This window comes from Xenopus laevis, chromosome 1S, assembly GCF_017654675.1.
Source record: "Xenopus laevis strain J_2021 chromosome 1S, Xenopus_laevis_v10.1, whole genome shotgun sequence".
Classification (NCBI taxonomy): Eukaryota; Metazoa; Chordata; class Amphibia; order Anura; family Pipidae; genus Xenopus; species Xenopus laevis.
In genome coordinates, this window is record NC_054372.1 from 174,250,687 (window position 1) to 174,322,775 (window position 72,089).

General features: G+C 39.8%; 1 protein-coding gene across 1 annotated transcript; it reads left to right on the forward strand.

Annotated features, from left to right (window-relative positions):
• The first annotated feature begins 12,976 nt into the window (after positions 1-12,976).
• Positions 12,977-57,448, forward strand: jmy.S (junction mediating and regulatory protein, p53 cofactor S homeolog). The gene is made up of 11 exons (XM_041580525.1): positions 12,977-14,047; positions 33,174-33,347; positions 40,448-40,598; positions 40,872-41,041; positions 42,591-42,756; positions 45,798-45,985; positions 48,910-48,996; positions 50,093-50,185; positions 51,856-52,399; positions 53,524-53,834; positions 56,730-57,448. The coding sequence occupies exons 1-10, from the start codon at positions 13,415-13,417 to the stop codon at positions 53,829-53,831; spliced, it is 2,514 nt and encodes an 837-aa protein (XP_041436459.1). The 5' UTR covers positions 12,977-13,414; the 3' UTR covers positions 53,832-53,834; positions 56,730-57,448.
• Positions 57,449-72,089: the final 14,641 nt, after the last annotated feature.

Here is a 72,089-nt window from a genome sequence, read left to right on the forward strand (position 1 = left end):
CAGTGCAACTAAAAGAAATATAATCTGCTTGCTGGGATGGGAGTTTATTTTTCTGATGTAACCTGTAATAACCTTCATGCTTTTGTCTTGGCGCACTGTGCCAATTAATTCTCTCTAAATAATCTTTGTACCGGAAATCATGCGGTGTGTGAGAATATTGGTTTACCTGCACCATGTCAGGACGACCGTCCACAGAAAGTACTGCTGAGTATCAATGTCCTGAGATGCACATACTGGTCTCCTTGTCCTGAGAGAACATAAAGAATGGATTGTTTCTACTCTCCACCAAACATCTGACCTGCTCCCTACCTGAATTCAGGTTTTTCAAGTCATTTTCTCAGCAATGCCATCTGGTCTGTCTCTGTGATACTCTAAGAGGGGTATTCAAACTCCCAGGAGGGTCTTTTTCCTTAGACAGGAGCAGAGCTATTTTAAAGAACATCATAAATAATGCGTGAGGCATGTCACATATGGCACTCCCAGGAAGAGAAAGATTGTAATGTGAGAATGCTGAGCAGAGGCAGCACAATACCTGTTTGTGTTTGGGACAAGAATAAAAACTATTGTTCATAAAAAATTCAAATGTTATTTGAATGTTATGTTAAAATGGTTAAAAGTTATGGAGTATCTTTACTATACACACAGCATGCTGGAGGGACTTGCAAGCATTGGGAACTCAGGTGCTGCTGACAAGTTAAAAAATAGTATGATGATGATACTAGAAAATGTACTATAAAGGTATATTCTATATCAGGGGTCCCCAAGCTTTTTTTACCCATGAGCCACGATCAACTGTAAAAAAGAGTTGGGGAGCAATACAAGCATGAAAAAAGTTGGTGGGTGTGCCAAATAAGGGCTGTGATTGCCTATTTGGTAGCCCCTGTGTGAACCGACAACCTACAAAAAGGCTCTGCTTGACAGAACAACTAGTTTTTATGCAACTTGCCTCCAAGAATTCAAAAATAAGCACCTGCTTTAGGCCACTGGCAGCAACATCCAAGGGGTCGATGAACAACATGTTGCTTATGATTATGAGCTACAGGTTGGGGATTACTGTTTTATATTATAAGAAAAAGTTAGGGCTTGTGCCCATAAGCATTTGTAATGCAGTTGCCATTTGGGGAAATATTTATATAAGGATGAACAATAAGTTTGTCTGTATAGAATTTTTAGCATACTCCTGTGGGTTCTGAGGGAAGATGAATGGTTACAGGAGCTACTATGAAAAGGGAAATTTGAGGATGAAGAGTGATATACACAAGTGTTCAGAAATTTGACACAATCCCATTATCCTTTTGATACACCACAGACAAAGCACAGGTAAGAGAGGGTTTATACTGCATACATAATATTGTAGGAGTAGGTCAATGGTCAGTCCACAGACCAGGTAAGGAGAAAGAATAAACTATAACAAACAAGGGAAAGTTGTGCTCACCAATCATTTTTAAACCATCAATCGGTGGTGCAATGAGGCTGTGACCACAAACTAGAGACATATGGATGACTTTGACATTGTTGGCCAGCTTATTTATATTGCAATATATGGACAAACAATCCATGTTTTGTTTTAAAGGGGAAGGCATTTTAGTTGCTGAAGGCACAACATTGTCTCAGTGTCATTAATATAATGATAATGGGTTGAGTGCAGAGGACTCTTGTATCCAGTGTGTAACTATAGAGGAAGCAGACCCCGCAAATCAGTGGAAACCAAGAGAGTTGCAAAGCAAGTATTGTTCTGTCTATTATATTAGACATCAAGTCACCCCAGCATTTACTGTATACATTACATTTTTGGTTAACTAACTCTATTAGAAACATTTTTTTTAATTACCCAGTTTTTGTTTTTACACTGAACAATTCTTTTAAATATATTAATATTGGGTTGAGTGCAGAGGACTTCTTGTATTTGTCTGAAGAAGAAAGAATAACCAGCAGGTCATAAAAGTGATAGGTATGGTTAAGCAAACAACCTTGATAGGTAGGAGTCACCTTATTGCAGTTCAAGATCCCCTTGGAGGTCTGAATTTTGGTGTCTCCTGGCCCCCCCTCCTTAGCTCATACCAAGCCATAGTTCCAAAAATATCTAGGACAGTAAGCTCCAATTATTAAACTATCTGAACTTAGAGATGGGCTTACAGGTGTATCAACAATAGCAGACATTACCCTAACTGTCCTTCAGGCTAAGCCTCTCTGTGACTACTGCAGGTCTGGGGTGCTTGTCCCACAATTTGGGAACTACTCTCCTACTATACTAAGCCAAATAATGTAGAACAACAGCTATCCAGCGTTTCACTCATCCCATAGGAATCCATTAGTTTTGGAAGGATCTGATAAAATGAGAGATCAGCCTTAGGGTAATGTGGTTGATAGAGGTCAAAGAGCACGTTTGGAGGAGAACTTGTGCTAAGCTTGCAGTTGCCACACACCACAGATATTTGGTTCATCTGTGTCTTGCATAGTTGGCTCTGTCCCAGTTAGTGAACTCTCAGTTGCATTTAAGTAACCCAATCTGTCCTGTTCGTTGACTCTAGGGAATGGAAATGATCCTGTGAGTACTGTACATGCATCATAACACTACACAGACATAGTTACCAGAGATACATTGTTTCCTATTGATAGTTCCCTATAATACACTGAGGTTTTCTGGTTTTCCTTTATAAGATAAGTGTGGTTTCAAACAAAGTACATTTACTTCCTTCCTGATATGTGTGGTTTTAAAATACAGTGCGCTTCAGTAACTTCAGTTCACTAGCTTCACTTCTCTTCTCGTTTTGAGTATTAAACTACAGAATAAACTTGCCGTGAACAAATCCATCCCATCAGTACCTGTTGTAGGATTTCTTGGAAGAAAAACCTTATTTGTGAGTAGTATGTATTTTTAGATACCACAAGTATCCTTTAAAGGAGAAGGAAAGCTACTGATGCAATTTATTCCAATAGATTAGACACAATAGTGCAAGATATAACACTATATTTACTCTGCAGAATACTTTACCATACCTGAGTATACAGCTCTTGATGCTCTCTCTGTTTTTTAGGATAGCAGCTGCCATATTTGCTTGGTGTGACATCACTGCCTGAGTCTCTCCCTGTGCTCATAGCTCTGGTCTCAGATTACAGCAGGGAGGGAAGCGAGGGTGAGAGGAGCAAACTGAGCATGCCCAAGCCCTAGCCCTGGATGTTTATGCTGAAAACAGGAAATCTGATACAGAAGCCCATGTGCACACAATAGAAGGAAAGAAATGTGGTATTTCTTTCAACAGAGGACTCAGACCTTTCTGAGAAAGTTTACTTAATTTTAGCCTTTCCTTCTCCTTTAATTATAGTATAATGGTACCAGAATTATACATACATTCAGACTTTGACGGGGGGTCCCTGGGCCCACAGGGATTTTTCCAGATGTCCTGCAGGCCTGTTCCAACCCTGCATATATTGCTTCATTTTACTAATAGTGCCTAGACTTGTAGGATTAGGGCCATGACACACCAAAGAGATCACCTCTCACAAAGTCGTCAAAACGTCCAAAAATACCTTGTGATACAGAGAATAGGGATCCCACATTTAAAGCACTTTAGAAGCGATTCAGACTTTTTAGATCTAAAAATCTTGCACATGAAAAAAAACCCCACAAATTTTGTCCCTATTTATTAAGAATCAAAACACCGAAAGCTCTAATGTGAAAGTAATCATCTAAAAGCTTCTTGTTACTTTGGTGTTTTGGACATTGTTTAAGCTCCTCCTCTTGTAAATACAGAAAAAAATTCAGAGTAAACAAGGATTTTGAGATCTTTTGCATTCTTATTCAGATTCTGATTTGTTCTCCTTGTTTTTATTTGCTTGTGCTTTTATATTCAGATCTTTTCAAAAAATCATTAGACATTTGTGCTTTTATAAAACGTGAGTTCCTTTGTGGTTTTAAAAACCTCTACAACTAATCAAATCTGAATTTTGATAAATGGGCCTCCCTGTGAGAAATGCAAAATGGCGTGTTGCCCATACACACAATAATAGAATGCAAGGGCAGAATTGTTTCAGGCATGGAGGGTGTGCAGCAAGCAGAAACCACCAATCACAAGTCAAGAAGGAAGGCAGTAGTTCAAGACTACATTCTACAACTTGTGTAGATCCAGTGTAGCAAATCAAAATAGATATGAGCTCTTAAAGGGCATGTAAAGGCAAAACAATAAAATCCCATTTTACTTTCTTTAATTAAAAAGAAACCTATCTCCAATATACTTTAATTAAAAAATGTGTACCGTTTTTATAAGAAACCTGACTGTATGCAGTGAAATTATCTCTTCATTTACTGCTGTGGATAGGAATTGTCAGACAGTCCCTAACTGCTGAGCAGGGAAACAATCATACTTATGAACAGCAGGGGGAGCCTCCACCTTACTTTCCAGCCATGCAGAACTCAAGCAGCTTTGTTTATGACGATCCCTAAGCAGCCCAGACCACACTGAGCATGTGCACAGTCTTAGTCTTGCAAAGATGTTTAACAAAGTTACAAGATGGTGACCCCCCTTTATCCAACTTTGAAAGCATAAATTATTTGTTTGATTAGGCTTTGGTGCAGTAAGTTCATGTTTATATTTAGTATACAAAATACAGCATTTCTAGCATTATTCTATATTAGACTTTACATGCATTAGAGCATTACATTTAAAAGAGAACTGAACCCCAAAAATGAATATGCCCAAAAAATGCCATATTTTATATACTGAACTTATTGTACCAGCATATAATATTAGCTTCTCAATAGCAGCAATGATCCAGGACTTCAAACTTGTCACAGGGGGTCACCATCTTGGAAAGTGTCTGTGAGCCCACTGAGCAGCTGTTGAGAAGCTAAGCTTAGGGGTCGTCACAAATTATCAAGCAGAAACTGAGGTTGGTCTGTAATATAAGCTGAGGCTACAAGGCTGATTATTAAATTCTTATGTTAATTGCACTGGTTTCTGTGCTGCCATGTAGTAATTATCTGTATTAATTACTAACCAGCCTTATATTGTGACATTTATATTCTATGTGTACTGTATATTGTGAGTGGGCCCCTAATAAACTCAGTAAGTGATAGCAGCACAGAGCATGTGCAGTGAATCAGCAGAAAAGAAGATGGGGAGCTACTGGGGCATCTTTGGAGACACAGATCTTTAATACTAGGGCGGTGGTTGCCTTGGGCTGGTACAGAAGCCCAAAACATAATGTACAACATTTCTGCCCTACTTCTTTAGTTAAGCTTTAGTTCTCCTTTAAATTCTAACTCACTAAACCTTTCTCACCCCTTTGCATATACACAAACTCCGTCACAAGGCAGCATGAGGTGGAGCGGAATGGTGCAGAGAGCTGGCAGAGACAAAAAAATCCAGACTAGGGTAAATGGAATGCTCTTCAAAAGGTACCTGCCCAGCACCCTCCAATCACTGTGCCCTAGGCAGGTGCCTCTTCTGCCTACCCCCAGTTCCGGCCCTGTATACATTGTATAAATGATTTAACTTTCCAAGGATAATTGGGTTTTCAAAAAATCATTTGCAGTATTTGGTATTTTATGGATTGAATCAATGAGTTCCTCATTTACTACAATCATCAACTTAAAGATAAGCCAAAGGATGTCACAATTACTTATCAATAATATTTAACCCATAGTGGCCAAACTGGGTAACCACAAGCTAATTATTACTCTTGCACAAATTAAAGTAAAATTGTGCTTTATTACATATCCATTAAATACAACACTGACCTACAGTTACCGTAAATTGTCCTAACTCTACTAACTGTACTGGAGTCAGTGTTGTTTTTAATAATATGTAATCAAGTGAATTTTCACAGATAACTGCATTTTTGTCCTTTTCTCTAGAAATAGGACTTCTACCCTTGCCTTCTCGGTAGCATCAACATAGAATCATACAACTTAATTGAGATATTTAATTAAAAGATATTTATAAATTGTGAAGGTTTTCCTCTAAGAGAAAGAATGAGAAAAATAAAAATAATATATATACATATACATCCAGGACCGCCATCAGAAATCACAGGGCCCCATACAACATAATTTCCTGGGCCCCCTGGGCTGCACCCACCGCAAGCCCCACCTACAGGTCCGCCCTCCCCACCCCACAGGTTTGCCCCCCACCACACAGTAAAAAAACAAAAAAAATATTGGTGGCTAGGGTTCCCACATGTTAATAAAAAACAAAAAGATATTGGTGGTCAGGGCCCCCCATAAAAAAAATATTTGTGGCCAGGGCCCCCACCCCATTAAAAAATATCGTTGGCTAGGACCTCACATGAGAAAAAAAATGGTGGCCTGCCCCCCCCCCACATTATAAGAAAATTGGTGGCCAGGGCCCCTTAAACGTCCATGCCTTCACAAAGTCAGCAGCTCTCAGAAAGATGGGGGGCCCAGCTAATCAAGTAAGTGTGGCATGGCCGGGCCCCCTTTACCCTCGGGCCCCCTATAACTCTCCCCCCTGTCCCCCCCTGATGGCTGCCCTGTATACATCAGACATACAGCGGTTGATCATTGCCTTTTAGGGCTAAACGTATAAAAGCTGCAACTATATCTTAATTGCTGAGAAGAAACCTAGCAGATATATCCTAATCTGAAGTAAACAGGCCCTGTTCACATGGGTGTTTACATCTGAAAGGTGTATATCCTTGTAGCCTGTGAATTGTGTATACAAAACTTACTCGCAATAAGCATTATAATATGCCTACATGCTGTAATACTCTGGTTCACACAGGAAGTTTTGCAAGTGTCTGGCTTCATTATATAGGATTTCCAACAGGATACAGCTATGAACCTCACCCCACAAGTTTGGCACGCCCTATACACCCACTAATTGAAAAATGCCAGAAAACAATAATAACACATTATCAACATTGTAAATTGTTCAGTATAATTTAGGAGTGTCTATTTAGGCATACAATAATCCAGCTCCACATTATCTATTCCATTTGTTTTGGGTTCCATAGAGTAATTGCTTATTAATATACACAAAGAACATGTACTTGGCTTTCAAAACAAACACTTTGTGTCAATAAAAATTACAACAATGCATTCTTCATACCAATAATAATGGGAGGTTAAATGCTTGTGCTCTGACTCAAGTTTTCCTGACTGTGGCTGTGGATATTTTGGTGCTACATACAGAGGTTGAAAAGGTTGTTATAGTGATGAACCATTACTATTCTCCAGCAGGCGCAGACTGGCAAGCTGTGGGTTCTGGCAAACACCAGAGGGGTTGCTGTATGGTTCAATAGAAAGGTACCATATAGTGGGCTGGTAGGGGGCTGTTTGGGCTGGTGGGGGGCTGTTTGGGCCTCTATGTACTTGGGATGGCAGCGCCTATTTTGACTCCCAGTCCAGGCCTGTTCTCCAGAGTCCAGAGTATAACAAAATAGCACTAACTGCTTGGGACACTGGAATAAAGAAAACCCAGTTGGGGTACTGACTGCAGTTTCAACATATGATTGGGGAACAGATTGCCTAACCTAAAGTTTAGGAAATGGGGTTACTGTAAACATGTTTAAACATCTGAATAATAGGAGGTTACAGGTCCACAGGCCTGCTAACAAGTCACCTTTACTGAAATGTTTTTTCCAGTAAAGGTGGCTTTTCGTAGGGTAGGACTATACGGGTGTTTTCTGTGTGATCGGACGTGCTGTGCAAAAATCGCAGGTGTCAAATTGCATGCGACGGAAATATGTTAAGTGAATGCATTGTCGGATGGTGTTGCCGCGTTGATCCGACGTGACACGACTGTCGGATGCAGATGCAGCGACAATGCATTCACTTACACACCTTATTTCCATCGCAATCGATTTTACGCCTGCATTTTTGCGCAGCATGTCGGATCACACAGAAAACGCCTGAGTAGTCCTACCCTTAATCATTGCTTTGTACTGTGTGTTTTGCTGAAGAATAAAGCTCAGGAATCTGTGTAACAAAGTTCCGCCCATGTGCCAGCTGTTTGCTGGTTACATATATATGTAATGAAATAAATAAGAGATCAGATTTCAGAGGGCCGTAGCTGTGTTGTATTAACCACAATCCATGCCAAACCGCAACATTTTTGAACGTGCCACTGTTTTGATCCTAGCCCAAGCCTGAGGGAAGATGCTCATTTAAAAATAAATGCAATAATTAAATGTTCTTTATAACAGTCTTCTGTAATTGTGCATTAGCTTCCACCACTGCTGCCCCGGGCCCCCCCCCCACCTCTGTTGTTACAGCCCTGCCGTTGGGACAGTTCTCGAATAAGCTGAAATGATTTATATTATTTTCCTAATCACGGGATAAAATGCTTCAGTTGGAAACAACATGAAAGAACGCAGTCTACTGCATACGTCCAGATTGAGACTATACAGTACCTGCTTTTTGCATTGGGACGTGAGCCACTAATTGATTCTTGGAAGTGGGCCTGGAACAACAATGGTACAGCCCTGACTAGAATCTCACACTGGGAGTAGTTACAAGAAATACAGTGCTGTGAAAGGGACTTTATTCTCTATTAGTTCCTTTTTAAATTATATTTGTCAGGAAAACAAATCTAGACACTACCCACTCCCATGGCAAGTGCCAAACTAAAATAAAACCTCACTAAAACCCCCAAATGAACAGATCCTGCAGGCTATATTGGTCACCTAAACTTATTTCCATAAACAATATGTTTAGCTGCTTGGGTTTAACTGTGGCTTGGCTTACAAGTAATATTTTTATTAACACCAGATTCAATTTTTAAACAGAATGGGAGGGATATCTGTAGAACAAAACACTGGTTTATAATCTGCAAGAATTTGGAGCAGTCCTGGGAGCCATAGCAGCTAATAAACAGTTTTTAACAGTCTAAGGGAATAGGAGTTTATAATGAGGCATGGGTTTATTAATTAGGATTAGCCTTAATTAGGATAATATGCCACACGTCACACACAATACATCTATTTGAATTAATAACCTTCGTAGAGGTTGATGACATTGGTAAATAATATATCCCATTTATAAGAAGGTTCTAAAATTACTTCATTTTTGCATTAAGGTTCTTTAAAACATATTGCCATTGGTTTATTTATATGAGCTGCCATGGTTGCCTCGACGACAAAACTTAATCCAAAACCCACAAACACCTCGTCAACTGCGGAGCATGAGCCTAAAGGGAAAGAAAGGGATAATATCAAAGCAAATTATTTTTACATCATTTTAAACAATTATTTATGATAATAGTGAATTATTTTTATATAAATAAAAAAAGAAAATCCAATCATACAGGTAGGGGATCAGTTATCTGGAAGTCCATCTCTCATTTAAATAAAATAATTGAAATTTTTAGAAATGATTATCTTTTTCCCAGTAATAATAAATAGCACCTTGTGCTTGATCCAAACTAAGATTTTAATCCATATTAGAGGCACAATTCTATTAAGTTTAATAAAACGACCCTTTTATCCGGAAAAGCCCCAGGTCAGGAGCACTCTGGATAACAGGTCCTGTACCTGTACTTTAATACAACAAAGAACATCTTAATATGTATATATGTAGTCATCTCATCAAATCCCTAAAAACAAGCATCTGAGGCAGCATTTTTAAAGCTATTAATGTGATTAAGAATCCCTTGCAGATCTATAATAATAAGCCTAATAACAGACAAGCTGACCTTAATTTATTACTCAAATAAATGGACATGTTTTCTTGAGATTAAACATGTGAAATCTGTCATTTTACTTGATCTGCCTTGATAATCCTAATTTACTGCTGTTTCATTCTCCTTATTAGCAGACTCTTATTGTAAATGTAATGTAATTGTAACAGTAGGGGAAAGGTAATTAGTTGGGTCTTTACAATAATGTATTTTTGTTATCTGTTTGACCTTTTTAAATAATGGATAGGATTCCTATTAGTTTTGGTGCACTTTAAGTACAAAAACATTGCAGCGGAAGATTAAATACTTTGGCTTACTCTCTGCATGCAACTGCAAGTTACCACTAGTACCAGCGTTTGGGTAAATATCACCCTGTGCAAAATAGTGCAATGCCTATCAAGCTGACTATAATTGCTTACCTTTCAATAAATGCCTAGATGCTGATATAAAAAATGTTACGTTATGTTTATATTAAGTGGATTATATAGAAGGGCAGTGGATAGTTGAATGCCAGGCTCTGTTCATGTTGGCCTGTCATGCCTAGCACTCAGTATGTTGCACTATATGTTAAAATAATACTTGCATCTGTTTTTAGTAATATGTCAATAAGTTTTGCATGTTTGACATTACATTACCCTAGTAGAGAGGTTTACAGACTTTTTTCAGTTCAAGATCCCATTTGAGGTTCAATATATGGTCAGGGCCTCTCTTATCTTATACCATACACATATGATTAGCGCCTAGAAAACTGCTATTATTTTTGCACACAGGGCACTTTTTACACATACAAAGGGGCAGATTCACTAACCGGCGAATTTTCGTCAGCATCCGTTTCACACCCATCGCAAAACGTCGCCAGGCACAAATGCGATCAGACTACGCAAATTCACTAATATCCAGTGTTTTGTCCTGGGCGCCGAATGATGGTGACTTTTCGCTAGCATTACTTCGGCAATGCAAGCTTTCAAAGCGAAGATGAGCTATCGTTCATTTCTGCCTAGCGAAAATTCGCTAGTGATCTTGCACTCAGGTCAATTTGCATGCGGTGGGTAATTTAAAGTTGTATGGAGGTCTTTATTATAAATGTTGCTGCAAATGGTTTAAGTTACCAGTTTATATTACAAATGTCCAGGGAACCTTAATAAAGACAAGAGAATTATATTATACCCTACACATGATGAGCCCACTGTAAAATGAATGTTCCATATGTTAGGAAATGTCTGGCACAAAACCCTCAAAAAAGTTTGTTAGGACTTTTACAGGCAATCACGCTGAAAAAAGGAAAAGACGCCAGCGTTTTTTTGAACTTTAATGCATTTTCGGTTCACAGGATATGATGTAAGTGCCAGAAGATTGAGGAAGATCTAATTGCTTTATAGCACCTCGCCTGGTCTGAGGCGGCGAAGGCAACTCTGGCGAAAGAGGTAACGTTCAGTAAAATCCGCATTATAGTGAATTTGCGGGGTTGGGTCCGTTCGCAAGAGTGAAAGGTCACCTGGCGATAGAGTGCGAATGACTGCTAGTGACAGTCTGTTTCGCTAGCGAATTGACGCCTGTTAGTAAATCGGCGATGTCCCTGTGCGTGGCAACGCTGGCGTTAGCCACTTCGTTCTTTAGTAAATCTACCCCATGGAGTGCATCTGCACTGCTAAGCTGTTCCCAAGTTGCATTACCAATATTATTTGTGCTCCTAGCACTTTATTAAACCAGCCAAAATATGTATCATTTTAGTGTGCCTAGCGCCTATATGTAATAAAAATACACACAAAGAATACTCTAGTGCAGTAATCCATAGCAAGCAATAAGATGTTTACTTTTATACAAACATCCAACCAGCTGCTAAAGCTGCTCAACCTGTAGCTATTTTACGACTTTCATTGCATATTACCCTAGGTATGGTATGGTAGGTGCTCCTGGGGGTTGGTGTTTCTGCCCAGTAGCACACAAGAGCTTTCAAACATATATCAATTGTCATAAATATTCTCTGTTTTTCAAAACTGACCAACTGCATTAATGTTCTTGTCAGAAATACGTTTCTAGTGATCTAACTCCTATAGTTATTAAAAAGGGGCTTTTAAAATGCAGTAACACCACCGGTGATAAACGTGTCTATTGAGCATAACTTGTCAGGTTGAGAGTGGCCCACTTCCCAAGAAGCACAACAATAGCTGCTTTATATTATGCCTGCCAGACTAATCCCAGTGGCCATTGAGACGCCTATGTTGATTTTAAGCAGTGCAGTGTCGGACTGGCCCACCAGGATTCCTGGAAAACTCCTGGTGGGCCCAGGTGTCAGTGAACCCTCATGCTGCTAAACATTTGGCCTATTTCATGACCATTCCCTATTTCTATGTGAACAAAGAAGCTAAATAGATGGAATAATAGATTATAGTATGTAAAGAAAAGAGACTAGGGGAATAGAGGTTGAGTGAGGAGAGGAAGAAAATAGTACTGAGAGTGGGCCCCTGGTCTAAGGTTTTTGGGTGGGCCCCTGGTGTCCCAGTCCGACACTGACGCAGTGTAATCCCTTTGGGAGAGCTACTTTTTAGTTCTGGGTAAATCAGTAACCAACCTAATAACCCTCCCATCTTCTCTAACAGGTTTATGTGATAACCAGAGTTGCCAGGTCTAATTTTCAAAACCAGCCCAAAACTAGCCAAGAGGCACTTCAAAAGTAGCCCAAAAATAGCATAATATGTGCAATCAAAAAACAGTCTAAAAAATAAATGAATACACGTGAAAATACGACTTTTTCAAATTTTCACTGTTTCACAAATTTTTCCATGATGGAAAATGGGACAGATTTGCCCATCACAAGGGGCGTAACTATGGGGGGGCCCTGGAGGTATAGGGACCCCATAAGGTCCTAATAAATATTCAATTTTATTAAATATTGGTATGACAGGTCAACCTCTAGACATTATGTCGTCATTATGAAAGTCGTCAGAAAATGCGAGAATGCTTAAGAGTGACGAGAGACTGGGTTACAGAGCCCAAAATCTGGTAACTGCCAAATTCTACCGGTCAGTCTTGCTGCATGCTGGGTATTGTAGTCGTACATTAAAAACAGTTAAACAAAAACTACATTACCCAACATGCATTGGGATACACAGGCTTGGCACATTAGGGCAAGGAAAAAACTTTGGCTGGTTTCTAAAGTACAAACCAGCCAAAGACCCTAAAAGTAGCCCAACTCCGTACTTTAAATTAGTAGCACAATTGGGCTGAAAAATCACCAAGCAGGCAACCACTATTGTAATGCTGCCGAGAGGCGGGGCTAATAGATGCACACTGAGGATCTCTCACACAAAAGTTACTAGGGAAACAAAGTGACACACTTCCTATAGTCCATGGCCCGTGCGCGCGACCCACTGACACGTGCGCTTGTTTACGTTCCTGGCACAGGCCGTGACGTCACCCCCGGTGAGGAAAGTGTTTTGTTGAGTTCCCGGTAGGCTGCAGCTGATAGGAGGGGGTTACGCAGGACGGCGAGCCTTACAAGGGCTATGACAGCGTTAGCCAGCAGCTTGACTGAAAGAACGAAGACAAGGAGGAGGGAGAAGGGCCCGTCGGCTGTCAACAAAGCGCGTCACGTGACGTGCGAGCGAGGCCGCTGATGACAATAGAAGGCAAAAGCGGCTGAGATCCGGCATCACCGAGAGCAGAGCACTGAGTGACAGGGTCCAAGGATTCCTCCGCCGCTAGCGCGGACGCACACGGGCCACCCCAAAAGGACCTAATGCCGCAGCGGTGAGGGAAGGGGGATTCTGGGAGCCATGTCTATCAGCCTGGAGGATACGCTGGAGTCGGACTGGGTTGCTGTTCGGCCTAATGTATTCGAGGAGAAGGAGAGGCGCAAGTTCGTGTTTATTGTGGCCTGGAATGAGGTGGAAGGCAAGTTCGCCATCACCTGCCACAACCGGACGGCGCAGAGGCAGCGGAGCGCAGAGAAGACGGCGGGTCGTAGTCCGGCCAAGCAACTGCAGCCGAGGGAGAGCCCCACAGAGAGCCCCGCAAGGAAGGCCCGCGAGGAGCCGGAGGAGGAGGACGACGAGTGCAGCAGCTGGGCCGGACTCTTCTCTTTTCTGGACCTGAGGGCCGTCCATCAGCAGCTGTGCTCAGTTGACAGCGACCTGGAACCCTGTCTGCCCTCCTTCCCCGAGGAGCCCTCCGGCGTCTGGTCCGTACTCTTTGGCTCCCCTGAGCTGAACGAGGCTGAAGTGGAGGAACTGGGCCGCCTGCTGCGCCTCTACCTGGGCCATGCGCTCGACACTTGCGGCTGGAAGATCCTCTCACAAGTCCTGTTCGCTGACTCCGACGACCCCGAGGAATATTACCAGAGTCTCAGCGAGCTGCGCCACAAGGGCTACGAGGAGCGGCTGCACAGGGCCCGCAAGAGACTCCAACAGGTACCGGGGCGTCTGACAAGTTGTAGTGTAGTTCAGTAATTACCCCACAACTCCCAACAACTCCCGGCTGAGAAGCTGTTGTGTGACAGGTTTGCTATTGGGATAACTGGAGGTCAGCAGCTTGAGTACATGCAGCAACTCCCAGCAGCTTGAGTACATGCAGCAACTCCCAGCAGCTTGTGTACATGCAGCAACTCCCAGCAGCTTGAGTACATGCAGCAACTCCCAGCAGCTTGAGTACATGCAGCAACTCCCAGCAGCTTGAGTACATGCAGCAACTCCCAGCAGCTTGTGTACATGCAGCTACTCCCAGCAGCTTGTGTACATGCAGCAACTCCCCGCAGCTTGCGTAAATGCAGCAACTCCCAGCAGCTTGCGTACACGCAGCAACTCCCAGCAGCTTGCGTACACGCAGCAACTCCCAGCAGCTTGCGTACACGCAGCAACTCCCAGCAGCTTGCGTACACGCAGCAACTCCCAGCAGCTTGCGTACACGCAGCAACTCCCAGCAGCTTGCGTACACGCAGCAACTCCCAGCAGCTTGCGTACACGCAGCAACTCCCAGCAGCTTGCGTACACGCAGCAACTCCCAGCAGCTTGCGTACACGCAGCAACTCCCAGCAGCTTGCGTACACGCAGCAACTCCCAGCAGCTTGCGTACACGCAGCAACTCCCAGCAGCTTGCGTACACGCAGCAACTCCCAGCAGCTTGCGTACACGCAGCAACTCCCAGCAGCTTGCGTACACGCAGCAACTCCCAGCAGCTTGCGTACACGCAGCAACTCCCAGCAGCTTGCGTACACGCAGCAACTCCCAGCAGCTTGCGTACACGCAGCAACTCCCAGCAGCTTGCGTACACGCAGCAACTCCCAGCAGCTTGCGTACACGCAGCAACTCCCAGCAGCTTGCGTACACACGCAGCAACTCCCAGCAGCTTGCGTACACACGCAGCAACTCCCAGCAGCTTGCGTACACACGCAGCAACTCCCGACAGCTTGCATAAATGCAGCAACTCCCAGCAGCTTGCATAAATGCAGCAACTACCGGCAGTCAAGTTATTTGGGTTATTTCTCTTCCATTACAGAGTAGAGTAGTTAAACAACACCTGTCACCTGAATTTGTTTCCCCAACCAGAATGAATGTACATTGCAAAAGTGCTTAGAATAGCACCCTCATCCATTTTACATTCACTTATTTTAAAGGTTTGCTTATTCTTTAAAGGGTTGTTCAATCTTAAATTAACTTTTAGTATGACGTAGAGAGTGCTATTTTGAGACAAATTGCAATTGGTTTTCATATTTTATTGTTTGTGGTTTTTAAGATATTAAGCTTTTTATTCAGCAGCTCTCCAGTTTCTAATTTCTGCTGTCTGTTTGCTATGGTCCAAATTACCTTAGCAACCATGAATTCATCTGAATAGACTTGAATATGAATAGAAGAAGCTTGTATATAAAGATGAATAATAAAAAGTAGCAATAACAATACATTTGTAGCATTAGGGTAGGGGCACACGGCGCGATTTCGCCGCGATTCTGCCCTAAGCGAGTTGTCGCTGCGTTTTTTAAGCCGAAATAGCTTTGCTAACTTTGGCGCTGGCGTCAATGCAAATCGCGGCGCAATCGCTGCGCTAATTCACACGCGGCGATTCGTTTTCTATTGTCGTCCGAAGTTGCCTCGCTGGGCGTTTCCGGGCGACAGTAGAAAAAGAATCGCCGCGTGTGAATTAGCGCAGCGATTTCGCCGCGATTTGCATTGACGCCAGCGCCAAAGTTAGCAAAGCTATTTCGGCTTAAAAAACGCAGCGACAACTCGCCCAGCGCAGAATCGCGGCGAAATCGCGCCGTGTGCCCCTAGCCTTACAGAGCATTTGTTCATTTTTTAAATGCGGTTAGAGACCCCTGTTTGAAAGCTGGAAAGAGTCAGAAGAAAAAGGCAAATATTTCAAAAACTATTGAAAAAAATAAAAAATAAATAATAAAAAAAAAGGCTAATTGAAAAGTTGAGTAGAATTAGCCATTCTATAACATACTGAAAGTTGACATAAAGGTGAACTACCCCTTTAATTGGCTGAGTATGCTGAAACTACAGGGGAAAAGTATGACTGTTTTGCTAATTGAAAAATGTATGCATCAAAAATAAAATTTGTCTCGCTGAGTTTCCAGTCCAGTAAACTAAGTCTAAGTAAGTCTAAGTAAAATTCCTAAATAGCGCACAATTCTCATAGACTTTGTTTTCTTGCTCCATTAAGTTTCCAGAGCCCCTGGCAGATAAGTTAAATCAGGGTGTTCGGAACATATAATTTAAAGGGGTATAACACCAGTACAATTCTACTTTTACCTCATGGCTGAAACTGTCAAGTACAACTGTCAGCCACTGGTAATTATAGTTAAACAGCCCTTGAAAATCCACAGATTTCATGTTTATCTCTGTTAAAACAATGAAAAAAACCAACAGGCTTGGCCTGATATATTGTAGCATTAGAAGCTCATTTTATTTTGTTTCTTGTGATTTAAACAATAACCTTTCAGGCTTATGGTGCACATTCACATGAATGGCAGCTGCTGTTTCTTTTATAGCCGACGTATAAGGGATGAGACGGTTCTAGGGACAGAGCAGCCACTGTAATTGATTAATAGGGATGCAAAGAATCCAGGATTCAGTTCGGGATTCAGCCTTTTTCAGCAGGATTCGGGCCAAATCCTTCTGTCTGGCCGAACCGAATCCTAATTTGCATATGCAAATTATGGGTGGAGAGGGAAATCGCGTGACATTTGGTCACAAAACAAAAAAAATGTTTTCCCCTTCCCACCCCTAATTTGCATATGCAAATTCGGTTCGGTGAAGGATTCGGGGGTTCAGCTGAATCTAAAATAGTGGATTCAGTGCATCCCTAATGTTTAATACAGACCAAAATAAACTTGTTGGATTGGTCCTTGTCTGTCCTCTCTCTGGCAAGTTGCTGGCTTCATATTCAATAGCACCATTATTATGCTTGTAATGCCACAGTTCTGACGTGTTCTTTTAGACATTCATACACATCATTGCTATGGGAGATGAACTTATAGGGGCAAATTTACTAAAGGGCGAAGTGACTAACGCTGGCGAAAATTTGCCAGTGTGACCTTATTTCGGTACTTCGACGATTTACGGGCACAGGCGTAACTTCGCTAGTTAAAGAGACTGACACTATGCTCATTCGAACTCAATTGCCAGGCGAAGTTGCGCTCTGGCGAAGGGACGTAACTGCGCAAATTCACTAAGATGCAGATTTTACATGAACGTTACCTCTTGCGCCAGACTTGCCTTCTCCAATTTAGACCAGGCAAAGTGCATAGAGTAGATAGGAGTTCCTAAAAATTTGGGTGAAAATTTTTCGAAGTCCCAAAAAGCGCTGACGTTTCCTTTTTTTCAGGGTGATAGGCTGCGTAAAATGTTTTTAGGGTAACCGGCTTCCCCCCTACATTTCCTAACATATGGCACATAAACCATACACTGGGCTCATGTGTAGGGCATTATAACAACTCTATTTTATTAAAGGGATACTGTCATGGGAAAACGTGTTTTTTTTCAAAAGACATCAGTTAATAGTGCTACTCCAGCAAAATTCTGCACTGAAATTCAATTCTCAAAAGAGCAAACAGATTTTTTTATATTTAATTTTGAAATCTGACATGGGGCTAGACATATTATCAGTTTCCCAGCTGCCCCAGTCATGTGATTTTTGCCAGCACTTTAGGATGGAACTACTTTCCGGCAGGCTGTTATTTCTCTTCAATGTAACTGAATCAGTCTTAAGGTGGCCATAGACTCAAAGATCTTTCCCCGATATGCCACTAACAGCATGGCTATATCGGTGGTAATTCGAACGTTCGGCCGTATGGCCGAACGATCGAATTACGATGCGCCAAGGGGCTCCGACGGTCGGTTAAAAATCAAACCTTCCCAATCGATATCGTGGCCAGATATCGATCGGGAAGACCCGTCGGAAGCCCACATACACGGGCAGATAAGCTGTCAAATCGGTCCAAACGACATATATCGGCAGCTTTATCTGCCTGTGTATGGCCACCTTTAGTGGGACTTGGCTTTTACTATTAAAGGTGCCCATACATGGAGAGATCCGCTCGTTTGGAGATGCGCCAAACGAGCGGATCTCCCTCCGATATGCCTACCTTGAGGTGGGCAATATCGGCTGATCCGATCGTGGGCCCTAGGGCCCAACGATCGGATCCTAACGATGCCCAAACGGGCGGTCGGATCGCGGGACCGCATCAACGAATAGATGCGGCCGCGATCCGACTGGATTTTCTGTCCCATCCGATTGAGATCTGCCCGACTTTCGGCCAGATCTCGATCGGTGAAGCCCGTCGTGGGGCCCCATACACGGGCCAATAAGCTGCCGACACGGTCTGTCGGCAGCTTTTATCGGCCCGTGTATGGCCACCTTAAGTGCTGTTCTTAAATCTACCAGGAAGCGGTTATCTTGGGTTAGGGCAGTGATCCCCAACCAGTAGCTCGTGAACAACATGTTGCTCTCCAACCCCTTGGATGTTGCTCCCAGTGGCTCAAAGCAGGTGCTTATTTTTGAATTCCTGGCTTGAAGGCAAGTTTTGGTTGTATAAAAACCAGGTGCACTGCCAAACAGAGCCTCAATCTAGGTTGATAATCCACATAGGGGCTACCAAATGGCCAATCACAGCACTTATTTGGCACCCAAGAACATTTTTCATGCTAGTGTTGCTCCCCAACTCCTTCTACTTCTGAATGTTGCTCACTTGTTCAAAAGGTTGGGGATCCCTGGGTTAGGGAGTTGCTATCTGGTTACCTTCCCATTGTTCTTTTGTTAGGCTTGTGGGGGGGGGGGGAAAGGGAGGGGGTATCAGAGCACAAGTCATATGTCAGGGGGCAGCTGGGAAACTGAAAATATGTCTAGCCCCATGTCAGATTTCAAAATTCAAAAATTTGTTTGCTCTTTTGAAAAATAGATTTCAGTGCAGAATTCTGCTGGAACAGCACCTATTAACTGATGCTTTTTGGAAAAAAAAACACGTTTTCCCATGACAGTATCCCTTTAAACTCCTCCGGGCTTGTGTAATGTAATGTATTTGCTGCAACATATACGTCCATTCAACTTTAACTTCCCACCTTATGCAAATTAGCCAACGCTAGCGCACCTTTGCTCTGCTTGCTGAATTAACACTAGCGCAACTTCGCCAGAGTTCGGCCCCCTGGACAAAACTTCGCATGTTAGTGAATTTGTGTTGTCTGAGCAAATTTTCGCCTGGCGAAGTGTTGCGCTGCCTGCGAAGCCGTCGCTGGCAAATTTTCGCTGCTTAGTAAATTTGCCCCCATAGAGTGAATTTTTTTTTGCTACAGCTTGCCATAGATTTTAACCAACATTGTTGGTCCATCTAGTCGGGCATTTAACCTATCATCAACAACTATCAAATGTAGTTACAGCGTGGTGCAAATGTCATGCTTCCTAAACAGAATGATTCATATAAGTCACAGGTACCTGTGATTTGTCTGACAATTATATACTTTGTCTGTACAGGTATGGAACCTGTTATCCAGAAGTCTTGTGACCTAGAGTTTTCCGTAATTTGGATCTTCATACCTTAGGTCTACTAGAAAATCATGTAAACATTAAATAAACCCATTAGGTTGGTTATACTCCTAAAATGGATTTGTTATATCTTAGTTTGGATGAAGTACAAGCTACTGTTTTATTATTACGGAGAAAAAGGAAATAATTTGTATAAAATTGGATTATTTGATTATAATAGAGTCTGTAATTGGGAGCTTTCTGGATAACGGGTTTCCAAATAATGTATCCCATACCTGTATAATAATTGGCTTACATATTGAAAAATCGAGCTAAATTAAAAAAAGAAAACTTCACATAATTGGGCAACTCCGTTTGTAGCTTGAGTCTGTTGCCCAAATGTTACTATGCTTGTCCTGGTGTTCCTATTAGAATGCTACAAATGTCATATCCCTAGTGCTTTAGACAAAGTAGAACATAAAATTCCCAAGGACTATATAACACACCACGATTTCAGATGTTTTGCCACTCTGGTGATTAAAGGAACAGTAACAATAAAAATGATAGGGTTGAACATAATAAAAATTTCTTGCAATAGGCTGCTACCCCATGTATTTTCTCATTTGGCAGCGTGGATTGCAGGATTTGTCTTTTTTTATTTCCCATTCTCGGACACGAGGACCAGGTTTATAAGTAAACAATGAACTTGCCTTTATATGATTTTGGAATGTGGAAGGAAACTTGCGTAGATTTGGACAGGTCTCCTCGACCAATATCTTAGTAAAATCGAGCAGGTTTGAAAATCTTATCATGGGATGGGACTAGGGATGCACCGAATCCAGGATTCGGTTCGGGATTCAGACTTTTTCAGTAGGATTCGCCGAATCCTTCTTCCCGGCCGTATCGGATCCTAATTTGCAAATGCAAATTAGAGGCGGGGAGGGAAATCACGTGACTTTTTGTCACAAAACAAGGAAGTAAAAAATGTTTTCCCCTTCCCACCCCTAATTTGCATATGCAGTATTCAGCCGAATCTTTCGCGAAGGATTCAGGGTTTGGCCGAATACAAAATAGTGGATTACGTGCATCCCTACATGGGATACATCCTCACTCTGACGATTTTACCTCCATCACTGTGATCAGTGACAGAGATACAGGCTGTCAACCTGATCATGCCCACCTCAGGATGGACATATCGGGGAAAGATCCAATTGTTTGACATTCTTTCAGTTAAAAATAATCAGGGCGTGAAAATTTGCCCTTTAGTATTAATCTAAGCTGACAATCACCTTGCTATTAATAAATACCTGCTTGTCATAGCAGAAAATAAGTTTTATGTTGTCCAAAACTTCCATTGATTAAGAGAGTGTGCACTAATAAAATGATGGAGAATTTATTCCTTATCTTGGCATGCAGCATAATCTATTTTATAAGATCATCGATTGAATGGCTAAATGTTTTTCATTTGTTTTAAGTTGGCACTTTATCCATTTCATTGTATATTTACTGCTGTTACTCCTAGAGGTACAGTATGGATTGAAGAGGAAGGCCCAGCTCTTAGTTGATACAGTAGCTGAAGCTTTGCTTGCCTCACCGTCTCTTGTGAAATATTAACCACACATTGAGTGATTGTTGGCTGTACATGTATGTGCTCCATAACTATTATGATCAGATTCTGTGTAATTATGACTGACTCTGATATCCAAACTTCACCACAGCATAACATTTGGAATTGTAGAAATAGCCCCCAGGGTTTTGTTAGTTGTAGGCTTCTATTAAAGCTCCGATAAAACTGTTAAAAGCCATAAAAAGTGTTTTTTTTTCCTTTTTAATTCTTATAAGGATGCTATGCAGCCTCTCAATCAGATTTATTTGCCTCCACTGGCACAGTCATCTTCCAAAGAACTTTTACAGAACCCAAAAAAACATGACAAAGCAATAACTGGAAAACTATGTTCAACATTGGTTGTGCCATTTGGCCCTCAGTGTCTAAAGGTTTTAAAAGTGCTATTTAGTCAAACTTGTTTTGCAGCCTTTAAAAGAAAATCACAACATTAAAGGGATCCTGTCATCGGAAAACATGTTTTTTTCAAAACGCATCAGTTAATAGTGCTACTCCAGCAAAATTCTGCACTGAAATCCATTTCTCAAAAGAGCAAACAGATTTTTTTTTATATTCAATTTTGAAATCTGGGGGCTAGACATTTTGTCAATTTCCCAGCTGCCCCTGGTCATGTGACTTGTGCCTGCACTTTAGGAGAGAAATGCTTTCTGGCAGGCTGCTGTTTTTCCTTCTCAATGTAACTGAAGGAGTCCATATTATCGTGAAATTCACCATAATATGGAGTGCGGGTCTTTCTGCTATATTGTATGACAAACCTTGACCCTTGCACCCAAAATCATTTCTGATCCGGGAAGAGTGCACTCTGTACATAGTGTGTGTGTATATATATATATATATATATATATATATATATATATATATATATATATATATATATATATATATCGCGATTGCTAAGACAATTGGATTGTTGATAAACCGCTGACTATATCTGCTTGCGTATGTCCATGGTTGTATCTTTGTCCTGTAGGCTGCAAGATCTCGCATATTTTTACCCATGGCTGTCAGTCCCTTTGTTTACTTTTGCAAAAGGCGTGTGCAGTGAACGATCGTTTAATGATCTGTTTGTACAATCAAACCTTTACTTGCCAAGTTTTTTGCAGGTTTTTCTTCCAGAGAATATTCTCAAGTATATTTGCATTCCCCTTTGTTACCACATTTTTTCCTCGTATTGTGAAAAAAAAACACATTTGAATTTTGTTAAATTGCCCCCTATGTTCTAATGGCAGAAACTCTCTTGCATTTTGCTGGAAGTACAATATTGCTATCCAAGGTAGCAAAATCATACAATATACAGACATATGAATTGTTGGCCAGTAGGTCATATAATCTAGCCTTTTTTGGCAACATTTACTCTACCTCAGTAATTCTTAGCCTTTAGATTGCATTAGTTTGTATTTACTGTCTAAATTAAAGTAAGGAATTGCTTCAAATACTGTAATAGCTGAGTTAAGGTGGCCATACACATACAGATCCTCTCGTTTGGTGATTTGAGGTGGGCGATATCGAGCTGATCCGAAAAGAATACAGGCAGTCAAATCACAGGACCGCATCAATGAACATATGCGGTCTGCGATCCAACAGTATTTTTACCCCTTCCCAATCGACATCTGGCCGACCCTCGGTATTATATCGATCGGAGTCAGTTGGAGGGCCCCATACACTGCCCAATAATCTGCTGACTCAGTCTGTCGGCAGCTTTTATAGGCTCCTGTATGGCTACCCTTAGACACACTAATAAGGAGATCAGAATTAGCATTAGACTCTGTGGATCATATCAAGCAGAATACAGAAACACGAAGGCTAATATAGAGGTCTATAAGAATTCAGGTACGTTAAATCGGGAAAAAATATACTAATGCAGTGTTGGTCAGGCTCATGCTGGATGCTTTGTCCATTTGGTGTATCGTTGTCCCATGGCCTGCAATGCAGATGCAGAATTTGGGTGGCAGCTTTTATCTGTTCACCTCATCTGGATAATAGCGTATAGGTAACCTGAGAAATCCATATTATGTTATGTTAAATTATTTATTTAGCAATAGTTTAAAAGTAAGTATATTGTAGGTCCATGGCAGTTAAAACTAATTTTTAAAGAAAGATTGATTGTCCTGCTGGGCAAGTCTAGCACCATCTTCTGGAGGATTTTAGGAAATAGGCTGGCCTGTCACAGGCAGATACTGTTGATCTACTTGCCAATTCCTGAGGAATGGGGACCTATTGGCCATACACATAGAGATCCTCTCATTTGGTGATTTGAGGTGGGCGATATCGAACTGATCCGAAAGGAATACAGGCAGTCAAATCACAGGACCGCATCAATGAACATATGCGGTCTGCGATCCAACAGTATTTTTACCCCTTCCCAATCGACACCTGGCCGACCCTCGGTATTATATCGATCGGGGAAGTCAGTTGGAGGGCCCCATACACTGCCCAATAATCTGCTGACTTGGTTTGTCGGCAGCTTTTATAGGCTCCTGTATGGCTACCCTTAGACACATTAATAAGGAGATCAGAATTAGCATTAGACTCTGTGGATCATATCAAGCAGAATACAGAAACACGAAGGCTAATATAGAGGTCTATAAGAATTCAGGGACGTTAAATCGGGAAAAAATATACTAATGCAATGTTGGTCAGGCTCATGCTGGATGCTTTGTCCATTTGGTGTATTGTTGTCCCATGGCCTGCAATGCAGATGCAGAATTTGGGTGGCAGCTTTTATCTGTTCATCCATCTGGATAATAGCAGAGGATTTTTTTTTAGTATAGGTAACCTGAGAAATCCATATTATGTTATGTTAAATTATTTATTTAGCAATAGTTTAACATTAAGTATACTGTAGGTCCATGGCAGTTAAAACTCATTTTTAAAGAAAGATTGATTGTCCTGCTGGGCAAGTCTAGCACCATCTTCTGGAGGATTTTAGGAAATAAGCTGGTCTGTCACAGGCAGATACTGTTGATCTACTTGCCAATTACTGAGGAATGGGAACCTATTGGCCCCGGAATGGGCATCTGACAATCTGTGAGAAGAGTGCAAAGCATGTGGGTGCAGTCCAGGTCCTTTTGTGATCTGATTGCTGGATGTAAGTAGCGCCTGATGGTGCTCTTCTCCTCTTTGGTACTGCATACCCATCAAGTGGGGCTTTTTCTGCCAGTGTGCTACTGAATATACTGTAAGGGACTTGTGCCTCTTATCCTGAGGAAAAGTCCAATGGACGCTACACCAAGGGTTGAGATGCTCAAAGTCGAAGTCCAGGCAAAAGGGTCAGGGCTGGCAGCAAATCAGCATAAATATAAACATGTAGAAGGGCCAGGAACCTAGAATAAGTCAGGAGAATAATTTTATAGGGCACACAGGAACTCACTGAATTATAGGAACAGTAACACAAAAAAGTGAAAGAGTTTTAATGGAATGACAAAATACGGTACCGTTACCCTGCCCTGGAAAATCTGTGTGTTTACTTCAGAAACTACTATAGTTTATATAAACAAGCTGCTGTGTAGCCATGGGGGCAGCCATTCAAGTACAGGATACACAGTAGATATAGTCATATGAAAAAGTTTGGGAACGCTTCTAAGCCTGCATAATAATTTACTCCACTTTCAACAAAAAAAATAACAGTGGTATGTCTTTCATTTTCCAGGAACATTTGAGTACTGTTTTCTGAACAATGATTTTTGGTGAAGTAGTATTTAGTTGTATGAAATTAAATTAAATGTGAAATTAAATGTGAAAAACTGGCTGTGCAAAAATTTGGGTACCCTTGTAATTTTGCTAATTTGGATTAGCTCGTTAAACCTTGAACTTCATAGGCAGGTGCGACCAATCATGAGAAAAGGTATTTAAGGTGGCCAATTGCAAGTTGTGCTTCTGTTTGACTCTCCTCTGAAGAGTGACAGCATGGGATCCTCAAACGAACTCTTAAAAGATCTGAAAACAAAGATTGTTCAGTATCATGGTTTAGGGGAAGGTCACACTGTGAGATTTGGGGAGATTTAGTCGCTGCAGGTGGAAGACGGGGGAGCAGTTCAGGGAGCTCTGAGGTGATTAGTAGCCGGGTGACTAAATCTCCCCAAATCTCACAGTTTGACCTTTCCCTTAGGGGAAGGCTACAAAAAGCTATCTCAGAGGTTTAAACTGTCTGTTTCAACTGTAAGGAATGTAATCAGGAAATGGAAGGCCACAGGTACAGTTGCTGTAAAACCCAGGTCTGGCAGGCCAATAAAAATACAGGAGCGGCATATGCAGAGAATTGTGAGAATGGTAACAAACAACCCAAAGATCACCTCCAAAGACCTGCAAGAACATCTTTCTGCAGATGGTGTATCTGTACATCGTTCTACAATTTGCACAAAGAACATCTGTATGCCAGGGTGATGAGAAAGAAGCACTTTCTGCACTCACGCCACAAATAGAGTAGCTTGTTGTTTGCAAAAGCTCATTTAGACAAGCCACAGTCATTTTGGAACAAAGTACTTTGGACTGAAGAGACAAAAATGTAGTTATTTGGTCATGACAAAAAGCGCTTTGCATGGCGGAAGAAGAACACCGCATTCCAAGAAAAACAGTTGCTACCTACTGAAATTTGGTGGAGGTTCCATCATGCTGTGGGCCTATGTGGCTAGTTCAGGGACTGGGGCCCTTGTTAAACTCGAGGGTCAGATGAATTCAACCCAATATCAACAAATTCTTCAGGATAATGTTCAAGCATCAGTCACAAAGGTAAAGTTACGCAGGGTTTGGATATTCCAACAAGACAATGACCCTAAACACACTTGGAAATCTACAAAGGCATTTATGCAGAGGGAGAAGTACAATATTCTGGAATGGCCGTCACACCCCCGCGACTTGAATATCATGGAAAATCTATGGGATGATTTGAAGCAGGCTGTCCATGCTCGGCAGCCATAAAATTTAACTGAACTGGAGAACTTTTGTATGGAAGAATGGTCAAAAATACCGTCATCCAGAATCCAGACACTAATCAAAGGCTATAGGAGGCGTCTAGAGGCTGTTACATTTGCAAAAGGAAACTCAACTAAGTATTGATGTAATATCTCTGTTGGGGTGCCCAAATTTATGCACCTGTCTAATTTTGTTATGATGCATATTGCATATTTTCTGTTAATCCAATAAACTTTATGTCACTGCTGAAATACTACTGTTTCCATAAGGCATGTTTATATATTAAAAGGAGTTGCTACTTTGAAAGCTCAGCCAATGATAAACAAAAATCCAAAGAATTAACCCTTTAAGTGCCAGCAGAATTTCACATTTTGGTTACGCGAAATGCCAGCCGTTTTTAAGCATTTTGTGCTCTCTCACTTTAGGGGCATTTTCTGAGGGGAAACCTATAGTTTACCTAGGAAAACTATACATTGTTTTTTTCGGTAGAAACTGAGCTTTCTAAATCTGCCTGAGTTTTCATGTATTTCCACCTGTGCAAAAAAATTTATAGTGCTAAATACCAAAAAAAAATGAAAAATTACCATTTTTCATCGTATATCAATTTATACCAGAAAAATATTTCATTTTACGGATGAAAATCCAACTGATTTGGAAAGCCTTATGTCTCTCGAACGTGCCAATACCAGATATGTATAGTTTTAGGGAGATTTAGGACTTCTGTACCTCAAAAACTCCCGGCAGTATATTACCGAATTTTGAAAGCACTAAGGCAGAAAACGGCATGCTTTAGATTCCAAGGCAAAAAATCCTGAAACCATAGGTTTACCCCAGAAAACCATACATTTTTGAAAAGTACACATTCTGCCGATTACAAAATGGGTAACTATGTCTCTCTACTCCCAACTACTAAACATAAAAGCTTGTCTGAATATAGTGGTTTTTCAAAAAAAATTTCAAAATTCTGAAAAATCATTTCAAAGGTTTTATTTTGCTGCTCCGCATATCCCAAACTATATTAGGTACCAAGAAAAAGCACCTGCAATATGATTGCCAGGGGTCCACTGAACAGTTTGATACCCATTATGCATAGGTTTACCAAAGTATCTGGCATTTAGAGACACCAATATGAAGTTAGCACATCCAAATTGTTCAGGACTTTACTTCAGCTACTGAGAAATCAACACATTGACTGCATTTTTTGTGGGGTAAAAACACAGAAATATATGTTTACCCCCCAAACCCATATATTTTTGGAAAGTACACATTCTACAGAATCTAAAATGGGTACCCATGCCTTTCTGCTCCAAACTACTGAGTCGCAAGGCTTTCCCAAAATTGTCGGTTTTGGTGAAATATCTGAAAATTGCCTCAAACCTTCAACTTCCCAGCACCATATCACCCATGTATCGTTACGCACCAAGAAAAAGCACCCTAAATATGATTGCCAGAGTTCCTCCAAACAGTTTGTTGCCCATTGTTCATAGGTTTACAAAAGTATCTGGCATTTAGAGGCCCCAAAATGAAGTTAGCGCATACAAATAGTCCTGTGGGTAACTTTATCTAATGAGAATTTAACACATTGACTGCATTTTTGTGGGGTAAAAACACAGAAATATATGTTTACCCCCCAAAACCCATATATTTTTGGAAAGTACACATTCTACCGAATCTAAAATGGGTACCCATGCCTTTCTGCTCCAAACTACTGAGTCGCAAGGCTTTCCCACAATTGTCGGTTTTGGTGAAATATCTGAAAATTGCCTCAAAGCTTCAACTTCTCAGCACCATATCACCCATGTATCGTTACGCACCAAGAAAAAGCACCCTAAATATGATTGCCAGGGTTCCTCCAAACAGTTTGGTGGCCATTGTTCATAGGTTTACCAAAGTATCTGGCATTTAGAGGCCTCAAAATGAAGTTAGCGCATACAAATAGTCCTGTGGGTAACTTCATCTAATGAAAAATCAACACATTGACTGCATTTTTCTGGGGTAAAAACACAGAAATATATGTTTACCCCCCAAACCCATATATTTTTGGAAAGCACACATTCTACTGAATCTAAAATGGGTACCCATGCCTTTCTGCTCCAAACTACTGAGTCGCAAGGCTTTCCCAAAGTTGTTGGTTTTGGTGAAATATGTGAAAATTGCCTCAAAGCTTCAACTTCCCAGCACCATATCACCCATGTGTCATTACGTACTAAGAAAAAGCACCCTAAATATGATTGCCAGGGTTCCTCTGAACATTTTGGTGACCATTGTTCATAAGTTTACCAAAGTATCTGGCATTTAGAGGCCCCAAAATGAAGTTAGCGCATACAAACAGTCCCGTGGGTAACTACAGCTAATGAAAAATCAACACATTGACTGCATTTTTGTGGGGTAAAAACACAGAAATATATGTTTACCCCCCAAAACCCATATATTTTTGGAAAGTACACATTCTACAGAATCTAAAATGGGTACCCATGCCTTTCTGGTCCAAACTACTGAGTCGCAAGGCTTTCCCACAATTGTCGGTTTTGGTGAAATATCTGAAAATTGGCTCAAAGCTTCAACTTCTCAGCACCATATCACCCATGTATCGTTATGCACCAAGAAAAAGCACCCTAAATATGATTGCCAGGGTTCCTCCGAACAGTTTGGTGGCCATTGTTCATAGGTTTACCAAAGTATCTGGCATTTAGAGGCCCCAAAATGAAGTTAGCGCATACAAATAGTCCTGTGGGTAACTTCAGCTAATGAAAGATCAACACATTGACTGCATTTTTGTGGGGTAAAAACACAGAAATATATGTTTACCCCCCAAACCCATACATTTTTGGAAAGTACACATTCTACAGAATCTAAAATGGGTACCCATACCTTATTGCTCCAAACTACTGAGTCACAAGGCTTTCCCAAAGTTGTCGGTTTTGGTGAAATATCTGAAAATTGCCTCAAAGCTTCAACTTCCCAGCACCATATCACCCATGTGTCATTACGTACCAAGAAAAAGCACCCTAAATATGATTGCCAGGGTTCCTCTGAACATTTTGGTGCCCATTGTTCATAAGTTTACCAAAGTATCTGGCATTTAGAGGCCCCAAAATGAAGTTAGCGCATACAAATAGTCCTGTGGGTAACTTCAGCTAATGAAAGATCAACACATTGACTGCATTTTTGTGGGGTAAAAACACAGAAATATATGTTTACCCCCCAAACCCATACATTTTTGGAAAGTACACATTCTACCGAATCTAAAATGGGTACCTATGCCTTATTGCTCCAAACTACTGAGTCGCAAGGCTTTCCCAAAATTGGCGGTTTTGGTGAAATATCTGAAAATTGCCTCAAAGCTTCAACTTTCCAGCAACGTATTGTCCATGTATCATTACCAGCATAAAGCATCCTAAATATAAACATAGGGGTCTACTAAACAGTTTGATGCCCAATGTGCATAGATATACCAAACTATGTGGCGCACAGAGACCCCCAAATGACAATATGTATAGACATTTTCACGGCTGACGCACTGGCTGCTGCAATATAAGCACCTGGTGTGTGTATTATGCGACATTAGACCCCCCTAACAGTACAGAGACCCCAGAAAACCATATATTTTCAGAAAGTACACATTCAGACGAATCCAATATGGGTAAATAAGTGTTTCTACTGCAAACTGCCAAACTGCAAAGCAATGCTGAACATAAAGGTTTTTATCAAATTTCTGAAAATCGTCACAAAGCTTGAATTTTACCCCATTATATGCCCCACATTTCGTAAGTTATCAGCATAAAACATCCTAAATATGAACGGCAGGGGTCTACTGAACACTTTGATGCCCAGTATGCATAGATATACCAAACTATGTGGCGCACAGAGACCCCCAAATGACAATAGTGTATATACATTTTCACGGCTGACGCGCTGGCTGCTGCAATATAAGCACCTGGTGTGTGTATTATGCGACATTAGACCCCCCTAAAAGTACAGAGACCCCAGAAAACCATATATTTTCAGAAAGTACACATTCTGACGAATCCAATATGGGTAAATAAGTGTTTCTACTACAAACTGCCAAACTGCAAAGCAATGCTGAACATAACTGTTTTTATCAAATTTCTGAAAATCATCACAAAGCTTGAATTTTACCCCATTATATGCCCCACATTTCGTAACGTATCAGCATAAAACATCCTAAATATGAACGCCAGGGGTCTACTGAACACTTTGATGCCCAATATGCATAGATATACCAAACTATGTGGCGCACAGAGACCCCCAAATGACAATAGTGTATATACATTTTCACGGCTGACGTGCTGGCTGCTGCAATATAAGCACCTGGTGTGTGTATTATGCGACATTAGACCCCCCTAAAAGTACAGAGACCCCAGAAAACCATATATTTTCAGAAAGAACACATTCTGACGAATCCAATATGGGTAAATAAGTGTTTCTACTACAAACTGCCAAACTGCAAAGCAATGCTGAACATAACTGTTTTTATCAAATTTCTGAAAATCGTCACAAAGCTTGAATTTTACCCCATTATATGCCCCACATTTCGTAACGTATCAGCATAAAACATCCTAAATATTAACGCCAGGGGTCTACTGAACACTTTGATGCCCAATATGCATAGATATACCAAACTATGTGGCGCACAGAGACCCCCAAATGACAATAGTGTATATACATTTTCACAGCTGACGCGCTGGCTGCTGCAATATAAGCACCTGGTGTGTGTATTATGCGACATTAGACCCCCCTAACAGTACAGAGACCCCAGAAAACCATATATTTTTAGAAAGAACACATTCTGACAAATCCAATATGGGTAAATATGTGTTTCTACTGCAAACTGCCAAACTGCAAAGCAATGCTGAACATAACGGTTTTTATCAAATTTCTGAAAATTGTCAGAAAGCTTGAATTTTACCCCATTATATGCCCCACATTTCGTAACGTATCAGCATAAAACATCCTAAATATAAACGCCAGGGGTCTACTGAACACTTTGATGCCCAATATGTATAGATATACTAAACTATGTGGCGCACAGAGACCCCCAAATGAATCTATAGCAGACAAAATTTCCATGGGCAAAATGAAGTAACATAAAACTGAGCCAAATGGTATAAAATCAGTAAAATCCAACAAAACCACAAAAATCAATGGCTTTTTTTTTTTAGCCTAATGTAATTAACGGTCAGAATCAAAGTTTGATTATTTTAGCATAGCTAAATAGGTTTTACAGATAGAAATAAGCAAACAACACCTACGCAAAGCTGAAAATGAAATAAAATGGCTAAACATGCAATAAAATGGCTAAAAATGTACAAATATCACTGAAATTGCAATATAATCACCGAAATAACATACAAAAAGGTATTGCGTGGTGCAATTAGCAAATACGCTATTCGCAATGGCAATAAAACAGTTTTTACAGGCAAAAATACAGACGATGCGATAAAAGAAAATAAAAACACACAAAATAGCGTATGTGTGTGTACAACAGACAAATTGTGTGTTGTATGCGTGTTGTTTGCATGTGCAAGTGTGTGCAAGCATGTGTAAGGGCTGTGAATATATGTGACCCCCCCTGATCCCCCAAAATTTAATGTATGTGTGTGTAAGTGTGAATATAAGTGGGAATGTAAGTGTATTAGTACAATAGGTGTGTGTGTGTGTGTTTGTGTGTTTGTGTGTGGGGGGGCACTAACCTGGGGTGGCAGGCTGTAGGTCGTCCAGGAGGGCTGCATGAAGAGCTGGAATCGTCTTCATTGCTGGATCTGGTGAGTGGGCGGTGCTGTAGGGCTAGGAAGCACAGGCAGCAGGGCACCTAGATTTCATTGTGCCTGCTGCTGCCTTGGGGCCCCTGGGCGATCGCGCCTCAGGGGCCACTCGTTCCCCGCTTCTGCTCGTTGCCTAGGGGCTGGTGGACGAGTATGAACGGAGCGAGCGGCTTTTTTAGCCGCTCCTCCGTTCTGAAAAAGCAGGCAGCAGGCAAACAGCAGCAGAGCACGTATATTTTGCGTGCCTGCTGCTGCATTGGGGCCTCTGGGCGATCGCGACCCAGGGGCCCATTTTCCCTGCCTAGGCTCGTTGCCTAGGGGAAGGGGAAGCTGCCAGGGACACTAAGAACGGAGCGAGCGGCTTGTAAAGCCGCTCCTCCGTTCTGAAAGTGCAGGCAGCAGCAGGGCACATATGCTGCACGTGCCTGCTGCTGCCTTGGGGCCCCTGGGCGATCGCGACCCAGGGGCCACTTGTTCCCCGCCTAGGCTCGTTGCCTAGGGGCTGGGGAACAAGCAGGAACGGAGCGAGCGGCTTTACAAGCCGCTCCTCCGTTCCCAAATCTGCAAATGCTGCAGAACGTAGAATCTACGATCTGTGGCATTTCAAGTTACTTTGCTACAGAACGTAGATTCTACGTTCTGTGGCATTTAAAGGGTTAAGAGGGGTTCCCAAACTTTTCATATGACTGTAACAGATAAGTTCGGAAGAATCCCATTGTATACTGCAGAGCTTATCTGTTATCTGCTGTGTATAATGTGCCTTTTCTCCTTTTTCAGCTTTGAATGGCTGCCCCATGGCTACACAGCAGCTTGTGTATATATACAATAGTATATTTTCTGAAGCAAACACACCAGTTTTTATTTGGTGTTACAGTTCCTTTAAGACCTGTATTTTGGCAATGAATGCAGGTCTTTGACATCTATTTATTTTGAGTTTTGACATCCCTGGCTACAGGCTCCACCATCTTGGAAGCGGCGCCGAAGAGTAGCAACAGGCCAAAATTTCAAAAAGTATACTCATTTGGGGATGTTCCCAAACTAACAGATCATAACCTGTGGGCTAGCTTTAGGGACATATTTGACTTAGTCCGTTGTGGGGGATTTATTTATTTTTTAAATTGCATGCTGTACTGTGCACCCGTAAACCATATATATATATATATATATATATATATATATATATATATATATATATATATATATATAGATAGATAGATAGATAGATAGATAGATAGATAAAAAATTTTTTTTTTTACACAGTTGTTGGAAAAGCACAAAACCACAGAAGTTATGGTCGACTTACTGGACTTGTATCAGCTGGAGGATGAAGCCTACAGTAATGTTGTAGAAGCAACCACTGAACTGTACCAGTATCTGCTACAGCCATTCAGAGATATGAGGGAGCTGGCAATGTTGAGGAGGCAGCAGATTAAGGTATTGAATGCTTATATAATAATATGAAACTATTTTCTGCATAAATATTTTATTATTTTATAGTATAAAATATTTAATGTAAAGGTATATATTGCATACGGGTATGGGACCTGTTATCCAGAATGCTTGGATCTTTCCGTAATTTGGATCTTCATACCTTAAAGCTACTAGAAAATCACGTAAACATTAAATAAACCCAATAGGCCAATTTGCTTCCAATAAGGATTAATTATATCATAGTTGGGGTCAAGTACAAGCTACTGTTTTATTATTACAGATAAAAAGGAAATAATTTTTAAAAATGTGAATTATTTGGATAAAATGTAGTCTATGGGAGACGACCATTCTGTAATTCGGAGCTTTCTGGATAACTGGTTTCCAGATAACGGATCCCATGCCTTTACCATAAATATAGATGTGTTTTTTATAAATCTATGTATTGTAATGCTCAAGTAGAGATTTCGATTTATATCAATTTCTTTATTTCAAAAGTATTAATTGATTTATTATCTGTACTCTAAATTAAGTCAGAATGCTGTTTTTAGCCAGGAAGGAACTAGACAGACACTCACACACACACGTACCAGACAATGTACAGTCACAGATGAACAATAAATATTGTAAAAATTAAAATCTGCTTAACTGCTAGTAGGGCCAGATGTGAGCAAATAAAGCTTTACTTAAAGGAAAACTATACCCCCAAACAATGTAGATCTCTATACAAATATATTGCATAAAACAGCTCGTATGTAAAACCCTGCTTCATGTAAATAAACCATTTTCATAATAATATACTTTTCTAGTAGTATGTGCCATTGGGTAATCATAAATAGAAAACTGCCATTTTAAAAAATTAGGGCCGCCCCCTGGGATCATACGATTCACTGAGCACACAAACATGGCAACAAACCATACTGTTCGGTCACATGAGCAAAGACACAGTTCTGTCTTTTGCTTCCACACTTCTTCCTGTTACAGTTAGAGCTGCAGTATTTCTGGTCAGGTGATCTCTGAGGCAGCACACAGACCATCACGAAATGGTGGTTCAAGGCGATAGATGTAAAAGGGCAATATTTACTTAAATATATATTCCAGTTTGGTAAGATTCTTTAATATGCCACTTAATATGATATAAACTATCTGTTGCTTAAGTGTTCATTTTGGCGGTATAGTTCTCATTTAATGCTAGAAACCTTTTTCTGACTATAAATTAATCTGATTTATAGGCAGAGGGAGACAAATTGAGTTTTCCCCCAAATTGCTCATTCTGAAATATCTACTGGTATCCCAGATGTTCATATATCAGTTGTCCCAGCGTCAGCACATTGTCTATTGCCAGGGCAGCTGTTACCAAACTCTCTCTCTATATATATATATATATATATATATATATATATATATATATATATATATATATATATATATATATATATATATATATATATATATATATATATATACATACATACATACATTCCCAAACCAAAGGTGCGGCTAATAGAGCCCCCACCAGCGCTAGGACACTGGCACCAGGAGGGAGCTCTCTGTGCAATCTGCCATGTTGATCACATAAAGTGCTTCATAATGATATCACAAACAAGGGAAAGTTGTGCTCACCACTATTTTTTAAAACCAATAGGTGGGGGTGCAATGAGGCTGTGACCACAAAATACATATAGACAAATACAAGAGTCCTCTGCACTCAACCCATTATCAATATATTTAAGACATTTTGTGCATACAGCTATTAAAAAATTCCTTACCCTTTAAACCAGGGGTGTCCAACCTGTGGCCCAAGATGGATATATATTGTTACCCCCAGCTGGAATGTGGGTTATATTAGACCTTTAATAATCTCCATCACCTTACCATTTGTTTGCATCTAATCCATTTAATCCTCTCAGTGTAAATCAAGTTTGGCATTTGGCATTTAATTTGTATTAAATCCCAGACAACTTTGATCATAATGTGCTCTTTCTCTGTATTGTTTCAAAATGCATTACCTTAATTCGAGTCTTGCCTGTAACCTTCTTTAACCTATAAAGTGAGACTATTTTGTCATTCAGCAAACCACTCACGGAATTTTAGGTGCCATTACTTTTAGAATAAAAACATAAGAAATAAGGTGACATGCACAAAAACATGACCACGACATTCCTCTTAACGTCTTTTGCTCCTAAGTAAAGCTTAAAAGATAGGGGACAAGTATAATGCTGCAAGATCTTTTATGTAGTATATGTGGAAGTATTCAGACTGTTTAGCATACTCTGTTAAAGGAGAACTAAACCCTTAAAAATTAATATGGCTAAAAATGGCATATTTTATATACTGAACTTATTGCACCAGTCTAAATGTTCAACTTCTCAATAGCAGCAAAGATCCAGGACTTCAAACTTGACCGTGTCTGTGACACTCACATGCTCAGTGGGCTCTGAGCAACTGTTGAGAAGCTAAGCTTAGGGGTCGTCACAAATTATCTAGTAGAAAATGAGGTTTGTCTGTAATATAAGCTGATGCTACAGGGCTGATTATAAAAATTCTGATGCCAATTGCACTGGTTTATGTGCTGCCACATAGTAATTATCTGTATTAATTACTAATCAGCCTTATATTGTGACATTTCTATTCTATGTGTACTGTATATTGTGAGTGGGTCCCTAAACTCAGTAAGTGACAGCAGCACATGCATCAAAAAAGAAGACGGGGAGATACTTTGGAGACACAGATCTTCCCTGTTAAAGGGCTGTGGTTGCCCTGGACTGGCAAAGAAAGTCCAAAGCATAATATATAACATTTCTAGCCTACTTCTTAAAGGGCATGTAAAGTCTAAAATAGAAAAAGGCTAGAAATGCTGTATTTTGTATACTAAATATAAACATGAACACCACAAGCCTAATCAAACAAATAATTTATGCTTTCAAAGTTGGCCATCTTGTAACTTTTGTTTAACATCTTTGCAAGACTAAGACTGTGCACATGCTCTGTGTGGTCTGGGCTGCTTAGGGATCGTCCTAAACAAAAGCTGCTTGAGTTCTACATGGCTGGAAAGTAAGGCAGTGGCTCCCCTGCTGTTCATAATTATGATTTTGTTTCCCTGCTCAGCAGTTAGGGACCATCTGACAATTCCTATCCACAGCAGTAAATGAAGGGAGAATTTTACTGCATGCAGTCAGTTTTCTTATAAAAACGGTACACATTTTTTAATTAAAGTTTATTGGTGATAGGTTTCTTTTTCATTAAAGAAAGTAAAAATGGGAGTTTATTGTCTTGCCTTTACATGCCCTTTAAGTTAGGCTTTAGTTGTCCTTTAATATAGCTATATCTTTAAAGTAAAATCTTAAAACTCCAAGTTAGTGTGCAGTCAGATATAGTTACACTGAGCAATACTAACCATATGTTCCCATTACTCAGGTGTGCAGAGCCCAATCAGACATTACATATAGGGGCTTATTTATTATGCGGTGTAAAAAACGTCAGGATAAGTCACCACACATCACCAGGCATTGCTGTGTAAAAATAATTGTTACGGGCTTTTTCATTGAGCAACTTCTGTAACTTACAACGGTCTGAAGCATTGTAAAATAACTGCAGAAAATCTGTCATTCACACGGCGTAAAATAAAACACAGCTTGATAAATTTGCCATTTATTTTACACGGCTTTTTACACCGTTATTTCGGAAAATTTCTTTTCTCCTTAGTCCTCCTGCTATACCTCAGCTCCCAGGCGGAGCCAGCCCAGTTTTGTTGTGTCCTCAGGAGGTTAGGACATAGAGCTCCTAGCCAGGAGTTTGATTTGTTTTTCTTTTTTATTACTTCATTCTACAAGAGGTTGGACTGGGCATCCACACTGAGTGCTTTGCCTCCTAGATCCACCTCCTACTCTGGATGTCTCCGGTTGCATCTGCACTGACCATCCAGGCTGATTCACCTCCCCTTCCCTTACAGGGGAAGGAATTCACTGGCCAGGAGAGCAGACCAGGACATTATGTGAGCACTAAAATACCTGAAGTCCCACTTATCCTGGTGCCTCTTCCTGGGGCATTAGGGAACTCAATACCAATCTGGAAGCAAGAGAGGTATAGGACCCTCTCTTCCCACGACCTATTGCATAACTTGTCTCTCTTCCCTGGGATCATGCTGCTTTGGTTGTATCCATTACTCCTTACCTCAACGATTTTCTGATCAAGGCTCCGACCCTTCCAGCTGCCCAACAAGCTCTCCAGCTGACCATGGACAGATTACAGGAGTTGGGCTGGTACATCAACCGTGACAAGTCCTCTCTGTTTCCGAGCAAATCAATGGTGTTTCTGGGAATGCTCTTCAACACTCAGACACAAACAGTGTCTCTCCCACCAGACAAGGCCCATCATCTACGGACCCTGGTGCGGTCCCTGCTCTCGAAGCAGAAGCACACTGCGAAATTCTGCATGAAGATCCTGGGAGTCATGGTGTCAACCTTAGAAGCAGTCCCCTTTGCTCATGTCAGGAGCTACCTGGGATCGAACTCTGAACTATACTCTCACAAGCTCCTGCATTATTCCATTGAGCCACTGGAGACCTTTGGAACCTACTTCTATTGGTATGATTAAAGACGTTCTACCTTTTACGTTTGTTCACCTCCTCCTTCTTGCTCTACCAGGTGTTGGTAATATGTTAATTAAGGGCCTTTATAAGCCTGTTAGTAATGTTACTCTGGTGCTTGATCATTGAAGCTCCCAAGCTAGATCCTGTGACTCCTTGTTCCTGTGACTCCTGATTCCTGCTTTTGTTCCTGAGATTCCTGCTTTTGTTCCTGAGATTCCTGCCTTGTTCCCTGTGCCTTTGTTCTCTGCTACAGTTCCCCTTACCTGCTCTCTATTGGATCTCCTGGTAATTGACCTCGGCTTGTTTACTGGACTACCCTCTGCCATCAGCCTGCCTCCGACCTCGGCCTGTCATACGGACTTGTTTTGCCATCAGCCTGCCCCCGACCTCAGCCTGTTTCTCGGACTTGCTTTATTGTTGCCTGCCCTTGACCACCAACCTGGTGTAAGAACTTATATTATTTATCTTTTGTTCATCTGTTATTTTGCCATACTTTTCATTATTAAAATACTATTCTGCATAACATGTTTCCGGCCTATCAAAACCTCAAATACCCGCTGTACTCGTGTTATACAGCACCAAGGCTCCTACTCACCTGTGGCCAAGCCTGACGGCTCAACACCACCCCAGGGAGCTTCAATGGAATATTCTCTCAGCCTGGAAACGCAGATCCCTACTTCAGGAGATTCGCCTATCATACAAGACCAAGGCGTCTCTTCACTGGTGGACTCAAATCAGTCATCTGACCCAGGGCAGACCCCTCAGGGATCATCAATTGCGACTTGTCACTACGGATGCAAGCCTATCCTGCTGAGGAGCGGTCCTGGAGGAACAATCAGCACAGGGCCTCTGGTCACCAGCAGAGCAACGTCTCCACATCAATCTTTTGGAGATTCGGGCCATCCGGCTAGCCTTAGTTCACTGACAACAACAGCTAGTGGGTCAGGCGGTAAGAATTCAATCCGACAATGCTACAGCAGTAGCATATGTCAATCACCAAGGCAGAACAAGAAGTCGGACTCATCCTTCGCTGGGCAGAGACTTACCAATCACATCTCTCCGCGATCTACATTCCAGGACTTCTCAATTGGGTGGCGGATTTTCTCAGCAGACAATCCCTAGATCCAAGTGAGTGGTCTCTAAAGGACGACATATTTCACCAATTACTCAAAGATGGGGATGTCAACCTCATGGCAACCCGTCACAATCGAAAGGTACCACTCGTTACAGGGACCCTCTGGCCCTAGCAGCAGACGCCCTGGCCGCTCCCTGGTACTTTCAGCTCACCTACGCCTTCCCTCCTCTGCCTCAGAACAATCAAGAAGCTGCAGAGGGAACACACCACCCTCATCCTCATTGCTCCCAGATGGCCTCGTCGCACGTGGTTCTCGGACCTAGTCAGTCTATCTGTAGATGAACCGTGGCCCCTACCCGCCATACAAGGTCCAATACGGCACCCATGCCCAGCCAACCTCAGTTTGACGGCGCGGCGGCTATTGAGACCGCAATCCTAAAGAGAGGTTTTTCGGACGCCGTAATTCTCAGCTTGAGGGCGGCTTGTAAACCTGTTTCCATCAAGACCTACCATCAGTGGTACCAAGGCCACAGAGTGGATTTTCTCCGTTTCTCCATCGCCAATCTTTTGGCCTTCTTACAAGAGGGGCTTTCTGTGGGACTTTCCTTGGGATCTCTAAAATCCCAGATCTTGGCTCTGTCAATTTTGTTCCAGAGGTTCCTAGCCTTACATTCCGATGTCAGGACCTTTCCTACAGGGGGTGGCCCATGTTAAGCCTCCTGTCCGGTCCCCAGTCCCCATGTCTGCTCTTTCCTGCAGATCTGCTTTCCTCACCTTTCACCAAGATAGGGTTGTTCTCCGCACCATTTCTTCCTTTCTCCCTATGGTGGTTTCCTCCTTCCATTTGAACCAAGAGATTACCATTCCTTCCTTCTGTCTTTCTCCTTCCAACCTTCCAAGAGGTGGCTCTTCATTCACTGGATCCCGTGCGGGCTCTCAAGTACTACCTTCACCGAGTCAAAGATGTCTGTAAGTCGGACTCTCTGTTCATCATTCCCTCTGGGCCACGCCAGGGCTCTCCTGCCACCAAGGCTACTATCTCCCTTGGATTAAGCAGGTTATTCAATGGGTTTACACAGCTCCTTTCCATGCTTTGTTACGAACTGGGCTGGCTCCGCCTGGGAGCTGGAGGGACTAGTTTGTTTGTATTTTATTGTGTCCTGCCTCCTAGTGGTGCAAGCTATACCCCATTGTTCCTGTGTCCCCCAAGCAACTGGAGAGAAAGAGATTTAACGATAAGTACACAAAATCTCCTTTTTACACAGCATAATAAATAGGCCCCATACAGGAACTACAGACCATTAACAGCACATGCATTTGAGGAGCACCATTGTCATTTTGTGGAGCATGATCTAGTTATGTCCTTAGCTTTGTTGCTTAAGATCACTTTGCTAACAATATATGATAGCATTTGTAAGATGGTGTCATTTTTACTTTCAGATCTCACTTGAGAATGATTACTTGGGTCCAAGACGAATAGAGAGCCTTAAAAAAGAAGATGCTGACTGGCAAAAGAAAGCTCACATGGCAGTTCTTTCAATTCAGGATCTAACCGTCAAATACTTTGAAATTACAGCTAAAGCTCAGAAAGGTGACAGAACCTTATAGCACAAGTCCTTATATGCTTTCCACACAGTTATAATCTTGGTCCTTGGATTAATCTAGTGATTAATCACTATTTTATGGGATAATCATTTATTTATTTCAATGACTTCACTGTTATTTGCCTCAGCCTCAGGTTTAACTTTATGGACGTGTGTCTTTTTTCAACCTAAATTAACATGTAACTATGAAGTTTGGGTCCCAGGGGAGGCAATGCAAGATTTGGCTACATAATACATTGTCTGTTTTCTTGAATTTGTAGCTGTGTTCGATCGGATGCGAGGAGACCAAAAAAAGTTTGGAAAGACAGCCTGGACTGCAGCAGTTGAGCGTGTGGAAAAGCTTCAGTATGGGGTTGCTAAAGAAACCTTGCAACTGATGCGAGCAAAAGAAATTTGTTTAGAGCAAAAGAAGCATGCCCTGAAAGATCAGGTATTCATCAAGGCTTAGGTCATAAAACTGCTAATGCTGTGTCCTTACATAATTGCTTAGAACATTTCCCTGTAGCAGTGTTCCCCCTTATTTACTTTTGGCAGTGTCATATATATATATATATATATATATATATATATATATATATATATATATATATATATATCTTCACTAGGGCAGCACCCTGCTGACGTCGTGTTCCCTGGGTGCACGGTAAAAAATCCAAATACTTCAAAAAGACCAGCAACACCAGGATTTTTGTGTATCAAAACAGAGTTCCTCCTTCCTCCTCCTTTACTGCTTATGATATTATGACTGATTGTTCCAGCACCTAGGAAGTATTTTTATGTTCTGTGTGCACCGGCTTTGTGGAGAGAGAGAGAACACACACATATATATCTCTCCTGAAGATGGCTCAAGTATAGGAGCCGAAACGTTGAAATAAATTATCTCTTGTATATAAATATATACACAGTATCAAGGGGAAATCAGACCTGAATTAGCAGAAGAATACTGAAAGGTAACACGAGCATTTACAGGAAGGATGATGGATATGTGGACTATTGTTTCATCATGTCTGATATTATTAAAGGAGAAGGAAAGATACGGAGGCATTTTATTGCCAAAAGATTAGCTGCAATAGTGCAAGCTAGAATGCTATATTTATTCTGTAGAATGCTTTACCATACCTGAGTAAAAAGCTCTAGAAGCTCTGTTTGTTTAGGATAGCAGCTGCAGTATTAGCTTGGTGTGACATCACTTCCTGTCTGAGTCTCTCCCTGCTCACTTATACCTCTGGGCTCAGATTACAGCAGAGATGGGGGGGGGAACAAACTGAGCATGCTCACGCCCGGGGCAAGGAGGTTTAAGATGAAGGCAGTAAGTCTGATACAGAAGCCCATGTGTACACAAAAGGAGGAAAGAAATGCTGTGTTTCTTTTGACAGAGGACTCAGAGCAGCATTATTTTGAGGGTTTACTGGTATATTTAGGTGGACCTTTCTGATAAGGATTACTTAGTTTTAACGTTTCCTTCTCCTTTAAGAAATTTAAATCACATAGGTATATTTGAATGGAAACAGAATAAACCAAAACATGCATAAAAATGCTTTTTGCCAAGTGGATGGGCCAATGGTTTTGTTAGTAAGATGGCTTGAACTAGATTTTTGGCTCCCCTTTACTTGTCTGGGATCCAGGATTCGGCCGAATCCTTGTGCCTGGCTGAATCTGAATTTGCATATGCAAATTAGGCGCTGGAAGGGAAATCACATCACTTCGTCATAAAGCAAGAAAGTAAAAAAAATTCACTTTTTCCTTTCCTGGCCCTAATTTGCATATGCATATGCAAATTAGGATTCGGTCCGGTATTTGGCCGAATCTTTCACTAAGGATTCTGGGATTCAGCACCGAATCCAAAATAGTGGATTCCTTGCATCCCTAATTATTTCAGCAAAAACCTTTCCAGACAACTGGTGTTGACTCCTGTGAAGGACAATGGCAGCATTATTTGGTATCATTCTGTTACATGTGAGATAATCATGTTTTTGCAGATGCAGAGCTTGCAGGGCGGAACAGAGGCCATCGCCGTGCTCAATCAATTAGAAGCCGACTATTATGATCACCAGCTCCAGTTATATGAAGTGCAGTTTGAGATACTGAAGTGTGAAGAACTGCTGCTAACCGCTCAACTGGAAAGCATTAAAAGACAGATATCAGGTGCAATCTGCTTGTAAAGTCTGATGTCAGTAAGCTCTATAGATTGATTCCATTGGAAGCATGTCGATAGACTTTTTACTTTGCTCCTTATTTAAAGTACCTGTAAAAATGAAAGTGTTCGATATGCATTTAAATAAAATGTAGTTACCCTGCACAGGTAACAATTGTGTGGTTGCATAAGAAACACAGCTATAATTAAAGGGGTTGTTCACCTTTGGGTTAACTTTTAGTAGGATGTAGAGACCATTTGCAATTAGTTTTAATTTTTTATTATTTGTGGGGTTTTTTTTGAGTTCTTTAGCTCTCTAGTTCTTTAGCTCTAAAGTTTGCAATTTCCACAGTCTGGTTGCTAGGATCCAAATTACTCTAGCAACATGCATTGATTTAAATAAGAGACTGGAATATGAATATGAGCGAGCCCGAATAGAAAGATGAGTAGCAAAAACTAGCAATATCATTAAATGTGTAGCCTTACAGAGCATTTGTTTTTTAAGATGGGGTCAGTGACCCCCATTTCAAAGCTGGAAAAAGTCAGAAGATGAAGGCACATATTTAAAAAAAAAATGTATATTAAAAAATAAATTAATGATCAATTGAAAATTTTCTTAGAATTCACCATTCTATAACATACTAAAAATCAACTTAATGGTGAACCGACCTTTTAATTGAAATAAGTTGCTGTGTAGCCATGGCCAACACCGGTATCACTTTAGTTCTTGTGGCTATTCAGCTGCACCCATGGCATTTTGTGATAGAATTGACCTTTACACAGGCTTATTTTTAATTAAAGGAGAATAAAGTAATATTAGCAAAAACATGTGGAACCCTGCAGCTCTGTCAAAGCAAAATATGTTAGTGCACCACAATGCTCTTTGTTATTATTATAGATTTGTATATAGATACAGGCTGTGTGTTTCCCATCACTGTATAATAATGTCATCAAGCATGTAATTATACAGATATGATTGCTAATGTCACTTGTAAAATGATATATGTGACATTTTTCATTTGAGCAAAATAGCACAAGTGCAGCTGTACAAAAACCATAGAGTAGAAAGGAGGTGCTTCTCTCTAGAGATTAAAGGAAAACTATACCCCCCAAACAATGTAGGTCTCTATTAAAACAGCTCATGTGTAAAACCCTGCTTCATGTAAATGAACCATTATCATCATAATATACTTTTTTTAGTAGTATTTGCCATTGGGTAATCATAAATAGAAAATTGCCATTTTAAAAAAATAAGGGCCGCCCCCTGAGATCGTAAGATTCACTGTGCACACATACAAACCACATGTAAGGTTACATGAGCCAATTAACAGACAGAGTTCTGCCTTTTGCTTCCTCACTTCTTCCTGTTACAGTTAGTGTTGTAGTATTTCTGGTCAGGTGATCTCTGAGACAGCACAGATAGAGCCACGAAATGGTGGTTCAAGGCAAGAGATGTAAAAGGGCAATATTTATGTGAATATATATTCCAGTTTGGTAAGATTCTTTAATATGTCATTCAATTTGATATAAACTATCTGTTGCTTAAGTATTCATTTTGGGGGTATAGTTTTCCTTTAAAAGATATACAGTTCTGTGCTCAATGATTATAGAGTGTAAGTAATAAAGTTCTGAAATAATTAGTTGAGGAGGTTACACTTATTAGTCCAATGCCTTTAAGCAAAGCAGAAAATGCACAACTCAGACAATTTTCAATTGGTTTTAATTTTTTATTATTTGTGTTTTTTTTAAGTTATTCAGCCTTGTATTCCGCAGCTCTCCAGTTTGCAATCTCAGCCATCTGGTTGCTAGGGTCCAAATAACCCTAGCAACCATGTATTGATTTGAATTATGGATGCACCAAATCCAGGATTCGGTTCGGGATTCGTGCAGGATTCGACCTTTTTCAGCAGGATTAGGATTTGGCCAAATCCTTCTGCCCGGCCGAACCGAATCCGAATCAGAGGCGGAAGGGAAATCTCGTGACTTTTTGTCACAAAAGAAGGAAGTATAAAAAAGGTTTTCCCCTTCCCACCCTAATTTGCATATGCAAATTAGGATTCTTATTCAGGTTTGGTATTCTGCCTAATCTTTCAGGAAGGATTTGGGGTTCGGCTGAATCCGAAATAGTGGATTCGGTGCATCCCTTATTTGAATAAAACATTGGAATATGAATAGGAGAAGCCTGAATAGAAAGATGAGTAATGAAAAGTAGGAATAACAGTATATTTGTAGCATCACAGAGCATGTGTTTTTAAATGGCGTCAGTGACCCCCATTTCAAAACTGGAAAGAGTCAGAAGAAGAAGAACAAGGCAAATAATTAGACAACTATAATAAATAAATAACAAAGACCAGTTGAAAAGTTGCTTAGAATTAACCATTCTATAACATACTTAAAGTTCACTTAAAGGGGAATCGCCACTTTAAAAAATCGGAACTAGCACCTTTTGTATCTAAATACACCAATAATAATTTATAAGCAATGATAAAGCAGGACATACAGGCCCAGATTTGATCAGTTTAGACCATACTGCCTGTCCATCTAGGTATGTTTAATCCCTTAAGCACATTTAAAAATGTAGAAAGTTGTGGCCTTATACAATGCTAGTAGCTGCCCAACAAACAATGTAAATGTTTAGATTGCTGGAATATCCTTAACATGAATGCATAAGGGCAGTGGCTCAATGATATTCATGATAATGAATAATCTTCAGAGGTCCACTTCAGAAAACATTTCTAAAATATGTATGAATTCTGATTTCTAATAAATATATATATATATATATGAACCAGGTATGTGTGTAGGACGTACTTTTGCAGTGCCATTTGCAAGATTCAAATATTTCATGAAGGCCAATTTAAATTCCTTCCTAAAGTAATGTGAGTAAACCGTACTAGGCAACAGATGGCTAGAAATGTTTGTTAGATTATATTTTGTTAAATTCTATTCAAATTTGTATAGGCAAATTATGCTTTGTGGAGGAATCGTGATGAATAAGTGCATCACTACCAAAAATATTTTTTTATGTTACAATATTGCTTTTGTTTTTCAGAGAAAACAGATGAAGTGGTTTATTACGATACATATGAAAGCATGGAGGCAATGCAGGCAACTGAAGATATGGCAGCTTCTATCCATTTACAAAGGGAAGAGTTGCATAAGCTTCAGGTGAAAGTGCGTCAGCTTGAAGCCAAGCGTGGCCGCATTTCAGCCAAGAAAGCCTACCTCAGAAATAAAAAGGTATTTCTGCCACTTTATGTAGATTTTAAGACTTTATTGCAAGCAGGGTGCAGCATGCATTGTAGCCTCACTTAACGAGTGTTTAACATAATTGTTTCCTGCCTGGGTTGATAGGACAGTAATAGGGGAATGTAATAAAAGTTGCAAAGAGCAAAACAATTAGCACAAAAACTATTATTGCATTGCAAGTTTTAATTGCGCATTTGCCACTTTTAGGAAGTGCTTGAAGGTGTCGTAATATTTTGGAGCAAACATAACTTTTTCAGTAAGAAGTTTTATTACATTCACTGCGCACTGGCGCAAACTATAGAATTCACAAACCTTTTGTCTCTGTCGGAAAAAGTCGCTAAACAGTTTTCAGGTTCGCAAAAGCTATATTAAATCCGCGCACAGGAAAACGTGTTTGCACAAAGACATTACTTTTTTTACATTTGCGAATATTTTTACTGTTACAAACTTTTATAACATTCCCCCCCATAAGTATTAAAAGGCTACTGTGTATTGGTGTGATTTAATATAAGCGATACAAGAGCCAGGCACAGTGGTAGGAAACTAGGAGGCAACAATACTATTAATTGTTCCTAATGAGTCTTAAAACTTTGGCCAAACATGCCCATTCTGGATAAGAAGTCATTCCATAATTTGTATACTGTAGAGCTACTAAAAAAAATGTAAACATTAATTAAATTCAATAGGATTGTTTTGCAAACAGTAAGGATTCATTACCGGTATATCTTACTTAGGATCAAGCACAAGGTCCTGTTGTATTATTATTATAGATAAAAAAATTTAAATATTTAATCCAAAGGTACAGGTATGGGGCCTGCAATCCAGAATGCTTGGAACCCGGGGTTTTCCGGATAAGGGATCTTTCCATATTTTAGATTTCCATACCTTTAGTCTACTAAAAAATAATTTAAACATTAAGGGGGAGATTTATCAAGGGTCGAATTTTCAAGTGTCAAAATTCCCCCTATTCAAATGTAAATTTGAATGTAGGATTTATCACACCTTGACCATGGAAACAGTCCTAATTCCAAAGTTCACCACCTGAAAGCTGCCGAGTTCATGTACAAGTCAATATCAGAGGTCCGTTGAGCCATTTGGAGATGTTAATAGCCTTCCTGACATTTGAGTTTTCTTTTCGGGAGATTAGTACAAATCGAACACGATCCGAATTTTTGGGTCGGTACCATTCGATTGAATATTAGCCACTCAAATTTTTTTCTTAAATAAACTCCCAGTCGAATTGCAAGTATATTCTAATTTCCAAAAATTCACATGAGTTGAAATTCGACCTCTAAATAAAACCAATAGTATTGTTTTTCCTACAATAGGGATTATTGGAGGAAATAAGGATTAATTATATTTTAGTTGGGATCAAGTAAAATATGCTGTTTTATGATTACAGAAAAAAAGTGAAATAATTTTTAAAAATCTGAATTATTTGATTAAAATCTAATTTATGGCAGACAGCCATCCTGTAATTTGTAGTTTTCTGGATAACGGGTCTCCGGATAATAAATCCCATACCTGTACTACAGAAAAAAGGAAATACATTTGAAAAGATGTGATTAAAATGGAGTCCATTGGAGATGGCTCTCCCAAAATATCTGGATAATTTAGTTTCCAGATGATCCACATGTATTTTAAACCTTAAAGGAACAGTTCAGTGTGAAAATAAAAACTGTGTAAATAGATAGATAAAAATGTTTCTAATATAGTTAGTTATCCAAAAATGTAATGTATAAAGGCTGGAGTGACTGGATGTGTAACATAACAGCCAGAACACTACTTCCTGCTTTTCAGCTCTCTTGGTTTACACTGACTGGTTACCCTGGTTACATTTTCTATGCTAAAATCCAGCTGGTTAACAGTTCTTCTCTTTCTGCATCATTTGAAATCCTGGCAGGGAAGAAGGGACTAAACACTGATGTTACAAATTGTAACAACTTCTCCACAGTTTACAGACAGTATGCAGGAACTACATAACCCATAATGCATTGCACTGTGATGTTTCTTTCCTTATTGAAATCACATGTGCAGGGAATTGTGGGGTTTGGAGGATGCAGGCTACGGACAGCTGGCTGTTGATACAAAGTAACAGTAGTCAGCCAGCTCAGCAAAGTAGTCAGACAGATCAGCAGGAGAGCAGGTCGCTAGGCTTAGGCCCCCGGAAACTGTTTAGCGACCACTTCCTACAGTGGAAGAAGGTTTGCGAATTTTATAGTTAGTGCTAGAGCGCAGTGAATGTAATAAAACTTCTACTGAAAAAGTTATGCTTGCTCCAAAAGATTACGACACCTTCAAACACTTCTTAAAAGTGGGCAATGTGCAATTAAAATTCGCAATATAATAACATTTTATGGAAGAATATTACATTGCAAAATGAGACTTTTCATTCTTATTTGTGCTAATTGTTTTGCTCTTTTTGACTTTTATTACATTCTCCCATTAGTCAGTTGTGTATATTACTGTAAGTTATGACTGGTTTTTACTTTATCTTTTGGCTTTTGCAAACATCTCATTGTTTTTTTGCTTTAACCAGTCAACGTGTTAGTGTTGTGCAAAGCTGAGTCGATATGTGACACAATCAGGTTATCCTCTGTCAGATTTTTTATTTGTGGATTGCCAAATATATACAACACGCTACAGGCCTCATTTATTCACAATCTGCCAGGTTTTTTTTTTGCCTCAATGCATTATTTCCCAGAATGCACACTCTCACAATATTGCTTTCCATAGTTTGCATACACTTTACTATTGTGGGTGCCAGTTTGCCTCTGCATAGGGGTTTCGAATTCTAACTTTTTACTAAGCTCCGTTTTCCAGCGTTACATTTCCCGTTGTTTTGTTCTTATCTGTAACCTATAATTTCTTATATTTCCCATTGTGTGGTTACAACATTTATTGTGTCATTACAGGAAATTTGCATTGCAAAACACAGTGAAAAGATCCAGCAACGACTTCAGAGTGATGAGGAATACAGAACACATCATGATGCACAGCTAGTGAGTTTGTTGGCTGGCTTTCTCTTCCTTGCAGCCTAATATAATATTATATGCTTTCTATTTCTGCCTTCTATTTGCATGATTGTTAGTTTGTGTTGTTTGCCCTCCCACTCCTGTCTGATCCCTTAACGTACTATCCATTAGAATAATAACTGCTCCAGGTGTGTACTTTAACAGGAACATTGGGTAAAGAACACCAAAAAACAACATAAAAAAGTTGTTTCAGGTGTTAATTTTGTTTTTCCGCAAAAAGAAATCTTTGTACTATGGATAGAGGTCAGTGGTTATGATCAACAAGTGATAAAAATAAAAGCAAAGCTGTATTCACATGACCATGCCAACATGGAGGATGCAATGAGCAACATAAAAGGATGGCAGGAGGGGTGAACAAGAATAAAAAGGGTGTGTGTGTGGTGTGTTTGTGCATTTTCAGTAGGGATGCACCGAATCCACTATTTTGGATTCGGCCAAATCCTTCTCGAAAGATTTGGCCGAATAACAAACCAAATCTGAATCCTAATTTGCTTATGCAAATTATGGATAGGAAGGGGAAAACATTTTTTACTTCCTCGTTTTGTGACAAAAAGTCACGCAACTTCCCTCCCCTAATTAGCATATGCAAATTAGAATTCGGCTCTACCGGGCAGAAGGATTCGGCCGAATCTGATTCGGTGCATCCCTAATTTTCAGACAGCTGCTGCTGGAATTTGATTGCTATAGCTGACGGGTTTAAAAAGTCAGTGGGAGTGAATGTGGGTGGTGAGAGAAATGGTAATGCACCTAATTTATAATCTATATTTATATATGAAATCTGTGCACTTCATAAGATTAAAATAAAAGAACATGTAAAAATATATATATTACAATAAATGTGAAGACCTAATCCCTTATTTATTATTAATTAGCTGTTGTTGGATACCACGACTCTATTGGTTGCTTCACTTATTTTAGGACTGACATTTTTTATTCAGCTTAATAAATAACACGCACACACACTAAATACCCTTATTGGATAAGTATACACAGGGAAACTTCCTGTATAGAAACCCTAAATCATTATTTTCATATGTTTTTAATATAATTTCTCTTCTTTTAGAAGCGAGACAAACAAGATGAAGAGGAACAGAAAAACACATGGGTTAGTCAAGAACGTCAGAAAACACTGGACAGGCTGCGAACCTTTAAACAGGTTAGTAAAAATGATGCATGCCTTTTTCCACCACCATGTTCTTTACTAATGTTAAGATACAAGTTTTCCTGTATATTCATTATGTAAAGATATTAGTTCCCTTGATGGCAGTCAAACAATACACTGCAGTAGTTGGCACTTTGGATGCTCAGTATTTAAGTGTCTATTTACTCTGGCATAATCAGAAAACTGTGGAAGTTATGAGTGGTATGAATTCACCAGTTATGATGTTGGGTCCAAGTGGACCTTCAGTTTAGGGCAAACAATTTCAAAATATGTAAGGCAAGGCAGTGAAAAAGCCTTAAAGGAGAAGGAAATGCTAAAATTAAGTAAGCTTTATCAGAAAAGTCTATATAAATACACCAGAAAACCCTCAGAGTAATGCTGCTCTTAGTCCTCTGTCAAAAGAAACACAGTATTTCTTGCCTTCTATTGTGTACACATGGGCTTCTGTATCAGACTTCCTGTTTTCAGCTCAAACCTCCAGGGCTAGGGCTTGAGCATGCTCAGTTTGCTCCTCTCTCCCCCTCCCTTTCCCCTCCCTGCTGTAATCTGAGGCCAGAGCTATGAGTGAGCAGGGAGAGACTCAGGCATGAAATAATGTTGCAACAAGCTAATATGGCAGCTGCTATCATAAACAAACAGAGAGAGTTTATAGAGCTGTTTAATCTGGTATGGTAAAGAATTCTACAGAATAAATATAGTGTTATATCTTGCACTATTTTTTTTTTTTTTTAACCCCCTGGCCACCAATATATTATTTTGATACTCTATAGGCCCCTGCCACCAATGTTTATTTAAAAAAATTCTTTGGGGCCCCAATTTTTTCTTAACTTGTAAGGGGGGCCCTGGCGCCAATGTTTTTTTGAAAATTATTCATTGGGGCCCCAATTTTATTTTTTTCTACTTGTAAGGTTGGCCCTGCCGCCAATGTTTTTTTTTAAAAAAAATATTCTTTGGGGCCCCAATTTTCTTTTTTAACTTATAAGGGGAGCCCTGGCGTCAAAGTTTTTTTAAAAAATAAATATTCTTTGGGACCCCAATTTTTTTGGGGGGAGGGGCCCTGGCACCAATGCTTTTTTTGAAAAAAACTTTTATTTGGGTCCCTGGCGCCAATGTTTTTTTTTTTTAACTTATAGGGGGGCCCTGGTCCGCAATATATTTTTTTATAATTTGTGTATGTGTGTGGGGGGGTTACCTTGTTTAGCACTGATGTCTGTGTGGTCTTGTGGAGTGGTCTTTGTTGTACAGGGGCCCGTGATTTCTACGGCGGCCCTTGGTGTAATGGTCAGACATACTCACTGTTTACCACAATGCCAACCATTTTGCCATGTTTGGAAATTGTTCTGTTGAAAAGGTGTTCTGACTTTGTCTTCTTCCCATTCAAAAGCAGTAATTGTTTATCTTATATTGCCTTCCTCTCTAATCATGAGTTATTTTTTATTTGTTATTTAAAACAAGAGGCAAAAAATATTTTTAGCACAAAGCCTATTTTTTGATCTTGTCTTGAACAATGGGTCTTCCGGACCTGTAACGGGGAGAAGCTACCAGCTCAAGTCTGCAGGTGGCTAAAACAGTAGTGCAAAGAGAGAATAAATATTACATATGCGTTGTTTTTTATTGTTATATTTGTTGCTTATATAATTTTGTTTTTTATTATTTTTGTTTAGCGCCACCCTGGACAAGTGGTACTAAAATCGACTAGGTTGCGTTTCTCTCATGAAAGAAGGAGAAGTACAGTACGGGCAACCTCATCTGCTGATGCACCACGGTCCCTTTCTGTTAGTATTCAGACGCAAGGATCCTCGGACCTAGGAGACCCTGAAGTGTTACAACCCATAAAGGCCACGAAACCAGAAAACACAACACAGCTTGAAGATAGTTCATTACCTCCTAATGCCATTACCTCCGAATTGCCTGTAATGTCTTCTCTTCCTACTTTTACACATGAAAAACTTGAACCAGAAATACAGCCAAGCTCCTTGCCTGCATCACCTCCTCCACCGCCTCCTCCACCTCCACTGCCCCCTTCTAAGCAAGATACTGACACATTAGATATAAGAGTTATTCATGTAAAGAAGGAAACGGAGGAAAAGGAGGCTGCTAAGCCAGTATCTGGCCCATTGTCACAGTTATTTGACGGCAATCAGCTTCTCAATGCCCGGAAGAGGCTGAAGAAAACAGGGGCCCTAGAGGACATACAAAGAAGCAGAGGTATATAGTGCCATACTGTTTTTAGGGGTTGCTTTTATTTCATGCAAATTTTTATTGTGGAATAAATCCTAAAGTAAACATGCATGACATTCTGTGACCAATATTTGTAAAGATAGAATACTTTTATTATGTTATAGAATGACCAATTCTAAGCAACTTTTCAATTGGTTTTCATTATTTTTTTTTATATAGTTATTTGTCTTTTTCTTCAGATTCTTTGCAGCTTTGTCCCCTTCTAAAAAACAAATGCTCTGTAAGGCTGCAAATCTATTATTATTGCTACTTGTTATTACTTATTTTTCTATTCAGGCCTCTCCTATTCATATTCCAGTCTTTAGTTCAAATCAATGCATGGTTGCTAGGGTCATTTGGACCCTAGTTACCAGATTGCTTAAAATGCAAATTGCTGAAGAATAAAAAGCTTAATAATTCTAAACCCTTCAATATTAAAAAATGATAACAAATTCGGCTCTCTACATCATACTAAAAGTTATCTCAAAGGTGAACAACCCCTTTAAATGGATTGTGTCATGATTTTTATGATGTCGTTTTTATTTCTAAATTAAACTGTTTACACTGCAAATAATTCTCTCTACAATATAAGATTTCATTCCTGAACCAGCAAGTGTATTTTTTTAATTGTAATTGGTGTGTATGGCCATCTCAGGTCATTTTGCCTAGTCATGTGCTTTCAGAAAGAGCCAGTACTGCACTATGGAACTGTTTTCTGGCAGGCTGTTGTTTCTCCTACTCAATGTAACTGAATGTGTCTCAGTGGGACCTAGATTTTACTATTGAGTGTTGTTCTTAGATCTACCAGGCAGCTGTTATCTTGTGTTAGGGAGCTGCTATCTGGTTACCTTCCCATTGTTCTGTTGTTTGGCTGCTGGGGGAAAGGGAGGTGGATGATATCACTCCAACTTGCAGTACAGCAGTAAAGAGTGACTGAAATTTATCAGAGAACAAGTCACAAGGAAGGTTTGAAAATCTTAGGTGCTGGTGCTGCAGCTGCAACTCCTCTTCCCTTTCTGCTGTTTCGTTGGTGCATTTAGCCCAAACAAACTAACACAATGTATAGGACAGACATTGCATTTTTCCTGATAAAGTTGATGTTTTATTAACAGTGAGCTCGCCAATGGATGAAGTTCTAGCATCCCTAAAACGTGGCAGTTTTCAATTGAAGAAAGTGGAGCAGAGAGCGTTACCACCTTTTCCTGATGAAGATGACAGCAATAACATTTTGGCTCAAATCAGAAAGGGGGTTAAACTGAAGAAAGTTCAGAAAGAGGCTTTAAGAGAATCATTCACCCTTCTCCCTGATACTGACCCACTAACTCGCAGCATTCATGAAGCACTGAGGCGCATTAAGGAAGCATCTCCGGATTCAGAGGATGAAGAGGACAGTTTGCCTGGCACAGACTGGGAGAACTAACTGGTAATATCTTCAAACCCCAGTTTTAGCTAGTAAGCACTCAAGAAATTTAGAATTCAGGGAATGCTAACAACTTAGGGCAAGGCCAGACATGGTGTTTTTATGTTGCATTTTTAAAAAAGCTCAATCGGGGCGTAAATACGCCACTGAAATCACACGCGACCGTCGACATGCGTTTTTCAGCACGTAGGTTTCTTATCCCAACATGCACTTCTCATTGTTCTCGTTCCCCCTAATTCCACTGGCTGGAAATATAAAAGCTATTTAGAAATAGAAAAACTATTTACATGCAAAATGGAGCAGCAATGATCGTCAATATACAACGTAATTACGTCACCGGCCGTAAAAACTTATATGCCTCATTTATCTCGCAAGAATTTGGACAGAATATTTAAAATGCGTTGCGTATTTACGTAAAGTTTGGTTTCAATCTTGCAGATCTCATAGAGTGTTGATTTGGTAGTTTTTTGACGTATTGGAGTTTCTGCTTAAAAAACGCCAATACTGGTGTCCCGTGGCGGATTTCAGCTTGCAAGCTCCCAGTGAGAATTGCCATAGAGGGTTTTCCATTAGTTTCAGTGGTAGTGCAGTTTATGCATATTTACGCCAGACGGAGATATTTTTAAAATGCAACGTAAAAATGCCACGTTCCTTGCCCTTATTGTTTGCAGTTACGGTCATTATTCCTTCTAAAGGTTTTGCTGCACATGCAATTTCCAACACAGGGGGTCATTTATAAAGTTTGTAAAATGCGTATTTATTCACAAACGGTTGTATTGCCCATGCTTTTTCATGAACGCTAAAATATTGCACTGCTGTGCCCGCCTTTTCGTCTTTTTTTTACAAATTCGCATTGTGAATAAATTTTCGCAAATGAGACGGATGTTTGCATGAGTGCACCCAGTGTGCGAGGTTGTTGTGCGTGAAAATAGCATTGACAGCAGTGTTGGACTGGCCCGGCCAGGCCAGACCCCTCTTCCGATATAGGTATGGCACCAAAAAAAAAACATGCGCTCCGCCGTTCGCACATGCGCACCGGGTGCACATTCATGCATTTTGTCCTGAGTAGGGGGGGGGGTGGAAGGGGCCCTGGACAGTGGAGCCCGGCCCGGGCTCCACTGTCCAGGGCCCCTTCCACCCCCCCCCTACTGTGAGGGGGGCCCCCCCATTCCAACCCTGATTGACAGTAACTTAAATTCACAGTTTGCAAAACTGTTTTGCGAATATTTTGTCCACCACCAAAGTTGTGACGTAACTCAGATGCAGAGTATTCGCAATTTGCATTTTTCACCATATTTAAAAATCTCTTATGGACATTCGCAGTGTGAAAAATTTTTTTTGCAATACTGTTTGCACATTAAGTACACCACTCTTATGCAGCTTTAGAAATATAACCATGCGCAGGACAAATATTTTCACTGTGTAAATCATTCTTCCCTGAGGGAAGTTTAGAAATGAGCCCCACAGTGTGAAAAAGGCAAATTTAAGCATTTTGCCACCAGAACAGACTTCAGTGGGAATCATTCTAATTGCTGGTGCATTCCCTGCTCAAGTGACTAAAGCTCAGAAATTGGTCCTAGCACATTTCTGGGCTGTAGTTGCCCGGCCTACAGAGACAAAGACATTGCTATTGAATGCTATGAAGAGGCTAATTTGAGTGTTTTTCAGGCTACCAAATGTGCTGGAATTCATGTAGGTGACAAAAACCTTAAATTGCAACATGTGCCATAGCCCTAAAGCATGTGTATCTAAATGAGGCCTAGACCAAACGACAAAAGCTTATTAGCAGGCGTTTCTTTACCATGCTCCATTCTACTGCTTAGTGTGACAGGAATGATAGAATTAAGCACAGAAGAGTCATTAGATGCTTCCTTCTTAAGTGAAGTAAACTTTTGCCATTCTGCCACGGCTTCATGATATTAGCAGTGTAAAATGATAGGGGAACTATAGCGAAAATTAAAATTTAATGTAAGCTTCATCAAACTAAAATAAGAAACTTTTTAAATATAATCAATTAAATATTCTGCATCGTTTTCAAGTCAATCAAGTTTATCTTCACTATACCTCTCTCCGCATCAGTTTCTCTTCATTCAACAGTTGGGTTTCAGATATTCATGGCTTCTTTCGTAGCAGATGTATTAAAGCTCACTCAAATAACTGACTCCAGTACAAACAAAATAACTGCCTTTTGTACAAATTCTGCACGTAGAGAGACTGGAATTTTGATGATTTTAATGGAGTGAGCTCTAATACAGCTTCTAGGCAAAAGGAGCCCCCCTATAAGATATATTGGATCTAACTGTCAATGATTATGACACCCAACTCCTGCATGAAGACAGAATGAAGAGAAATGGATACTGAGGGAGGAATCGTGAAGATAAATTTGATTATATCAGAAACTGTACAGAATTTTTAATTGATTATATTTAGAAAGTTTCTTATTTCAGTATGCTGAAGCTTATATGAGATTTTCATGTTCGCGATAGTTCCCCTTTAACTTGCAAATGTGCTCAGAAGAGCACTCGGAGCAATTTTGCCGTTGTCATAAAGGAGGGTAGTGCACATTTCTTTTATAATATATACTGTATATTCATGTACATATTTATGTAGTGTGGAGTTACTTTCAGGACTTTATTTAGTAGTACATTATGTTAAGAAATGATTTAGTGTGCCATAACTACACACTGAAGTTAACATTGATATAGAAAGCTTCACTAGTTTATTATATAAAGGACTGTAGCCTACAACAAACAATTAAGAGAGTAATTCAGGGGAACTAAGAAGATGATCGCACTATATTTTCTTGTTCCAGTTTTTTTTCATCACTCTTTTGCTAAAACAAGCCCTATTAGAATTGTTGCATTATTATTAACTTGTGTTGTATTTGTTTACACATAGGGGAATCAACCCACTGGTGTATGGAGTTTGTGGGGGAGCAGATCTGAACAGCAGATGGTGAGCAAAAAAAGAAGAACCAGAAAAGAAATGCAGTACTTTATATTTAAGAACAGAGGATTTTGTAATAGCCAAGAAAAAAAAATATATGTGGACCACAGAGTTGGAGTAACGAATTTAGTACTAGACCATTCATACAGAATTGCTGAAGCTCTTCTTGCATCCGAAGCACTTTTATCTTCAAAATGAAGCTTGAAATGATTGGCCAGTCATAAGGTGAGGGTATTTTTAGGAACACTACACTGACCCCTCTATTTTTGAAGTATCATAGTATGGAGGACTATATATCATTGCACTGAATCCATTTTAATCAAAGAAATCATCAAGGAAAAGCCTATTCCTGGCATCTTCAGCTTCCTTTACAGAAGACTCTGTACAATAACAGCAGGTCATGCCCTGGATGTGTTTGACCTTTATTTCTAGAAGAGGTCAATAGTAGACGGTAACCACATCACTGAATACCTCTCCTGAATATAAATTGCCCATATCTCATTTGCATTCTGGTGAAAGCATGTGCTCGTCCACTTCCAGGACTCTTGTGGCTTTTGGGGATGTACTCCAATAATTAGGTTTAGCTGCTCACAGATGCTATAAAAAGCTATCAACTATACAGCGTGGTAATAAGCAAGTAGGTTTGGTCTTTTTACTATCATTTTTATTGGTTTAATTATTTTATATTTTATTAATTTTAATTATTGTATGCAATATTATTGACATTCCTTGCAGACTTCCTGAAGGAAAAGGCAAACGACATATTTATACACCAGAAAACCTAGTATTATTTTTCCTGTATGACTTATTAATTTTTACTGGGTGTCGTGAAGATGGCAATTTCTTGTACTGTATTAAGGAAAAGATCAGCACTTTGCATCTGATGGCCAACTAGCCCATTATTATCAGTTTGCGATGTATAAAATAAGAGGCATTACAGATGAACCCTTAAAGGGCACCTATCACAGCTATAATCAAACACATATTAACAATCTGACCAGTACAGCCTAAACACGTCTAAACAAACTACATATATAGTTTTTTGAAAAAAAAACTGCAGGTTTTAAAAAATCTCTTCTTGCACTGAGGGAGGCCATACAGTGACTATAACAGTGACCTTGTCCCCTGCTGGTAGAGTTGCCACCCGGCCGGTAAAACACCTGCCGGGGCCGGTATTACAAATTTACCGGCAATGCAGTTGCTGGTAATTTGTAATACCCTTTAAAAAAGCCCCTGACCTGCCCCCAATTCGCACAGAACTTACCTTTTTTCCAGCGCTGTGTACATCTCTGCGATGTTGCTCCGCCCCTTAGCTCTGCCCCTTTTGCGGCACGGACGGCCCCCTTTTGGTGCCCGCCCCCCACTGGCCGGTAATATTTTTCAGTAAAGGTGGCAACCCTACCTGCTGGTGATGTTATTATGCAAATGAAGGGCACACACTAACTTCCAGAAGGTGGCAGCACTACTGAACAGCAGCTAACACAGAGGTTTGGCTGATTTGAAACTAGCTTAGAAAGAATTTCAACTGAGCATGTGCGAGATTTCAGAGCTGTTGTTGGCTGTGAAGATAAAGGTAGGAAGAACCAGTGAAATGTGCAGGTAAAATGTGTACAAAATTGGAAAAAAATACTGCACTCAACAGGCTCAGAGTAACTGATTTTAATAGAAAAACAAAAGAAATTCCAACGTTTATATAAATATATATAATTTTTTTATTTTTAAGTCTTGCTACAAATTATACACCTGATAGCTGTGCGGGTTGTCCAGTCATGGAGGACACCTCTTTTGGAGACACAATAATTATTAGGCATGATAAAGTCTCTGAGATTCGTCTTTTCACACAATGCATATTTGCTGTACAGTTACATGGTTCTTCACATAGAGTGCAGTATATTGCTTTCCTGTCACAGCTTGTATACCTTTCCCTGAGATGGAGTCTAAAATGTTTTTTTAGTTTGTTTTATATCACCAATGACAAAGTCATTGGTTCCCAAGCTGCAAATGTTTGCTCTCAAACGGTGACTTGACCTGAAAGTCCACTGCACTAATGGATTTTTGTTTTTTATCCCACATTTTAAACGGCAGAAAGACGTGCCTTAACTGAGGTCTACAGAGAAATACTTTTAAACAATCATCCTGAAACAATTATTCACTTTTTCATTCACAGTAAGGGGCTGATTCATTAAGGGTCGAATATCGAGGGTTAATTAACCCTCGATATTCGACTAGGAATTGAAATCCTTCGACTTCGAATATCGAAGTCGAAGGATTTAGCGCAAATACTGCGATCGTACGATCGAAGGATTATTCCTTTGATCGAACGATTAAATCCTTCGATTCGAAGGATTTTAATCCAACGATCGAAGGAATATCCTTCGATCAAAAAAACTTAGGAAAGCCTATGGGGACCTTCCCCATATGCTAACATTGACTTCGATAGTCGAACGATTTTTAGTTCGAATCCTTCGATTCGTAGTCGAAGGTCGAAGTAGCCCATTCGATGGTCGAAGTAGCCCAAAAAATACTTCGAAATTCGACGTTTTTTTACTTCGAATCCTTTACTCGAATTTAGTGAATCGGCCCCTAAGTATTGAACACGTAAACGTTTTTCTCAGTAAATATATACAGTAGAACCCCCATTTTACGTTTTTTTCAGGGAACCAGAAAAAAGTGGTTTAAAATCCAGGAAAATGCCAAATCAGGGAAATGTATTATGCATAATATATAGGTGTGACCACAAAGTAACAATATAAAATGAAGGAAAATGTAAAATCAGGGGATGTAAAATTGAAGTTGTGAAGTTCTTGAGAGAGTTTTTTGCTTTTACCCATCCTAAGAGGCTTCTTTAAGTGAGACTTTGGTAATGAGAAACCTTTTTTATAGGCCATCAATTAGGACTAAATTGGCTTTCCGGGCCTTTTGCACCTTCTTTTGTTCATGTGTATTCCCTGTGTCATTCTACTTTATTATTCATAACTTAGTTTGTTTTGAGTTCTTTGCATGTGGGGATTACTTGGGTTGTTACCGACATGGTGTCCATTTCAGGTCAGTAGCTCCATTAGAAATATATTTACTGAGAAAAACGTTGAAATGTTCAAGACTTCTTTTCCCCCTGCTGTAGGTCAGTTCTTCTCTATCATCTTCTGGTGGGTATAGAATTTATATTTCTGATGTGATGAAGTTTCTTTTTATGTTGACATTGGTTTTAATAATTAAACTACACACGCAAGATCCCCTGCATGCTATGCCTAATAATCTCCCACTTAAAATGGCACCCAGTCTGACTTTTGGGCTCGTTGGTACTAGGCTTCAAGGCGACTACGTGGTAAGTCCAACTTACAATGTTAGTAAACCTTTACTTGAATAGGAAAGCACACTTTCATACATAAGACCTTGTGTTAATAGAGTTTAGTATGCTGTGATCCCATTATTTTCATTTATGTTCAAAGGTGGCCATAGACGCACAGAAAATATTGTACAAAACTAATTTTCGTACGATATTCTGTGCGTGTTTGGTGGCAAAAGAGCCGACTGATATCGGCAGAAGACTTGGATATCGGTTGGCTCGTTGATTGGTCTGGATGGAAAATTTTGATCGGGTGCCTTTGAAGGAACTCAAATATCGGCCATTGTACATCTGACCGTTCAGCTTTACACGTGTGTATTGAAACGAACGATCTTTCTTGGAACATCTTTTCCAAGAAAGATCGTAATTGTAACGTCTATGGGCACCTTAAGTGCTTCATTGGACTTGGATCAGCACGACTTGCTCTGTCCTGCTTATTAATGTGTTTTATTTTACTTCCCTTCTGCCATCTAACGCCTCCTATAAAAAAAGTTGTTTTGGTTTTGTTTGGCTTCTCAAATTTTCACCAGAACATGTTATTTTCATGCTAAAAGATTTTTCTATATATTTTCTTTTAATGGAACGATTTTTTCTATGCAAACTTTATCCGCCTATCTGTGTGGGGTTTTTTTTGTCCAGTCAGCACATTGCACAGTGTCCTTACGTAGACTTAGGAGCAACAACACTGTTCTGCTGCTCAAAGCATAAAGGAAACAGCCCCCCCCCCCCACATTCACAGTTAAATATTCCATGCAATGTATGGAATAAACCATGTTTGCAGACTATGGGGGGTTTTCGAATATGTTTTGAAGTTTGGTGTCAGTCTTTTTTTTTTTCTATTGAAATAAAATCCATAGAGATTTAAGTAGTGTGTAGCTACATTAATTACAACCTATTTATAAATAATTACTGTGTGCTTGGACGAAACAAATTTGAGCCTTGTTGCTCTGGGATGAGTTTATATTTAATTTGCCTGGGCGACTGATATGGAACTTTTTTGCACATATTGTGAAAGAAATTGGATTTGGAAATGTTGTCAGTGCCTTTTTAACATGCATTTGCGTAGAATAGATATTAGATTTTATCTTTACACTACAAGTGTATGTGTGTTTCTGTTTCAGTGTGCAAGTGTTTGTACATTCTTGTCAACTACGAGGCTTGTGAAGAACATTCCTTCCTTTAATGAACATTTCTGCATATTAGTAGCTGCAGCCATGTTGCTTGCTTTGGCAGTTGCTCTTATAGCGTTTCCCTAGCTTAGGATCAAACCTAATGGTCATAGGCTGTTGAATATTTAGAACATTTCTTTTATGTTTGTACTCTAGACTGCTCAACTGGCAATTTACCAACCACACAAAGAAAATATTCTGGCCATGGTGTTTTCACTTGTTCGATGAAAGATACATTTTGATATGTTGTGCAGCAGGGACAGCCCCGCACTAGAAAGAGATTGTACCCTTTTCATACCTCCCAACTGTCCCGTTTTTCGCAGGGCAGTCCTGATTTTGACAGCTCAACCCGCAGTCCCGAATTGTTACTGAAATGTCCTGACTTTCTCTTTGATCTCCTGCACTGAACAGACAGAAAAAGATTCAAAGTTTCTAACTTAATTGGCTTTTGGCAGAGAGCATAGAATAGATACTTAGATACTTTAGTAACAATTTAAGATAAGCAAGTCTCTTTGGGAAACTGTGACTTGCAGCTTAAAAGGCAATTCACCTTCATTAGCAAAACTGTAATAACACATAAAAACCACAGAAATGTGTTTTAAACTTTCATAACCTGCCAAATTTTATAAAATGAACTTGGTAATTAGGGGGTGTGGTCACAAAAATGGGCGTGACCAAATAATTTTTTAAATGGAAATATGACTGTACTAGTTTGCACTAGCAATGCGGCCCCCCCTTGACATGCTCCAACAGCAAATAATAGGTAAGCATGGAGTGGCGCTGGCCTCAGACGAATTGGCACTGTCTTGAAGACTAGTCTAACCCAGTTTGCACGGGTTCTTTTTAGTTTGTGAAATGCATTGAATTTTGAAGCGCAACAATTTTTAGACGCACCACTCTTTTGTCCAAATGCATTAAAGTCGATGGGCGACTGAATAGTTTTGACGTGCGACAATTTTGACCAATTTTTTTCCCACAGTGAATCTACAAGGCAATTTCGTGAAAACACCCGCCATCGGCGGAATCCGGAAATTCATGCCTGCCGAATAAATTCGCCCATCACTACATTTAATTGCTAAACCCAGGGTCGGGCTGGGGGGCTTAGGGCCCACCGGGGCTACTGCATCAGGGCCCCCCTCTGGCCCCCGCTCTAGCGTCACCGTGCCGGTTCTCTGAGTGTGCACACGGCACCACTTCGGTGCGCACACGCCCGGTGTAACGTTTGTGCGCATGCGTAAAGTGTTTATGAAGCGTGAAGCGGATGGTGATCATAAGCATTTATATCTGCTCATGTTTTTTTTTACTGGCTAGCATCTGCCTCTCCTGACAGATTCATTGGTCCTACAGGCCGATCTTCCATTCTCTGTAGCTTTTTACAGTGAAACCATTGGCTGGAGATTCTGTTCCTAATAAAAATATGAGCAAAGTTAATAAGCTACAACCAACACATTTGCAGGGCTTTGTACCATGTCCCAGTCCCTCTTTGGAATGTTTGTAGCAATTTTGCCCAAATAAGTAGCACTTTTATTTAGGGATGCACCAAATCCACTTTTTTGGATTCCCCCGAATCCTTCACAAAAGATTCGGCCGAATACCGAACCGAATCCGAACCCTAATTTGCATATGCAAATTAGGGACGGAGGGAAAAACATGTTTTACTTGTTTACTGACAAAAAGTCACACAATTTCACACCCCGCCCCTAATTTGCATATACAAATTAGGGTTCGGCTGGGCAGAAGGATTCGGCCGAATCCTGCTGGAAAAGGCTGAATCCTGGCCGAATCCCGAACCGAATCCTGGATTCGGTGCATCCCTACTTTTATTTTATGTTACTTGTATAGTCCCACAATCTTCCTTTGTATTTCTGCATCTTAATCTAAGCCTTGTTCCAACCACATATGTTAAATATTTTTTATATATATATACACACACACACACACACATATATATTCAAATTAAACCTATATTTATAGCTTTATAGCAAATTAGTAAAAATACAGCAAGAGGAAATATACACGTCCCAGAAGTATTTAAATGTTTACATGTGAAAATGATCTTGTCCCTTACGAATATCGTAGATACATGGACACATTAATATGCAATTGTTTTGGTTTGCCATTAAATAGCTGCAAATGAGCCTGCACGGTGTCCACTAGAAAGTTGTTGGCCAGCAGAGCAGTGGAAACCCTTAGATTGGAGAGTTAGCAAGGGGGGGGGGGCATTTTTATTAAAAAGAAACCATTTATTGCATAATTTTGCATATGCATTTATAAGGGGTTTGTCCTTACACCCCTTATGATACAATATCAAATTTCCCTTCACTATGTGTTTCAGCCCCTCATCCAGCCAAGTATTAATGGAAGAACTGGCAGTTTTGGTTTAAGGAGTATGAGATAGGCAGAGGCTAGAAGCAACAGGTAACCCACCATAAATGTTAGTACAAAGCCCTGATCCAGGTAGATTTCTTTGGCAGAGATCAAGATGTATCTTCTGGATGAACTGTACTAACCCTACTTGTTGATGATACAGCCTAGTATAGTTAAAGGAAAACTTTACCCCCAAAATGAATATTTAAGCAACAGATAGTTTACATCATATTAAGTGACATATTAAAGAATCTTAAACTGGAATATATATTTAAGTCAAATTGCCCTTTTACATCTCTTGCCTTGAGCCACCATTCCGTGATGGTCTGTGTGCTGCCTCAGAGATCACCTGACCAGAAATACTTCAACTCTAACTGTAACAGGAAGAAGTGTGGAAGCAAAAGACACACTCTGTCTGTTAATTGGCTCATGTGACCTAACATGTATGGTTTGTTTGGTTTGTTTGTGTGCACCGTGAATCCTACGATCCCAGGGGGCGGCCCTTATTTTTTAAAATGGCAATTTTCTATTACTGATTACCCAATGGCACATACTACTAGACAAGTATATTATTATGAAAATGGTTCATTTACATGAAGCAGGATTTTACATATGAGCTGTTTTATGCAATATATTGAATTCTAAAGACACGCAAGGATTTAATGCTCTTTTTGAGCTGGGAAAGTAAAAGGGAAGAGTCGGGCGTTTTCAGGTGTATCTTCACAGGGTTGCATGTGTTGGTTTTTGCATTGAGTTCTCAAATGTTTGGCCAGATTCAGTCATCTGAAGGAGCTGGAAATAAATTCAATACTTGCTACAATTCATGCAGTTGCAGGGGGTCCAGGAGATACAGGAGGCCCTAATTAAAAGCAATTTCAATATATATTTATAAAACAGGTCAATCTCTGAGTATATTGGGGGCCCTAAAATGAATTTGCTGTGGGGCCGAGTACCATCTAGTTATTCCACTGCTGCAGAGTATTGTAAAGTGAAGTAACGTTAGGGCATCTATTGGAGTACTGTGAATTTTTTTTAAACTCAAACAAATTAGATTATATTCACAATTCAAATTTTGTTATTTATGAAGAAATTCGAATTTGTAAAGTGAGATCGATTAGTCCCGACCCAAAAAATTAAGAAAATGTTGTGCATCAATTTTTTTTTGATGCACAACATTTTGTTTCTTCAAGGGAGTCTGTGGGGCATCTTCTTCACAGCGAAACTTGGCAAAAATTTGGCTTATCACTACTATTAACTTCTTGAAATAGTTCAAGGGACCTCTGCCATTGACTTCTACATGAACTCGGCAGGTTTTAGGTGGAGAATAGTAGAACTGTTTCCAGGGTCAAGGTGTGGTAAAGGTCACATTCGAATTCAAAATAGAGTTGGCGCTTTTAAATTCGAAATTGTGCGTTTTTACCCCAAAAAATTTTTTCCGAAAATTCGAATTTACCATTTGAACCTTAGTAAATCTGCCCCTTAAGGTGCCCCATTTCTATAGGGGGGTAATGAAGGTATCCATGTGTTTTATGACTTTCCTGGCTGTGCTATAAATCCCTTCCTGATTCTGTTTATAGACACTCCCTGTTAGTAGTCCCACCTTTCTTCTTCAGCCATTTTTAGGAATAATTATCTGTAAATGTACGAAGTGTCTGTATGTAAAGCCTTAAAATGTTTCTGCAAAGTCAGGGTGTGCTTGAGTGTATGTGTGCCTTGTGTTGTCAATGAATAGAATTGAACTGAAACACAATTATTCAGTGATAAATAATTTAGCCACAGACAGTAATATCATGTCAGTGTGTGGGAAAGAAAGGCAGGTTTATTGTAAACAGGGGGAAAAGTTTAAAAAACAAAGTAGAATATTTTTATAATTCACAGTCCAAGATGAAATGCTTTACACGTGTTTGAGATCAAAAGGAAGCCTTTAGTGTTCTGTAAGCAGTAACGCTCTATGGCACATTGCAATTGGTCTTCGTGTTTTTGTATTGTCTTTTTATTCTGGTGCCGTCCTGTTTGCAATTTAGATTGTAGACTCCAGTTGCTAGGCACCCAGTGACCACAGAGTGGGTTGAATGACAGACTGGTAGATAAGAAAGCACCTTAAAGGAATACAAGCAATAATTAAAGAATGGAAGCTTACATTGGTTCTCCCCCCACCACTCCACTTAATGAACAGTAACACCAAAAAAATTAGTGTTTTAAATCAATTACAATATACTGTAGTGTTGCCCTGCACTGGTAAAACTGTAAAAAATGTAATTGGAAGCTGTCACTGTGCTGCTAATTCCTCACACTCTCTCAGAATCAATCTGCTGTCTGATTGGCCCAAATCAATGACCAACCAGATAGAGATGCTTCCCATTGCTTTTCAATTTGAAGTAGCTGCAGGTAAAACATTTATATTTTTGGCGATTTTTTTATGAATTCAATACCTTTTGTCTTTTTTTTTAGCAGCCTGTGTATTATGTTTTATTCTTGGTATGAGGCTTGACTTGTATTGTTTGCTGCCTATAACTGTATTGAGAACATAAATGAATATAGAACCATGTTGCTGATTATATAGGGAATAAAGTACCCCCAATTGTAAAATATAAGGATATTATAAGTTACCAAGGAGTTCCATGACCATATAAAAACATGAGGCTGAAGGAACTCCGAGGTAACTTCTAATATCCTCATATTTTCCAACAAGGGGTACTGTATTAAAATACACAAGTTTTAGTGAGTTATGTGATAAAAATTACATCACTACTCTCTCCGTTTATAACTGATTACATCACTAGTCACCGTTTATAAGGATATAATTGTAGGATATTCATGACTTTTGTGTAATAATTCTACAGGGCTGAGTATTAAATTCTGCTGCTAATTGCACTGGTTTCTGTGCTGCCATGTAGTAATTATCTGTATTAATTACTAATCAGCCTTATATTGTGACATTTCTATTCTGTGTACTGTATATTGTGAGTGGGTCCCTAAGCTCAGTAAGTGACAGCAGCACAGAGCATGTGCAGTGAATCAGCAGAAAAGAAGATGGGGAGCTACTGGGGCATCTTTGGAGACACAGATCTTTACTGCTAAAGGGCTGTGGTTGCCTTGGGCTGGTACAGAAGCCTAAAACATAATGTTCAACATTTCTAGCTACTTCTTAGGTTAAGCTTTAGTTCTCCTTTAAGCGTCTGCCCGTGTAGCAATATTGTGAGCCGCCCTGTTCTCTATTGTTATTTGCTGTTCATTTATGATTGGTTGGAGGGATGCACCAAATCCATTATTATGGGATTCAGGCAAATCCCAAATCTTTCATAAAGGATTCATCAGAATACACAACCAAATCCAAACCCTAATTTGCTTATGTCAAATGAAGGAAAGATTCCGGGGGGAATGGGATTGTTTCATGAGTCAGACCCAGAGAAGTGAAAGAGATAAGAGAACAGAGAAACACTGCTTTTACCTGCAATTAAACATGAACATAACTTAATGCCTGTATATTTGAAAGTGGCTTAAACTGATTTTTTTCTCATGGGTATCAATTCCTTTCTGGACCCTGACCTGATTAGTTCTGGGGGGGTAGTCACATGTTAGCGCTCTTCTTTTACCATGAAATCACTTTAGTGACCCGAAATGTCAATGACGCAGTTCCCAGTCCCAGCTCAGTTCCTCGGGAGTATTTAATAAGCAACAAGAGTATCAGTTTGTAAGCAAGCCTTTCTATATAGACACACACATATATATATATATATATATATATATATATATATATATATATATATATATATATATATATATATATATATATATATATACTGTATACACAGCAATACAACAAACACAACCATATTCTAATCTGCCTTTCTGCCTCACTTCCTGTATTATTAGTTATTATGTTGGTTTTCTGTTTATTTTTATTTTGTTTTTACTCTCATGAGCTGAAATACTTTGTACTGAATCGCGTTTCCCATATAAACCTATGTAACGACATACTCACAGTTTTTGGTGCTTCAGACATTCATTTTGGTTTCTTTTAATAAAGGTTATTTATTTCAAGCCTTATCTTTGTCTCGTCTTTGTGTCTTTATGTGAATAGTATTGTGACACTTACATACTATATATTATATATCCCCTTATCATCAGTCAGTGGCGCTTCCTCTCATTATGGACACTCCCATCAAGAGACAAGGGGGCAAATTCCCTAACCGGCAAAAAATTGCCAGCGACGGCTTCACAGCCATTGCAACACTTCGCCAGGTGTAAATTTCCTAATTCACTAAAGTGCGAAGTTTAGGGAGCCGAACGCTGGAGAATTTTCGTTAGTCACTTCGCCCAATGGGACACTGGAGATCTAAAATTCCACACCCATTCAAATGGTTGGAGCCTCCCTGGGTAATGCTAATGGATGTCTTTGGAGGTTATTCAGGCCCAAGGGACTCCCTGTAACATGCCTTGTGTCTAATTATAGTGAAAACATGGCCTCCATGTATCCTCCTGTACTTCCATAATGCACCACGGATTGGTGGACAATAATAGTCATCCAAAAGATAAATGGTTAGCATAAACACTCCTATTGTTAAAGACTCACGAGTAGAGGGATGTCCTAAGTGCTCCAGGTTCTCCGCTCAAAGGAGTCAACATAAACCGTATAGCAACAAAAAAAGGAGGGTGCTGGAAAATACTTTTTGGTACAATCATCTCAAGCCTTACGCGTTTCGTGTCTAGATGACACTTAGAGGCAGATTCATCAAGGGTGGAATTGAAAATTCAAAGTAAAAAAAAAAATTCAAATTTCGAGCTATTTTTGTGTACCTCTACTAGGGAATAGTCCAAATTCAATCTGAATTTGAAAAAAAATGTACTGTCTCTTTAAAAATTTGACTTTGACCATTCGCCATCTAAAACCTTCTGAATTGCTGTTTTAGCCTATGGGGGACCTCCTTGAACCCATTTGGAGTCAATTGGTGGACTTTGAAAAATCAGTTTTTGGTTTTTTTTTAAAATACTTTGAATCGAATTCCATCTTACTTTGATTCGAACGATCGAAATACAGCCTATTCATCCGCAAAAAAAACTTAAATAAATTTCGATTGGTATTTTTTTATTCGAATTTCGAAGTTATGGGAGTTCAAAAAAACTCCCATTACTACGAAATTCGGCCCTTGATAAATCTGCCCCTTAATCATAGGCTCAACTCGTGTCAATGATCAAGTGTCATCTGGACATGAAACGCGTAAGGCTTGAGATGAGTGTTCAATAAAGTATTTTCCTTCTTTGTACAATAATAGTGTCATACACCAGACTCCCAGTCACCAGCTGCTCATCTTCCTATAATACTTCAATATATTCATCATTAATAAACATCTGCCTCCTTGTTTATTAGGTTTGGGGTGGATGGAAGCCCTAAGCTTTAATAATAATATTTAATAATACCTAAAGTCCCGTGGAGCAGATTTTGTCTGGCACCACTGATATTGTGTGGAATGAAAACCCCTGCCAGTACTTTTCAGGCAATTGTAGCATGACGAGACACGTTAAAGGAGAAGGAAACCCTCTGGGCGCAAAACCCCTCCCCAGTGTTGCCTCCACCCCCCTGGCCTACCTGTCCCCCTGGGCAAATGCCCCTAACTTGTTACTCACCCCTCTGCTCAGGTCCTGTCCACGGAGTTCACAGTCGCCATCTTCTCCCACGCACATTCGGCGCATGCGCAGTAGATCCGTACCGGTAAATGTTCCTACTGCGCATGCGCCAGAAGACGCCGGCCAAAGCAGGAAGAAGACGCGCGTGGGAGAAGATGGCGACTGTGAACACCGTGGACAGGACCTGCGCAGAGGGGTCAGTAACAAGTTAGGGGCATTTGCCCAGGGGGACAGGTAGGCCAGGAGGGAGGGGGGAGGGGTTTTGCGCCCAGGGGGTTTCCTTCTCCTTTAAAGGGGTGGTTCACCTTGAGGTTAACTTTTAGTATGTTATATAATGGCCAATTCTAAGCAACTTTTCAATTGGTCTTCAATTTTGTTTTTTTATAGTTTTTGAATTATTTGCCTTCTTTTTATGACTCTTTCCAGCTTTCAAATGCGGCCATCTAAAATACAAATGCTCTGTAAGGTTACACATTTATTGTTATTATTACTTTTTATTTCTCGTCTTTCTATTCAGGCCTTCTGCAATTTATTTTCCAGTCTCTCATTCAAATCAGTGAATGGTTACTAGGGTAATTTGGACCCTAGCAACCAGACTACTGAAAGTGCAAACTGAAGAGCTGCTGAATAAAAAGCTAAATAACTCAAACACCACAAATAAAAAATGAAAACCAACTGCAAATTGTTTTAAAGGCGAACAATCCCTTTAAAGGAACAGTTCAGTATAAAAATAAAAACTGGGTAAATAAAAATTGTTTCTAATATAGTTAGTTAGGCAAAAATGTAATGTATAAAGGCTGGAGAGACTGGATGTCTAAAATAAAAGCCAGAACACTACTTCCTGCTTTTCAGCTCTCTAACTCTGAGTTTGTAATTGATCCTCAGCATTCAGCTCAGATTTCAAAAGCAACAGTTATGACCCATGTGGCCTCCCCTCAAGTCTCTGATTGGTTACTGCCTGGTAACCAATCAGTGGAAACCAAGAGAGCTGCAAAGCAGGAAGTAGTGTTCTGGCTATTATGTTACATCCAGTCACTCCAGCCTTTATACATTACATTTTGTTTACACTAACTGTATTAGAAACATTTTTTATTTTGCACAGCCTATCGATTAATCTAGTTTTTATTATTACACTGAACAATTCCTTTAAACTGCTTTCATGCTGCACCTGAAAAGTATAGGGAATAACAGGGATGTCTATTTGGGGGTGTTTTGCTATTCAGTGAAAACTTTGGAGAACTTAAAGTGATACTGACACTAAAAATTTTCTTTTCAAAATATTAATCTACATTAAAAGTTACATATAGTTCACGTTGCTGCTATTTCTGCTTTTGTAAGTAATGTTCCTAAACCTGACTGTTTTGTCAACCTGACTGTCCCATCTCAGTCTGTCAGTTAAGAGTTTCTAATGCTAACGGACTCCTGCTGCACAAATATGGCAGCCCCCACATACAGGGAGTAAGAAAGGTCATGTAAAAGCATCAGGCAAATACTTTTATGGCAAAATTATAAATAGCATTCAAAGACAATGTTATGGTTATTATCTGGTGTCAGTATCTCTTTAAAATCCACTCCATTTAGCATCACTCTTCAAAGGGGACAAACAAATGTATTTGTTATAAATAACAAATAACTTATCAAAGTCCGAATTTATCTCATTTATTATTACATTTTCCCGAAAATTTGCTTTGCGAGAAAAAAAATCAGATTTTCACAATTTATTTTCGGATTTTTCGTCCCATTTTCTGGATTTTTCACTCGAAAACTCAGATTTTTGGCAGAAACCCATCACACATCAAGAAATCATTGGGACATCTCCCATTGTCTTATATTGACTTATCAATCCTTGGGGTTTAAAAAATTCAGAACAATTCCTGATTTTTTAAAAGTCCGATTTTATAAAAAAATAGCAAAATTTTTTGTGATATTTGGAGTTTAGTAAATAACCCCCTATAAGTTCTGCCGCTTAGTAACAGGATGGGTAGGCAACTTGAATTAATACCCAGATGCAGGCACCCGAATGAATGGCACTGGGTCCTAGAGCATCATGCTGAGAGGCTGGGCATCTTGTTAAACTAACAGAAGGGTGAACAGAGGGTGCAAATGCAGGGAAATACCGCTAGAGAACCAGTTTCAGGCTACCAAATGCTGAACCTTGTGCTAAATGTCATCTTTGTGCAGGACAGTGATCCCGAACCCAGAACAAGAACGAAAACATGATTGTCCTACGATCTCAGTCCAACTAGAAATTAGTGGAACTTTTGCATGAGCAGTGCAAATCATGCATGATCACAGTTCTTTGAGGTCAAGAAATGGAGTATGTCCTTGGTTTCTGCATCCCCTATATATGAGCCACCCATCCAATAGGTAACGAGTATGTGCAAAAGGAAACAGATCTACAGTGTAGTAATTTTACTAGTAATAATAGTACTTTGTGTGTAAGCCCTTGAATACAGTACTATCATTTAAGTAATGAGGAACCCAAGCACTGTGCAACCTGAAGAACCTGAGGCAAATCTCACTGGACCAAAGGCGTTTAAAGGGGTGGTTTACCTTTAAAGTAACTTTTATTGTGTTATAGAACGACTAATTCTAAGCAGCTTTTCAATTGGTTCAATAGGTGCGATAAACAAGAAGATTAAAAGGCACATTTATCAAGGGTCCTTTTTCGAATTAATTTGGATTTTTTTTTAAACTCCCCTAATCTCCACTAGTCTAAATTCATTAATTAATTAATAATTTTTTTAAACTCGAACGAATTTAAACAACCCGAAAACTCGAATCCAAATCGATTCCAATTAT

Bases quoted from the DNA above. Each gene is read 5' to 3' on its own strand.
- jmy.S (XM_041580525.1), top strand. From the start codon at position 13,415: ATGTCTATCAGCCTGGAGGATACGCTGGAGTCGGACTGGGTTGCTGTT. The intron at 14,048-33,173 runs GTACCGGGGCGT...TTTTTTACACAG, and splicing joins CCCGCAAGAGACTCCAACAG to TTGTTGGAAAAGCACAAAAC. The intron at 40,599-40,871 runs GTGACAGAACCT...TTGAATTTGTAG, and splicing joins TACAGCTAAAGCTCAGAAAG to CTGTGTTCGATCGGATGCGA.